Raw genomic sequence first — 72,089 nt, forward strand, 5'->3', positions numbered from 1 at the left:
TATAATCGGATAGTACAACAAAGTACCCACTGGCACTGGTTAGAAAAGGCTCAGTATTTTAAATATTCTAAATATTTTGTCTGCGTGCAGCTCACTGTAAAAAAGGGACTCCTCTACCATTTCAATATAAACAACCAGAAAAAGCACAAACACAGACAGCACTAGCAGACTAAATTTAAAAAGATTTTCTTTAACTTAGATCATAAAATGAATGAACGACTTCTTTCTATACCTCTGTATTTAATTCTGTATAGATTTATAATAATATATTACTATCTCAAAGCATGGCAATATATATACAACAGTTTATCACAGACAAAGTAGTACAAACAGAAACATTTATCTCATTTCATCCTATTCAGCGCTACAATGTAGCCAAGCTCCACTCTATACTTTGTATCCATATCGGCATAGGCTTCAGATATTAATTTGTTAGTAATATTAGCAAGCTGTCACCACAAAGTCTCTTTATCCAATTATAAAGATGTTAAGTATTCAATGATATGTGCAGCTTTCATAAACCTTAAAGCACAACATTTTTCTGCCACTGCAATTGTTAGTTGGTTGACATGCAGGATCTCAGAGCAGTTTTTTTTTAGAAAGAGCAGGCTTGTTCATGCAAACAGCTGTTAATTATACATGGCTATGTTAGTGCATATATATTACCACATCCTTCTCCTGGGTTATATTGCTTTTCAACTCTCTGCCTATACAATCATGTCAGCGGCTTCCTCAGTAGATGTTTGAACTCTCCACTCTGCTCCTTTTTATCACCAGCATTTGCTATGCACGTGTGTGCACACCTCCTGCGCTCCAAGCCTCACTTTCATTTACAGCCGTGTCTCAGCTCTCAGCGATCTCTGATGGCGTCTATGCATTCCATAATCATTAATACAAGCTCTCACAGCTGCATACCTTCTCATCAGTCCTAATCCTCTCATACAGTACTCAAAACGGACCTCTTTATTCATATATTTTTTTGAAAAAGCTTATTGGAGCTGCAGATTCTTACTAGTAAAAGGCCAATATCATATATAAAATATTATAGGTCTGATATTATATGTAGAAGTTGCTTGTTAATAAAACCGGAGCAGAAACCTAGAATGCAGTACTTATAATTAAACATACACATACATTTAGAATATATGAGCCTATAGTTATAAATCTAAACACTTTACCCCTCTTGTGATACACTACATAGATCACTACCAACACTTTCCTGTCTTTTATTTGCATTGCATGATCCTCTTTAGTAAAAATATATGTAATAAAATACATGCATCTTAAGTCTATCCCATATTTATACATTCGATCAGGACAATTTTTATTATAATATTCCTTTTATCCTTCTACATCCCATGTATTATCAGCAGAATACTAATCATTACGTCCAATTCTCCTTATGTTCCATTTACATGTCAGTACACAGTATTTTGTTCTATACACTACCTAATTAAACTAATATTCCCTTTTGTTGATTAAGAAACTCTACCATGGGTAACCCAGATGGACCTCTGGTGTCTACCCAATGTTAGAATAACTTTTAACCCCATATCAACCCCCTGCAGAGACCTAAAAAGAACCCCAGAGGACCCCATATCAAGCTAAGCTGTATTTGTTACTGTCCCTATTTCTATTATAAACTTTATTCAATATGGTTCAGTTCCACCATATAATTTAAACCGTCAGGGTAAATCTACCCAGTTGGTATATCTAAAAAGCTTCTCTTCGGCAGAGGGTATTAAATCTATCCCCCCCACGTGCAGTGATCTTAACATGTTCAATCCCCATATTACATTGTGCCATGTGGTTGGACAAAGGATGTGATCTCACATTTTTATTTATGTTCATCCAATGCTCCATAAATCTTGTATGCAGCATTAGGGTTGTACGTCCAACATATTGTTTCCCGCAGCCACACTGCACAACCTAAATCACAAACTTTGATCTACAGTTCATAAAGCTTTTTATTTGGAACTTTTCACCACTTTGATTTGAAACAAATGTGGTTTCCTTTCTACTTGCATATAGACATGTATTGCATGTAGGGCTCCCACATTTATGGAAACCCAAAAGTCAAATGGGTATCCATGTATTGGTCATCTGAGATGGTACTGATTTTTGTTGTTTAAAATGACTGGTCATTAATCTTTGTTTCAAATTATCAGATTTTCTGAAAATCACTTTCCCATCAAGGGTAACTGTTTCTCTCAACACTGTATCCAGTTTTAATAATTCAGAGTTCTTTTTAATTATCTTTTTAATATCATATAAATAATTATTATATTTTGTTATAAATAGGGACGAGCTATCATCCTTAACCCCATTTTCCAAATCCATATTTCCACATGTAAATGGAAAATGAATATCCCCAAGGGACAGTTCATTAGGATTAGATGCAACTGTTCAACTGAAGAGTCATTTAAAAGACAGGCAGGTTTGATTTTTGATTCTTTCTTGGAACAAGGGTATCCAAGAGAGACTCTACAGAGGGCATTAAGGGAAGTAGAAAATATGGAGAGGGATACACTGCTTAATATAGATAAAAAGACTATAAAGGGTACATGTGGAAACTTCTCTTGAAGGGTTTAAAGTTTGCACCATCTACCAAAAGCAATCAGTTCGACATATTTATTGACATCGAAAAGTTTGTTCAGAAATTAACGGTAAAAATTTTTTAAAACTAAAAGACAAAGAGGACAATAATGCAGAAGAACCAGAGAGCTCCTCCAAAAAATTCCAGAAGAGATCGAATTTCTATCTCAAACACCTTAAAGGTAACATGATAGACTGCTTCTAGAAGGTGATAACAAGAAATCGAGAAATTAGAATAGAAGAACATAAAGAAAAACAATCTGTCTAAAAAAGAGAAGAAAGCCATTAAAAACTTAACCAAAGATGAAAGCATTATTATCAAACCATGCGATAAGGGGGGAGGAGTTACAATCATGGATACCCAAGATTTCAAAAATGATATTTATCATCAACTAAACAAAGAAAATACTTACAGCAAATTTAAATCAGACCCTATACCAACGATTAGAGCCAATTTAGAAAAAGGAACAATACAAAAAAACCTGAATTCCTACACATCAAAGATGCCATGATTCCAACTATATACACTTTACTTAAAGTGCATAAAGACCCATCAAAACCTCCGGGAAGACCCATAGTGGCAGGAGTGAGGAGCTTAACCACGAATTTATCAGAATACATAGATGCACATCTTCAGCCCATAGTGGAAAAAACAAAATCATACTTAAGAGACACCACCGATGTATTATCCAAAATCAATGGAATACCTTGGGACAAACAGTGCATCCCGGCAACAGCAGACGTTGCATCCCTATATACCTGCATCCTTCATCAAAAATGCATAGAGGCAATAAGATGGTTTTTGGAGTACAGTGAACACTCAGAAGAAAAGAAAAATCTTATTATTAAAGGTATTGATTTCATTCTCCAAAACAACTAATTCTACTTTGACGGAAATTATTATATACAAAAAACAGGGAAAGCCATGGGCTCCAAGTTTGCCCCAAGATATACCAATCTGTTCATGGCTTATTGGGAGAGGAATATGACTTGGGGTACAAACTTGGTGTCATGGTTTTGTTACATCGATTATCTTTTCTTCATATGGAGGGGCCCAAAGGAAGAATTGGAAGCCTTTTGTGATGATTTAAATAACAATTCTTTCAATATAAGTCTGATCTTCTCTACGAGTAAAGAATACATAAATTTTATAGATCTACAAATTTATGTTGAAGGAGGGTGCCTTGAAACTAAATGTTACAGCAAACCAACTGATGCCAATAATTGCATAATGACTTCAAGTGAACACCACTATAACTGGCTGAAGAGTGTGCCGAGGAGCCAGTTTTTAAGACTTAGAAGAAATTGCAGCAAAAATGACATCTGTGAAGAACAACTCAAAATAATGGGAGAACGCTTTATAAAGAAAGGATACAACCCCAAAAAGATCAACACTCTGAGGGAAGAAATTCTAAAAATTGACAGGAAACAATTACTAAAGAAGAAAGAAAAATGGAAGAAAGATGACAGTTACCAATGGGCCTTCATCACTGGCTATTCATGCCAGCATAAGAGCTTAGAAAAAATCATAGAGAAACATTGGCATATTTTAAATAAAGATCCGGTTTTAAGAGACTGCATCCCAAACACTCTACGCTTTATATATAGTAGAGCCCCCAATCTGAAAAACAAACTTACGAAGAGTGTGTTACCAACAACTAATATCCATCCGATAAGAACAAAAGGTTTCCACCGCTGCGGTTCATGCCTAGCATGTAAAGATGTAAAAACATCAACCTCAAAATACATCAAGTTCACAGTTGGAGAACAAGAATATGACCTTAAACAGTTCATGACATGCCACACGAGTAATGTGGTGTATTTAATACAATGCATTTTTAAAGTATTCTATGTAGGACGTACAAGTAGAGCATTAAAAACACGCCTTGGAGAGCATCTAAGAAATATTAGAAAAGGACTAACAAGCCACTCTTTATCAAGTCATTTTAAAGAAGTGTTCAACTGCTCTACATCAGCAATCACCATGTTTCTGGCTATAGAAAATATTCAAAGTACTTGGAGAGAAAGAAACAAAGAGAAGATATTGGCCAAAGCAGAGATGCGCTGGATTCACAGATTAAAAACCTTGGTCCCAAAAGGGTTAAACCAAGACTTTGAATTAAAGTGTTTTTTGGAATAATTAGGATTCCTCCTCTTACCATTGATCCTCCATTTCACCATCTACCTCTTGGGTCTAAGCACTAAGTATTCACCCCGAGATTAAGCACCATATTCACCATTTACAATATATCACTTCAATACATGATAACCAATGTTCATATTTTGTGCCCCTCATATTTTGCATCTCTCTTTGTAGAGATGTACAATAATTATTCATAAAATGTAATCACATTCCTCGAGTTATTATAACAAGATCGGTTATATACAATAGGAATCTATCTATTCTGACTTTTTATAACATTATATATTTTGTTAAATCATATTACTATCCCTATTTCAGTATTAGATAGTCCATATGATGGTTTACACTCCATTTCCAATAGAGTGCATTTCAAAGACAATAGGACTTCCGCAATTATGCGCCTCACGATTCAACATCCAAGTATTAAGAAACTATCCCTTGATGAGGTCACTTCCGCTGGAAACAGAACCCACACATTTGCGTTCCACGGCCGGGAGATGCGCTCCACAGCCGGAAAGCGGAAGCACACCCTCTTTCCGGCGACATGCGTTCCAACAGCATGCCGAGGTCAGCCGGTTTGTGTGACAAGTGGACTGGTAGTGGGATTGGATATGACGCTGCAGTTTGGATCCAACCGAGGAGATGAGGTCTGGGATCCGGAACCAGGAACTCCAATTTAAACAACTACATGCCTGTGTTGATCTCCAATCTGGTAACGCCTCCAATCCTTATTCTACCCCACCTTTTACCATTTTTTTCTGTTTTTACATTGTATATATTTGTGCAACTCATGTTTGTGTAATAAATATTTACAAAACGGAATTACACTATGTGGGATACCATTTCTTCTGCCCACATATATGAGTGAAATTGGAATCCTTATTGTGAGGACCGTATTGTCACCTGTGGATGTTTTACATGCCTGATATCTACGTCCATCTGGTAAAGCCTCCAATTTATTTATAACATACGCTGTGGATTTATGACATAATAACCACGTCGCGTTTTCACGACTAGAACAATGGACATGTTTTATGACACCATGCCTATTGAGCCGGGCAAGCCAGCTCAGTTCAGTGTTTGTTTTATGACACCTTGGAATGTAAATGGCAAACCTATAATTATCTTTCTTACTGAGAGCACTATGAGAATATACCAGCCAAATGTTAAGTTATAGGTATATATACATGAGTTCAGTCAGTGGTAGTGTAGTCATCAGAACAGGAGAAGTCATGAAGAGGAGGAGGAGAGAAGATGCAGAAGGAAAGGATCTGTAACTTGCAAGTATAAACTGTGTTAGTAATTGTCAACATTTGTGAAACTGTGTTTTGTTATGTTTGTTCTATAACTAAGGAAGCATAAAATATTATTAGTATATATACTGTATATCACTACTGTGTATATCTTATTCTGTACGATTTGATCTGCCTGTAAATAAAGAATCAGTATAATCAGAGCCTTATTCTCAAGTTTCAACTCTCTTTAAGGAATCATAACTTCATAATTTCATAAGTCATATGTATAAGGACTGCATATATTTATCAGCCAATTAGTTTGTAAGCCTGACATAATATATTTGCAGATATATTTGATAAACGCATATTAATTAAAATATATCCATATATTGATAACCGTATATGATATATTAAATATTAATATAATTTATAAATATGATTCTATAAATCAATAGCACTCACCTAATTACACTCCAAACTGTACATGATTTAAATTTTGGGAATTTTTTTTAAGTCAGTCAGCTTCATCAAAGTCTTCTTACCAGTACCAAAACTGACTCATAAAAAAATCTCAAATAGGCAGAGGCAGCTCTCACGGAACCTTCAATGTGTAACTTAAATGCTAGTTACAGCAGCTTCTCAGTCCTATGTTTCCGTTTTATTAATCTTTTCTTTAATTTTCTTTCTACCTGCAGACCCTCAGTATGACACGTTATTTGTAATATGGGTCTATCACCCATATAAGCTGACCTTGTTAATGGTTAATGGGTAGAGGCTAATTGAAAACAAATTGTTGGGGTAATATATTAGCCCATGTAAACAGTGATTTTCTTTTTTTTTTTTGCATGCCAGTATATCCATAGAGAATGTCACTGCTGAATGTGACATATTTTCACATATTCCACCTTCTATCTTTTTACATATTCCACACACTGTAACATACTACCACCACTGTCCTACCCATTTGTCACATATATCCATCACTCTCCTATTAACACTTGTGTACCCCGCTACACCAATGTAGTTTATGCCCACGCTCTTCACTCCAGACCCATGGCACAAAGCCACTATGCCAATGTTACATAGCCTCATTTCTATTCTCTTGTAATATATCCCCCAGCCCTCTTGTTTCCATTTTCTTAGCTTTTGTACTTATTTACAAAGTACTATGATAATTATAAGTTTTCTCAGCATACAGATATTACTTCTACTGCCACAGAATGTAGTCACCCATAGCAGTGCCAGACTTATGGATCAGGCTGCCCCTAGGCGGCCCCCTTTCCCATGAATCTGCAACTCTAGGACTCCTGTATCATACCATCCTTCCCTGGCTGCTGCTATCTTTCCACCTATCTATCTATCTTTTTGGCTCCTTTGTTTTCAGAGCAGTGTAGTGGTGTGGATTGACAACAGTGGCGTAACTACTGCCCCCGCAGTCCTCGCGGTGGCTTGGGGGCGAGGGGCTGCGGGGGCGCCACTGATTTAGAACAGATTGACATGCGGACGAGCGTCCGCATGTCAATCTGCGATCTCCTCTCCCTCCTTGCTGCGGTGCCTGCTCCCCCGGCTCCCCCCCCCATGTGTTGGAGGGACACGAGCGCATCGCGCGTCTCTCCTGTGTCCCTCCTGGCTCTCCCCCGGCCGGTCTAAGGAAGCAAGTGCCGTTCGTGAGCTCTGATTGGCTCACGAACGGCACTTCCTTTATTAGACAGCTGGGGGAGAGCCAGGAGGGACACAGGAGAGACGCGCGATGCGCTCGTGTCCCTCCAACACATAGGGGGGGGCCGGAGGAGCAGGCACTGGGGCATATACCCGGCACTGGGGACAAATACCTGGCACTGGGGGGGCATATACCTGGCACTGAGGGCATGTACCTGGCACTGGGGGCATATACCTGGCACTGGGGGCATATACCTGGCACTGGGGGGGCATATACCCGGCACTGGGGGCATGTACCTGGCACTGGGTGGCATATACCTGGCACTGGGGGGGCATATACCCGGCACTGGAGGCATATACCTGGCACTGGGGGGGAAGCAGGCACTAGGGGGGAATATCTGGCACTGGGGGTATGTACCTGGCACTGGGGGCATATACCCGGCACTGGGGGGGCATATACCCGGCACTGGGGGCATATACCTGGCACTGGGGGGGCATATACCCGGCACTGGGGGCATATACCGGCACTGGGGGGGAAGCAGTCACTGGGGGGGAATATCTGGCACTGGGGGCATATACCTGGCACTGGGGGCACATAACTGGCACTGGGGGGGCATGCACCTGGCACTGGGGGCATATACCTGGCACTGGGGGGGAATATCTGGCACTGGGAGAATATCTGGCACTGGGGGGGCATATACCTGGCACTGGGGGCATATACCTGGCACTGGGGGGGCATATACCTGGCACTGGGGGAATATACCTGGCACTGGGGGGGCATATACCCGGCACTGGGGGCATATACCAGTGACTGGGGGGGCATGTACCTGGCACTGGGGGGGGAAAGCAGGCACTGGGAGGGAATATCTGGCACTGGGGGCATATGCCTGGCACTGTGGGGGAATATCTGGCACTGGGGGCATATACCTGGCACTGGGGGGGAATATCTGGCACTGGGGGGTCATATACCTGGCACTGGGGGCATATACCTGGCACTGGAGGGGGGGATATCTGGCACTGGGGGCATATACCTGGCACTGGGGGGGAATATCTGGCACTGGGGGGGAAGCAGGCACTGTGGGGGAATATCTGGCACTGGGGGGGGGCAAATACCTGGCACTGTGGGGGAATATCTGGCACTGGGTGCATATACCTGGCACTGTGGGGGAATATCTGGCACTGGGTGCATATACCTGGCACTGTGGGGGAATATCTGGCACTGGGAGCATATGTGGCACTGGGAGCACGGCCCTAGCAACAAGCACTACCCCCTAGCAACGAGCAGGACACCCAGTGCATGAAACCCCTGGCAACGAGCATGACACCCTGAGCATGAAAACCCCTGGCACCGTGCATGGAACCAAGAGCATGAAACCCCTGGCAACGAGGAGGTAATTTAAAAGTAATTGGAAGCCTTACTGTAGAACTTAATGTGTAATGGGCATTACGGTGTGTGGCATAATGTATCACGGACATTGCGGTGTGTGTCATAATGTATCAGGCATTACGGTGTGTTGTATACTATATCACGGGCATTGTGGTATGTGGTATAATGTCTCAGGATCATTGTGGTGTGTGTCATACTGTGTCACAGACATTGTGTGTGCTATAATGTATCAGGGGCATTGCAGTGTGTAGCATAATGTATAACTGGTTTTGCGATTCCTGTCATAATGTGTCACAGGCATTACGGTGTGTGGCATAATGTGTCGGGGGCATTACGGTGTGTGGCATAATGTGTCGGGGGCATTACGGTGTGTGGCATAATGTGTAGGGGGCATTACGGTGTGTGCATATTGTGTCATGTGCATTATTGTCAGTGATCGCAAAAACGCGCCATGGCGCGTATTTTACCCAGAAACAGCCGCCCAGGACTCACATTTAGAAGATGAGCGGGTCCCACAGGACGCGCTCATCTGAATATGTGTTTGCATGTGTTAATCCTGTCAGCGGAATGCAGGAGGTGACTGGCTGTTTCGTCGGCCAATCACCTCCTGTAGTCTCCATCCAATCACAGCCTGCAGCATCTCCTGCTTTGAATCCTGCTCCTCGCCAGCACATGAATCTGTGCTGCAGGGCTGACAGACTGGCCCCGCTCATCCGGCTCCACTGCCGCTCTGCCGCCAGCACCCTCCTCTGCGACTGGGAGTACAGCTCCGGATCTGCCCGCCGCCACCCCCCTACCCGGGACCCGCTCAACGCCCCACCGAGACCCGACAACTACCTTCCAGCAGGAGCCGTCCGGGCTGCGCAGCTCCCGCTGTAGGTAAGCAGTAGACAGTGCTGCATCGCCCTGCTTCAACTGGAGTAGCTGGTGCAGATGCGGGATGTCCGGGGGCTGCAAGCTCCGTGTGTGCAATGTGAGGCCGCTCAGAGTGTCAGGGCCTCACTGACACCATTTTTCTGACAGCACAGTGCAGTGAGTGCACTGGCACAAGTAGCCAGCCGGCGCCGCTGCATGAAGGAGCTATCTGTGAAATCGCAAGCAGAGGCTGGCAAGAAGGAGCTCCTCCGATCGCTTCCCCTGACGGGCTGGCCACTGCTAAATATACCAGTATATCAGTACAACTGTGCAGTGACACTGACTTTCCCATTGCACCTGGGGCTCCACTACTTTGACACAGTTGGAACTGATTATCGGTATATTTAGCAGTGGCCAGCCCGTCAGGGGAAGCGATTGGACGAGCTCCTTCTTGCCAGAGAACAGCCTCTGCTTGCGATTTCACATAGAGCTCCTCCAGGCTGCGGCTACTACAGGCGCAGGCTGGCTACTTGTGCCAGTGCACTCACTGCACTGTGCTGTCAGAAAAAATGGTGAGTGTCAGTGAGTTGCTGCTGGGGGCGGAACCACTTGTGTCAAACGGCCCCTTCGTGCAACTGGAGGTGATAAGTGAGTGGTTACTGCAATGTGCCTCAGTGCTCTACCAGGCGCATTGTGTATAATAACGTGTTCTACCTGGCGCAATGTGTATAATAACGTGTTCTACCTGGCGCAATGTGTATAATAACGTGTTCTACCTGGCGCAATGTGTATGATAACGTGCTCTACCTGGCGCAATGTGTATGATAACGTATTCTACCTGGCGCAATGTGTATGATAACGTGTTCTACCTGGCGCAATGTGTATGATAACGTGTTCTACCTGGCGCAATGTGTATGATAACGTGCTCTACCTGGTGCAATGTGTATAATAACGTGCTCTACCAGGCGCAATGTGTATGATAACGTGCTCTACCTAGTGCAATGTGTATAATAACGTCCTCTACCAGGCGCATTGTGTATAATAACGTGTTCTACCTAGTGCAATGTGTATTATAACGTGCTCTACCAGGCGCATTGTGTATAATAACGTGTTCTACCTGGCGCAATGTGTATGATAACGTGCTCTACCTGGCGCAATGTGTATGATAACGTGTTCTACCTGGCGCAATGTGTATGATAACGTGTTCTACCTGGCGCAATGTGTATGATAACGTGCTCTACCTAGTGCAATGTGTATTATAACGTGCTCTACCAGGCGCATTGTGTATAATAACGTGTTCTACCTGGCGCAATGTGTATGATAATGTGCTCTAGCAGGCGCATTGTGTATAATAACGTGTTCTACCTGGCGCAATGTGGCTGATAACGTGCTCTACCAGGCGCATTGTGTATAATAACGTGCTCTACCTGGCGCAATGTGTATAATAACGTGTTCTACCTGACGCAATGTGTATGATAACTTGCTCTACCTAGCGGCAATGTGTATGATAACTTGCTCTACCTAGCGGCAATGTGTATGATAACATGCTCTACCTGATGCAATGTGTATGATAACTTGCTCTACCTAGCGGCAATGTGTATGATAACATGCTCTACCTGGCGCAATGTGTATGATAACGTGCTCTACCTGGCGCAGTGTGTATAACGTGTTCTACCTGGCGCACTGTGTATGATAACGTGCTCTACCTAGCGGCAATGTGTATGATAACGTGCTCTACCTGGTGCAAAGTGTATGACGTGCTGTACCTGGTGCAAAGTGTATGACGTGCTGTACCTGGAGCAAAGTGTATGACGTGATCTACCTGGATCAGTGTGCATAGGAGGTTCTACCTGGTGCAATGTGTATAAGCGCCACTACTGTGTGGTGTAATGTGAATTGACACTATTATGTGACCACGCCCCTTCTCTATGAAGCCACGCCCCTAAAATTTTGCGGCGCGCCTACGGCGCGCACTACCTGTTCTTTGTGGTCTAAGTGGTCTATCACCAATTCACTTTCTGCCTAAGGGCACCAAAATGTCTAGTTATAGCTCTGGTGCAGGGTGTCCTGCATGCTACACAGCCCAGCAGCATTGTCACCCCATCCCCCCCATCTTGCAACACTTTTGTAGTGTCCAAACAAGATTAAAATTAATAAGAACCTTCATTCCGATGGGACCCAGAAAAAGACCGGTAGGACCCCAATTTTTAAAAGTGAAGGGTCCCTGGGACCCACTTTTTTTTTGGCTCAGCGCGATCACTGATTGTGTGTGGAATAATGTCTAAGGGCCATTGCAGTATGTGGAATAATGTATACTGGGCATTACTATAAGGAGGAAAAATGACAAATAATGTAAGGGGCATGAATCAGGATTATTTTTCTTTCCTGTGGTGGCCAACGTCTGGGCGTGCAGGTTGCAAAACTGGGGTATAAGGTAGTCTTTTCCTGCAATGCCACGCCCTCCACGCAAAGCCACGCCCATTTCGACAAAACCACACACCCTTTTTGCCAGCGCGCGCCGCAGGCAATTACGGGGTGTATGGGGGGGGGGGGGGCGCCGAAGGATTTTTTGGCTTGGGGGAGAAAAAATTCTAGTTACGCCACTGATTGACAATGACATAATATGTGCTGCATTGCAACACACAAAAACTTTATTGCACTGTCATAAAGTTTTTAATTTATTTGCGATGCAGCATATGTCACATGGTGCCACACCACTGTTCGGAAGGCAGTGAAGCCGGCGCTGGAAGATAAAGCAACAATGGCTGCCAGCTCTCTAGACCCTGTACATGCCTGCACCCTTCTGATCACTGCAGCAGTGCAGGCAGTAGTTTAAGATGGGTTTATCTATGGGGGAAGCAGCCTGTCATGCCACCACCAGATGGTGGTGCCTTTAGGCATTTTGTGTGGGAAACAGAATTTCTCATATTGAAACTTTGGACCTCTGTGATATCTCCTCCCACCTGCCATATGGTTTTCAGATTCTGCCTTGAACTTCATCTGGATACACAGTCTATTTTTCATAATACTTTTTACCTGAACAGTACTTAATGCATAATACTTATGTTGCTGAAAGTAAGGTCCTAGCTTGAGTAGTTAGGACTGTAGGTAGAGTAACTGTTTTGAGTTGCCCCATACTCAGGTTATTTATGAGAAAAGATTATTTAAGAGAGTATTGGGTACTTTGGAGAGTCCAACCTATGCCAACTGTTTGTTGTTTTAGAGGTTACAGTCTGACAGATGTTTTAGAACTGTGTGTTCGTGCACAAGATGGCTACACAATAGTTTAATTTTCCCAATGGCTTTACGCATGTTAAATTGTTAAAATATTTTCACTTTCATTTTCTATGAGTAGTAATACTGCTTGTTTGTTAGGCAGTGTGTGTTTTACTTTAAAATTTTATTGACATTCCATGGAGTTGGCTGATGACCATCAAGGTCTTCTATTCTATTCTACCTTCAGGCAAATATCTTAAAACTCAAGTTTGATGGGAGTAGACAAACTGTGCTTTGGAGATTCATCAGCCAGTATCGTGATCTCTGATAGCACTAGATACAGGACACAACCCTGAAGATAAGGACTAGAACTCAGGGTCTAATTACGCTTCTGACACATGATATTTCAGTCCCTGTTGTATGAACCAGTGCCCTATGTACTCCTTTTTTACCACCTGCTACTTACAAGCTTGGGTTATGTTGTTAAAAAAAAACAGTGGCTGAGGCATTGTCAAAAAAAATTATTGTATGTAAATGTTATTACCCAGAAACCTTTTATCAGTTGAATTTGCATGTTTTCCCAAGGGACAAGCAACTCTCCTTAACCCCAAACTGTTATAATGACATTCTATGGGGGGTATACAACTGTTTGAAAAGTCAGTTATGGTGTCTTTTTTTTCCTATCTAGTAGACAGGAAAAAAAAACACCCAACCGACCTTTCAAACAATTGAATTTGCCCAATATCTTTTAAAAAGAAATAATATTTCTGTACACATACAGCAAATTTAAAGTACTGAAAAGTAGCCAAGTGGGTGTTATATTTTGTGTGACTTAAAACACCACTCTACCTCGCCAGCCACCATATTGTGAAATAACCTCTAGAGAAATTTGCTCCATCTGTCAGTATAATGTGTATACTACATCCAATCACATCCTGGTATCTTAAATATTCATTGCAAGTTCCAAAGTGATTTATTACTGCAGTGGTGTAGCTGTTACATCTGCTTTAACTATCTTATACTCTTACAGATTATTGTACTGCAGAAGATACAGATAATATATTTTATTCAACACAGGAGATTTATGAATAATCATTGTGGCTTAGTATGTGACCTATTTGTGGAGGTCAGAAAACATGTAAAAATCTACATTACTTAGCTACTCTTTGACCTGTTATTATGTATAAAATTAGATAGTATATTAAGAACTCCACATGAATCCAAAAATATAACCCCAAGATAATTAAAGGATTATAGGTCTCAGACAGTGACTAAATCTGCATAGAAAATTGGTTGTGCTCTAAAATTGACTGCTGTGCATAATTTGTAAATAATCAATCTTGAAAAGTGAAACAAAAGTGGTAAAAACAAAGATAATTATATATATTTTGACTTTAATAGTTTAAAAAAATATACAAAATGCACAGCATATGCAGTATATTCTATCTCACAGTGTTATATTTTTCTTAATTTAGAATTTAGCTTAATGGTGTTCATTTGCATCTGGACAAACAGTTTTGCAAAGTAAAGGTGAAAGGTTTTTATTTTAACGCAAGAAAACATTTCCTGTTTTTTATAATTCCCATAATTTTATTTCACCCTTCTGAGACAGTGCTCGTGGGAAGGAGCGGTGCAGAACCACCAGGTACCACTCCAAATATCCGCGCATGGTACCTGTGGTATGCTTGCCAAGGGTTTCCAGCCTCTGTAAGTAATAAACAAAATATTTAAGAGAGTAGAAAAAAAGTCTATAATTTAACCTCTATATTCCCTATATTAATGTGATTCCAAAAACTGTATACTGTACCATAGTCATGATTGGTTTGTGATTTATACCAAAGACAATTCAGCATTACAACATGGGCATTTAACTAAATTTTTATGCATTTTGTGGTTGCTGCATGTGTCCTGTTTTTCAGCTGTCAACTCCAATTCCTATGTATTTCTCTATCCCAGTTGTATTCCATTTAATTAGTATATAGCATAGTTATTACCATTGTATACAGTAGGTGTATAACCCTACTCTGATTTACATTAAATTTCATCTTTCATCATCCTGTGTAGCTGTTTGTTACTGTAGAAAGTATATGAAGTATCCTCTTATGTGTTTGTTTAGTAAAAAAAAATCTCCTATAAAACAGTGCTAACACTAAATTGTGTGATCTGTACGCATGAGGTAAAGGCAGTGGCTGACCTACATGTTTAGAGTCCTGAAGCTTGAACTTTTATGGGGTCCCCTTCACAACAAGCAACATCCAATAAAATCCGAAGGGCCTTTCTGTCCTTACAAGGAAAAACTACCTTATTAGATGCCTCCTTGTCCCCTGCTCCTTATCTCCTTTAATTGCTCCCAGCTCCTTTCCTAGGACAGGTGCTCTCAGGTCCATTCCTGGGAATGCCAAGAAAAGTTCTGCAGGTTGTCCAGAATTGTAGTTTAAAATGGAGATACATTTCATGCTATTTACAGAGCGCAAATCACAGAGCTAGACTACAACTCCCAGCAGCTCCCATTTTACTAAGTGACACACATCCAAGCTGTAATAGTAGATATGCTGTACTAGAAGCCTGGTTGTCATGATGTTATTAGTGACTGTAAACCTGATTTTAAGATAAGTGATAATTCTATCACTAAAATAGCCTTATTTTAATAACACACAATTAAAAAAAAGTCCATTGATTTCAGGAAAAATTCACTCATTTAAAAAAAGTTGCTTCAGGGCCTCTCTGGGATTAGGGGCCCTGAATCTTAAGCTTTATTAGTTTCACAATAGATCTGCCCCTGACTAAAGGTTCAAATTCTCTTTCTTTCATGGTTATTCCTATAATACATGAAATATAGCATCTTGTGCAAACTACTGTTAGAATTTGCTGGAAAAATACTAGTAAATTATTGTAATACTATTACAGTGAATAATCGCAGAGAATTATGCTTTCATTAAGAACTACATCATTTTAGGTGGATAATAATTGCCACATATAATCTTTTCTGTTTTGTAAGTGAAGGACTTTTTAGGTCAGATGGTCACTATCTGTGCTCTGCAACCATACATTCAAAAATAAAGCTGAACTTCACGTGTACATTACTTTGATTAACACTGATGTGGTAGAAATAGACAGGAACAAATTAAAGCTGAAATTTAATTACAAGTCTATCTAGAACTAATTGGAACCTTAGAAAATGTTCACCCTTCTAATTCATTAATCAGCTTTTCTGACTACCATCAAATTAATAAATGTAATTCAAAAGCTATATATTTAAATGGGCAGTTTTGCATATTAGACAAGCTTTTCTCTATGCTTGTTAGCTCTATTTCACAATTTATTTCAAATCTATATTAAACTAATTAGACATATCACATGACTGCAAACTGGTGACAACAAATATAATATATATTTTTAAACAGCAATTGTGGGGGATTTAAAGCCTATTTCAGCGGTAGATGCAAATCCTGTTGTGACTGCAATCCCAAATGTGTCAGTTCTGCGAAAATATGCTTATGACACAGGTGTGGGACTTTGTACAGAGAGACACTTACTGGCAGATTAGAGATGTCTCTAATCCGCAGCTTCCATACAAAAGATGCGCCACCAACAACATTGGTTGCAACAGCAAACTTTTGAGAAGCCCTGTGGCTGCACAGAATGACTGTTGGAACAAAGACGACGAGGCTAAGTACATCTGTGAGTGAAGATACAGTCGCTGGCTGGGGGGGTGACCAAAAAACACTTTGATACACCTACATTTGACAAGCCATCCCCTGTTACCTAGCAAAATTGCACACTATCTATTATTCACATTGCATGCAAAACCTCACTGTGACCGCTATTGCTAAACAATTGGCACACTTGCGCAGTACAAAAAACATTGACCAACTCCGCAAACATTGGCATTGTGCATACCTCTGAAATGGGCACTTAGGGTCTATGTACTAAGCCTTGGAGAGATATAAAGTGGACTAAAGATAAAGTACCAGCCAATCCGCTCCTAACTGTGATGTTATGTGTTTGAAACATGACAATTAGAAACTGGTTAGTTGGTTCTCTATCCACTCTTTCTCTCTCCAAGGCTTAGAACAAAGACCCCTCAGTTACCTATTTGCATGTGCACAAATATGAATCTATACACTTAAATTCTAAAATTGGTATATTCAGTTACAAGCATCTTAAGATATCCTTAAATCTAGTATAAACGTACCTTAAGCAAAGGTACAGCAATCATTATTATCATCATCTTCATCTTGAGTGAATCATTTGTGCTTTTTTATTGTAAAGATAAATATATCCAGAATAATTTGCACCTCAATGTGTGTGTGTGGCACTTGTTTTTTTTTTATTTGGTCTGACTTTACTGTATTTGCACAAAGACACCATGATCTATGCCACTGAGCAGTACATGGATCACAGTTATCAGATATGTACAAAGAGGTACAAGTTGTGAACATGTACAGTGTAACAAATTTTAAGTGATTCACATAATAAATATGCTCAAAAGTGGTTGTTAAACTCTAAATCCCCCATTTTGATTACTATTTGTGAATAGTGCAATTGTCTTTTTCCATTTGTTTAGCAGTTTTGTAATTCATTTTTTAAAATGCTTATTGTAGTCTTGTTGACTTTATTGTGACTGAGATACTGTATGTCTACATTTTAATAAAGTAAGTTGGAGCTTAGGGGGTAATTCAGACTTGATCATAACTGTGCTAAATATAGCACAGCTACGATCAGGAACACAGACATGTGGGGGGATGCCCAGCACAGGGCAAACCCGCCCCGCATATCCGGCCCGACCCCGGTTCAGAAGTGCAAAAGCATCGCACAGCAGCGATGCTTTTGCACTTCAGGAGTAGCTCCCAGCCAGCGCAGCCGGGAGCTACTCTCCACTGCCCGGGTCGCAGCGGCTGCGTGTGACATCACACAGCCATCGTGGCCAACTCCTGGCACAGTCTGGCCATGCCTGTATTGGCCGGACCGCGTCCCCTAAATGGCAGCATAACACCGCCGTGCCGCCCCATCCCACCCAGCGACTGCCTCTACCTGGTAATCACGCAGAGGCCATCGTTGGGCTGCAACAGTCGTCGGCTGTCAGCCATGCGCCGGCGTTCTGCGGCGCCAGCACATGCGCACTTCAGACCTGATCGGCTGCTGTGCAAATTCGCACAGCACCGATCAGGTCTGAATGAGGCCCATAGTTCTGTCTACTATGTAATTTGGACCTTTCACTTTGTTAACTCAAACTTCTCCTGTTCCCAGTCAAATTTTTGTGCTGCTGGTTTAACATACTGTATCCATCCTTATTTTATCTGTCACGTTTTCATTTATATTAGTTTGCATATGCCAAGGTCTGTTACTACTATACAGTTTATTATATGCCTAGACAAAGAAAAGAAAGTGATTCAGATTAATGGACATAACGCTTTTACACTATCTGCAAAGTGATGTTAAAGTGATAAGTATTATTATTATTATTATACTATATTCACAATCTTACAGATTGTATACTCCAGAAGGTGCGTTGACTTTGAACCTTGCACTTATAATGTATTGGAAATAAGGGGAACATCGCTGAGAGCAGCAATTAGAGAAATCCCTCTCCCCCCACCTCTTGCTATGAAAAAATATATTACTAGTAAAAAAAATACCTTTTGCCTATAATGTTTTCATTTTTATTAGTACATCCATTTAACATAGATATTTACTAAATTGTTGTTCATACAACTTGATTCTGACATTGTATGTATTTAATCATATGAACTGTACAAAGAAAGAAATGCTTAGGTACAATACATGTAATTTCCAACTGTCGTACATTTCTTAATGATATTTGCAATGTTCTAGAAGGACAATGTAGAAACAATGCAAAATTATTATTTTTTTAAATCAGTCACTAAAACTAACAAAATTGCAACAATTGTTAATGTCAATACAAATAGACAAACTTTATTATAGTGATGATTTGATGAATGGGGAAAACAGACAGACCCTGGTGCAGATGTTGTAATAAGTAAATCCTTAACCAACCCTAGAGCTAGAAATTAAGTTTAAGTTGTCTTTGTTCCACTACAAGAAACTTTCTAAAATAGCTTAATATACAAAATCCATACCTCCCAACATGACACATTCCAGGAGGGACAACATTCTCTCTACCTGGACTTCCCTCTTAGTTTATGATTGCAATCACCTGTGTTAAAATACCTTTTTTATCAATTAAATAGTTGAACACAATGAGACACCATTCATATATAAAGAGGGAAGTCCAGGTAGAGACTAATTTCCCCTGCCACCTACCCCTTCCCCCCTCTCATTAGGTGGAGGGTGTTTGACGCCACCTGCAAGCTATAAAATTTGTGCCCTTTCGCCCATACTTTATAAAGGTATGTCCCAAAGGTGCATGCTACAAAAGAGTGGTATGGTCTCACAAAGAAGGGAAGGGACATGGCCACACAGTATCACCCCAATGCATATTACACCAAACAGTAGCACAATCTTATTCACATTGCACTACATGTAGGGCCCCTGATTCATATCAGACCGCATACTCTAGTAGTGCCAGTTATTCATGTTATGACACACAGTAGTGCCCCTATTTATGTTACATAACAGTAGTACCCCATAGTCCCATTATATCACACAGCAATACCCCTTCTACACATAATGCTCACAGTAGTAGTGCCCCTTGCACATAATGCCCAGAGCAGTGTTGCTTATACACATAATTCCCACAGTAGTAGTTCCCCTTATACACATAATTCCCAAAATAGTGGTGCCCCTTATACACATAATGCCCACAGTAGTAGTGCCTCTTATACACATAATGACCACAGTAGTAGTGGCTCTTATATATAATGCCCACAGATGCATGCATGTGCATCACGCCAAGCTAATTGCAGCCACGGCAAGTTGCAGACTGGCTGAGTGTGGCTACATCTGTAATGGGCTAAATTTAATAGCCTGCGAGTTGCAGGAAGTGGAGCTTCATGTCAGTCTAACCGGATTTTTAAGTAAGCAATCAATAACATGACATAACCACGTTGGTTTTGCCATGTAAATGATTGACACTTTAAAAATCCAGCTAGACTTGCATGAAATCCCACACTTCCTGCTTCTCTCAGGCTATTACACTTAGCCCAAAGTCTACAGTAGTAGTGCCCCTTAGGCAAAATGCCCACAGTACTAGTGCCCCTTACACATAAAAAGAAAAAACATCTGTTGGTAATTTACATTGCCTCGATACAATAGTATGGTGATTCTGAAACCACACTTTGTGGCAATAATTAATAAGTCCCAAACAAATGTATGTTGATGATTCACAATGTTCAGATATGATAATATGGTGATCCTAAGACTGCCCACATGTGTCAGTAAGTAAAAGGACATATAATGCATTTAAAAGTTTGTTAACTGTCTCTAGATAGTAATGTCCCTCTTAACTACTTGTGTTTCACAGATCATTATGTAATTTTGTACCTGCTCTGCTCATTGCTCCCATTGGTGCAGGGGTTAAACCTGCACCAGTTTCCAGTGACCTGAGATCATCTCTGAGTGGCCTTAGGGGCTCTGGACTGGCTGTCCACCATTAGAAAACCACGTCCAGTGGTGCATCTGTGGTGAAGATATCCCATGGAGTCAACCTCAGCCTGGGGAGGGGATGTTACCAGCTTCAGTTGTGAGGAACCTCCTGTCGGGCACCCTTTCCACTACAGAAACTCTTCTTCAGGTGCTCTTCCAGTGGTCCACTCCGTTTCCTCACTGCAGTGGTGAATCATTGGATGTGTACCATGCATTGTCCTTCCAGGTAGCGCGTCATGTAACTGCAGTGCTGGGAGGCTGGTATTTAATAGAGTAGTTCCAGGTACTGTAGTGTGGCATGACAAGGTGGGTGGGTGGAGACAGGGCAGCCAGAGAGAAGCCTGGAGTGCTGAGTCTCCTTAATTAGGCAACTGCAGCTGCCTGAACTTAGTAACTGTGGCTGGTCAAGGTGGGCCGGTGGATAGGGTTCTACCTCCAATTACACCTGATGGAATGCATTTTTTGCCCACTTCAACCCCTAAGTTGGGGAAAGGTTGAGCATAGTGCTTGCCACTACACTGACTTTAATATCTGCCAGCTTGCCCTATTAAAGAGCCACACTTGGCTAAAATACAGTTAGACTTTCTTAACAGGCACCCCTATTGGAAGTCACTTTACTGGAACTGCAAACGGCTACATTTCTATTCACATTAACACTGGATCCCACATTCACTGGTTCTCAGAAACTGTTTAAACAAGTATAAACTCACCTGGAATTATTCCTTCTTGTTTAGCATACAATTGTCTTAAAATTCTATCTATATGAGTTTTTGTTCTGTGGAGATTGTCTAACTCTTGATATATTTGAATGTTATTTTTTATATATGTTGCTGAAATGTATTATTAAATTGAGTTTAATTGTTTTGAATATTGATTTTGTGCATGTGCTCTCTTTGATGATACACATTTATCATGTTTAATGTTATGTGATCCTATAGAAGGTTATAGATGAGGAGGAATACACAATAATGCAAGATAGTAAAATCAAAGTGGGCTATCCAAACTAAGACTTATACTACCTATTGTAAACTTCCTAACAGAAGCTAAACCAATCTACTATAAGAGACAAGAATTTATCACTATGTAGTCTAAACCGCCTAAAAGAAGCTAACATAGTCTAATTTATCTACAGCAATATCACCAATAATGAATCTCTCGGAGCTGAATAAACCCAAATAGCCACCAATTCTTAATGAGAATGTCCCCACTGAACTTCTTTCATCTTCATATTTAACCTGAAAAAGAAGAGAGAGACACCTCATAGGGCAGAGGGTATATGATCAAAAGTTTTCAGGATATCAATAGTTAAATGGACTCCTACCATGAATGTAGGTCTACAATACAAGTAGACAAACGCACAGGTGTTTTGAGAGGGTTTCACCCCACCATAGATTTACAGCCAAGTGTCCTCAAAAGAAATGGAAAAATTCCACCATAGCATAATCCAATAATTTAATGCACAAATAAAATAAAAATACAATAAAATATGTTGCCAAGGTTGGAGACAGAACATTGGACTTCCACCGGTGTTGGAGCTTGCAGGGACGCCTGGCTTTACCATACTTACGCTCGTTTGTCGGCTTTCTTAAGTGGACCATTCCACCAGGTGAGTGTCCAGAACTGCTGCCTCTGTACATATTCTATTGTATTTTTATTGTATTTGTGCATTAAATTATTGGATTACGCTATAGTGGAATTTTTCCATTTCTTTTGTGGACACTTGGCTGGAAATCCATGGTGGGGTGAAACCCTCTCAAAACACCAGTACATTTGTCTACTTGTATTGTAGATGTACATTCATGGTAGGAGTCCATTTAACTATTGATATCCTGAAAACTTTTGAACATATACCCTCTGCCCTATGAGGTGTCTCTCTCTTCCTGTCGAGGTTAAATCTGAAGATGAAAGAAGTTCAGTGGGGACATTCTCATTAAGAATTGGTGGCTATTTTGGTTTATTCAGCTCCGAGAGATTCATTATTGGTGATATTGCTGTAGATTAGTTTTTTTGAAGTGTGGGTGATTAGTCTAACCAATTGAATCACACAGGCTGCTCATTATTGTGCGCAGTGGTTAGGTTCCAAAAATTATTTTATTGTAGTCTAACTTATAACAACCTAATAACCTGCCTAACAATCAGCTAAACTACTGTTCATACAAACTATACACAGAGCAGTATGGAGACTGCAAGTAACCGCAGAACTGTCTAAACAGCATGCAGAGATCACTTTGTAGAGTGGAACAGGGTGCTGAACAAAATTCAGCATACTGTACTGTATAAGCACAAAAAAGATCAAATATATAGATCATTTTTGTGCTATGATTGGCCTCCCTGGTTACTATGGTGATGCGCCGGCTGTCCACGATGGAGGCACGGCCGGGGTGAGATGCACTTCCAGTGATGCCTGTGGAATGCATAACGGAAGTGTGGGATCACTGATTGGCAGCTAGCGCTGAGAGGGAATAAAGTTGGTGAGTGCTAAGTCTTGAATTTGATGCTGCAATAGTTGCTGATCAGTACCATGGTATGAACAGTGAAGTAGTTAAAGCACAGCTTTGTGAGATGAGAAAGTGCAGGGAGTGTCCCGCTCTGATGACATCATGTGCTTAGGTTGGAGACAGGTAATGGCTTTCAGGTGTGCATCAGGTATATATAGGTCAATATGGGCTCACAGTGGGGTTTGCTTCTCTCCTGTCTGTTGCTGGTGGTCTTGACAAAGGTCCCTGTGAGGACCAAAACATCGACAACTATGTTTAAATGGGGATGTTGTAATAACATTTTGGTGAATTTACTAGGAAAACTGGTGAGTGCTCTCTACTATTACATATACAGTATATACATTAAAGATGTGCGGCGGGGACTTTTCGTGCTTTGTGTTTTGTTTTTGGATCTGGATCCCCACTCATGTTTTGGATCTGGATTGGTTTTGCCAAAACCGCCCTTTAGGGTTTTGGTTTTGGATCTGGATGACTTTTGAAAAAAACATAAAAACAACTAAAATCACAGAATTTGGGGGTAATTTTGATCCTACTGTATTATTAACCTCAATAACATTCATTTCCACTCATTTCCAGTCTATTCTGAACACTTCACACCTCACAATATTGTTTTTAGGCCAAAAGGTTGCACCAAGGTTGCTGGATGACTAAGCTAAGTGACAAAAGTTTGTGGCACAGACACCAGGCCCATCTAGGAGTGGCACTGCAGTGGAAGACAGGATGACAGTTTTAAAAACTAGGCCCCAAACAGCACATAATGTAGTGCAAAGAAAAAAAAATAGGTGCAACGTCCTTGGGCCCTCCCACCCACCCTTATGTTGTATAAACAGGACATGCACACTTTAACAAACCAATAACTTCAGTGACAGGGTTTGCCACACGACTGTGGCTGAAATGATTGGTTTGTTTGGGCCCCCACAAAGAAGAAGCAATTAATCCCCCCACCAAAACAGAAGCAATACATCTCTCCTCGCACGAACTGGCTCTACTGAGGCAAGATGTCATCCTCATCCTCCGATTCCTCACCCCTTTCAGTGTGTACATCCTCCTCCTCACAGAGTATTAATTCGACCCCACTGGAATACACCATCACAGGTCCCTGTGTAGTTTCTAGAGGCAATTGCTGGTAACGGTCTTCCTGGAGGAATTTATAATTAATTTTGATGAACATCATCTTCTTCACATTTTGTGGAAGCATCCTCCTACGCCAATCGCTGACAAGATTACCGGCAGCACTAAACACTCTTTTGGAGTACACACTGGAGGGGGGGCAACTTAGGTAAAATAAAGCCAGTTTGGGCAAAGGCCTTCAAATTGCCTCTTTATCCTGCCAGTATACATATGGACTGTCTGACATGCCTACTTGGATGCCATCACCGATTTAATACTCCACCATTCTTTCAATGGTGACAGCATCATATGTAGTGACAGTAGACATGTCAGTAATCATTGGCAGGTCCTTCAGTCCAGACCAGATGTCAACCTTTGCTCCTGACTGCCCTGCATAACCACCAGCAGGTGGGCTAGGAAATTATATCCTTTTCCTCCCAGCCCCAGTTGTGGAAGAAATTGGAGGAGCTTTTGATGTGTCATGTTCTGCTTGAGTTGACAATCTTCTCACCAGAAGGTCTTTGCATGTCTGCAGACTAGTGTCTGCTGGAAAGAGAGATACAATGTAGGCTTTAAACCTAGGATCGAGCACGGTGGCCAAAATGTAGTGCTCTGATTTCAACAGATTGTCCAACCTTGAATCCTGGCAAAGCGAATAAACGGCTCCATCCAAAAGTCCCACATACTTAGTGGAATCGCTCCATCTTAGCTCCTCCTTCAGTTTCTCAAGCTGCTTCTGCAAAAGCCTGATGAGGGGAATGACTTGACTCAAGCTGGCTGTGTCTGAACTGACTTCACATATGGGTAGTTCGGAGGGTTGGAAAACCTTGCACAAGACGGAAATCATTCTCCACTGCACTTGAGTCAGGTACATTCCCCCTCCTCTGCTTATATCATAGGTGGATGTATAGGATTTATGTCCTTTTGCTATCCTCCATCCTCTGAAGCATATAGAGTGTTGAATTCCACCTCATTACCACCTCTTGCTTCAGGTGATGGCATGGTAGGTTCATGGGTGTTTGCTGGTGCTCCAGTGTTCAGCACACAGTGGCTGAATGTCGAAAGTGGCCCGCAAATTTTCTGCCCACCGACAGCATCTCCTGCATGCCCCTGTCATTTTTCAAAAAAATCTGCACACCAAATTAATTGTATGTGCAAAACATGGGACGTGCTGGAATTTTCTCAGATATAATGCACACACAATATTAGTGGCGTTGTCCGATATCACAAATCCCCAGGAGAGTCTAAGTGGGGTAAGCCATAGTGCGTTGATGTCCCTCAGTTTCCATAAGAGGTTGTCATCAGTGTGCCTCTTACGGAAACCAGTGATACACAGCATAGCCTGCCTAGGAACAAGTTGGTGTTTGTGAGATGCTGCTACTGGTGCCGCTGCTGTTGTTGCTGTGGGAGGCAATACATCTACACAGTGGGCTGCCACAGTCATGTAGTCCTTTGTTTGCTCTGCTCCACTTGTCCACATGTCCGTGGTTAAGTGGACACTGGTTACATCTGCATTTTTCAGGACACTGAGGACACTTTTCTTATTGCTTAGTTGAAGTAGTACAAGTGGTCTTCCGACTTCCCCTCTGGGATGACGATCGACTCCCAGCAGTAACAACAGCAGCAGCAGCAGCAGCAGCAGTAGGCGTACCAGTCAAGGATCCTCCAGAGGAGTCCTGGTTAGGAGAGGACTCGTCAGTCATGCCAACGACATGACCTGCAGGACTACTGATGTTCCTAACTGAGGAAGAAATTGACATTGAGGGAGTTGGTGGTGTAGCTTTCAGGAGCTTGGGTGCAAGAGGAAGAAGGGATTTAGGTGTCAGTGGACTGCTTACACTCTTACCCAAAGTTTCTGCACTTGACAATGACTTCTGATGAATGCACTGCAGGTGACGTATAATGGAGAATGTTCCTTGGTGGTTAACGTCCTTACCCCTACTTTTTATGGATTGACAAAGGCAATACATGGCTTGACACATGTTGTCTGGATTTGTGGAGAAATAATTCCTCATGAAGAGGTGGCTTTTTTAGTATTTTGCCCAGGCATGACAATGGGCTTTCGCATCCCATGGACAACAACTGTGTCGACTGGTGCCTTATTCATACAAACCACATTACCATCAGAATCTTCAACTTCCTCCTCAGCACCAGCTACACCTATATACTCCTCATCCTGTTGTACGTCTACAGTGACATCCTCAATTTCAGTATCAGCAACTGGACTGGCGGTGCTCTTACAGCACTTGCAGGGGGCATGCAAATGGTGGTAGGAGCCTCCTCTTTCCATACAGTCTTGGGAAGGTCAGGACTAGATATCGCAACGGTAGACACACTTAGATTCTCCTTGGAGATTTGTGATATCTCTGAATACACAGGTTTTTTTTCCTGTGCTTCAACAAACTTAATTTTTTTATTTTTTGAGAGGGCGGAGGGCTTCCATCCTCATGAGAATCTGAGCCTTAGCCTTTCCTTGCCATCATGATTGGCATATTGCCAATTTTACATTTCTTGTCAGATAATTTCTTTTTTTTCTGATTTTTAATGTTTGCTTCTTGGATCTTACATGCCCTCTATGACATTGGGCATCGGCCTTAGCAGATAACGTTGATGGACTTGCATCATCAGTATCATGACAGGTGGCAGCAGCAGCTTCAGCACTATTCATAGGAACTGGAAATGGTTCCTGATCTTCCACTATTTTTTCCTCCAAATTGTTGTTCTCCATTTCACAGGACAGCACCCCTTTATTATTATAGCACACAGAACAGTGCCCCTTTATTTTCACAGCACCCTTTGTATTCCTACAGCATACGGGACTAGTGTAATGTTATTTGAACAGCAGCACCCCTATATTTTACAGCATACAGGAGCAGTGTGCTTTTAATTTTTAACAACTGCACCCCTGAATTTTTACAACATACAGGGCCAGTAGCATCCCTATATTTTACAGCATACAAGAGTAGTGTGCTTTTAGTTTTTAACAACTGCACCCCTGAATTTTTATAGCATACAGTGCCAGTGTAATGTTATTTGAACAGCAGCACCCCAATATTTTACAGTATACAGGAGCAGTGTGCTTTTAAATTTTAACAACTGTACCCCTGAATATTTACAACATAAAGGGCCATCAGCACCCTTATATTTTACAGTATACAGGAGCAGTGTGCTTTTAATTTTTAACAACTGTACCCCTGAACTTTTACAAAATACAGGGCAAGCAACACCCCTATATTTTACAGGATACAGGAGCAGTGTGCTTTTAATTTTTAAAAACTGCACCCCATAATTTTTATAGCATACAGGGTCAGCAGCACCCCAATATTTTACAGAATACAAGAGGACAGTGCCCCTGCTCCCTGTACAACACAGTGACAGCCAGGACAGCAACACCCATGTACAGCTGCAGCAGCCGGCCATAACAGTACATGAAACACCAGTGACAGCCAGGACAGCCAGGACAGCACTTCTAACACAGCACTGGTACACCACAGTGACTGCAGCAGCACTCCTACAGATCACACACTAACCTCACCCGACGCCACCACCCACAGAGAGAGACAGAGGTCTGTCTCCCTCACTCTCCAAGTCCGGAGTGAAAATTGCGGCGACGCGCAGCTGTTTATATGAAATCCAAATCCTGATAGAATCCAAAAGCATGATGATGACACTTTGCCTCGTTCTGGTTTCCGAGTCTGACGTGAAGTCTGGAGCCAGACACAGATCAGTGCTCAGAACGTGAAGTTCGGGGGGGTTCAGTTCTCAGGTAACCGAGCCCGCTCATACCTAATATATATATATATATATATATATATATATATATATATATATATTTTAATGAAGAAGTTGCACTCACAATAATATTATATCCACATCAGCTGGGGTGCATGAATCCAGGGATTTACCTGCTCCAGCAGGATCCCTATAACAGTGCAGTTTTAGTGAGGAATGCACTCACCAGTCTTGTTGTAGGTGTTTTTAGGAATAATTTAATCTAACCTAACATCAGTGGCAAATACAGGTACATGGTCACCTAACCCTGTACCTGTATTTGCCGCTGATGTGAGGTTGGATTAAATTTATTCTTAATGTCACCTACAACAAGACTGGTGAGTGCATTTCTTACTAGAACTGCACTACTATAGATAGATAGATAGATAGATAGATAGATAGATAGATAGATAGACAGATAGATATGGTGCACTATATACATCAGTGCCATTTGTAGACCTTGTGGCACCCAGGGTGAATGTTTCCTTTGGCTCCCCCCATTCAAAAGAGGATCAGTGCGTGCCAGAGGCGCATGCCAAAAATATAGGGGCGTGGCCACAGAATAGCACCAATTCACATTACACCACATAGTAGTGTACATCAGTCACATTACACCAAATAGTAGTACCCCTTATACACGCTTGGTGGAAGGGGTGGGGCTTAAGTATACAATTTGTGTCTTTAAGTCCAACCCTCTGATTGTGAACCCATGAATTATGGCATTTTACCCATGTGGGGGTGGGGCCTAATGATGTGGCCTCCTGGCACACCCTGCCACCCCAAAAGTGGTTAGCAATGTCTCCTCTCTGGGCGTCTCTCCAAGAGTAGAACTGCAAAGTAGGCAGGTATGATCTTACTGTTTGCATCAAAATTTTAAAGGTAGCTTCCCTTTACAAAGAAGAATAAAAATAATTATTCTGACAGGACACTCCACTTACTGGAGATTACGTGAAGGGAAAATTATACTATTGGATGCAGTCCTGAGAGACAGATAAGGACACAAACAAATTGAATTTAAAATGAAAAATCAGTTTCCTTTATTGTTAAAAAGCTACTTGTTATGCTAGCACTTTTTAAGAGTGCAGATTATGCTGTTTGCCACATGATTACCACATTCATCTATTTTGTATTCTATCACCATTGCAAATAAACGGAAGTGTTTTCCTTTCTCTTTTCACTAACTGTATTTGTAGTCTTTTATTTCACAATAAACTAAATATAAACATGTTTAAATTAACAAGTCTTTTTTTCTTCTGATTAAAATATGATGATGAAAGATTTAGCCTGCATATGATTGGTCAAATACCTCAAATTCACACCCATTAATGCTAATACATTTAAAGTGCTGCAACTGTGTTTTAAAAGCAACATTACGTTATATTTAGCAAAAGTTAAGTTGTTTACTATTTATTTTTTTAAGTGAAAGGTTGCCCTTATTTTTATTACTATTGTCTTTAAGAAAAATAAAATGTTAGGTTCTTATCTTGTTAGAATAGCATCTCACATTCTCCAGTTGAACCGGATATTCAGTAATTGGGCAGTATGTATGTACCGTATGTATGCCATATGGTGTGAGATGCTTGGGACCGTGTGACTCAGACTTGCTGACAGGCGTAGTATACTGTATTGTTCTTTACATTTTGCATTGTAGTCATATTGCAGACACAGCAAAATGCTGCACACAGTGTATCAGAGATGCTAGGCTGCAACTTTCATGGCACAGGAATTGTTTTACACACTTTCAAATTTGTAGATGAGGCACCATGAGACTTGTCTAAGGAAGAGCCATGGGAGCTTGCACTGGAGCCCCTTTTACACAGATTTGGACCTAGTCACACACAAATGTACAAATGTGGCACATCAATTTGATCAGTGTGCTAACAATGTCATTTTGTCACTTCTATGTGTTGTAACTATATGAATTAGTTGCACATTCTGAGTGATAGATGTGCACTAATAGGGGCTATTTGGTGTGACTGAAGCAACTGTAAGAATGAGCACATCTGATAGAACACCCCTTCCGACTGCCATTCTCCTTATTGCATACCAACAGTATTTGTTGAATAGGGACATGAAACAAAAATGAATATAATGTGCAACTGAAATTGTCATGGACACATCACATTGGGGCCATGCAGTATCACTTCAAAAAAACCTGCATTCATTCCCATCCGGAAAACACTAATGACAGGTCCATGCAGCCCCTGATCACCAAGGTGAGCAGGTCACACCTTCCTATGATCCCACACTCAGGACAAAGGTCCTGGCTGTCAGGACAGTTCCAACTAAATATGATCAGCTGTGGAGAATATGTTAAGTTTTGTACATAAGGTGTACAAAATGAACACATCTCAAAGAAAAGGAAGTCAGCGTGACTTGCAAAAAGCAGCAAGTATTATGAAAGCAAAAAATGTGGCCTTTAGGAAATATAAGCTGACACAAAATAATGAAGACAAAGAGGTATATCTTGTTAGAAGGAGACTAAGGAGGTAATCAGATGTGCAAAGACCAAGCTGAAGAAAAAAATGGCCCAGTAAGTGGTTAAAGGGGGCAAAACTTTTTTTTTTAGGTATACAGTGTAAGCAAAAGTAGATAGACAAAAGGTGGAATAATAAGGCTAAAATAGAGCGTTGGCAAGACAATGTCATAGCTGATCATCTTAATTATTTTTGGTAAGTATTCACCACTGAAAGAGAGGTGAAGGTAAGTATATTCAGAAAAATTAGGTAGAAATAAATACATTTTCAGAGAAGGTTCAGAATTCTCAAAACTGATAGTTTATAAATGAATGGGGCCAGATGGGATACAGCCAAGGATACTAAAAGAGCTTAAAGAGGTGCTGGTAGCACAATTAACAGAATTATTCAACCAGGTACTAGCTACTGGAGTAATTCCAGAGGACTGGAAAAGAGCAAATGTAGTCCCACTGCATAAAAGTGGAAGCAAGAAAGAGGCAAGCAACTACTGACCAATGAAACTTACATTGGTATTAGGGAAATTGATGGAAATACTCTTAAAAGAAAGAGTTATAGAATATCTCAAATACAGAATATCTCAAAACTAGCAATTTACAGGATCCCAAACAGCATGAATTTACTGTGGTGAGATCATGCCAAACAAATCTTATTAACTTTTTTGACTGGGTGGCTAAAGTAATAGATGAAGGGGGTGGTGTAGATGTTGCTTATTTAGACTTTAATAAGTTTAATAAGTCACTGTCCCACATTGCAGACTGCTAACTTAATTTGAAAGTTTGGGAATAGGTTCTAAGATTATTGAATGGATAAGATCTTGGTTGCAGGATAGAAAACAGACAGTTGTTGTACAGGCAATGGAGTGCATTCACAGGAGGGAAAGGTTATCAGTGGATTACCCGAGGGAACTTTACTTGGACCAGTGCTTTCTAATATCTAAATTGGTGACATTACAAATGGTATTGAAGGCAAAGTATGCCTTTTTGCAGATGAAGGTATGACATACCAGGAGAGGTAAAAAAAACAGGTAGACTAGAGAAATGGAAATTGGTGCTGTTTTCCTTGCGCACAAATGGGCAGCTCTAATGTACTAGAGAAAATGGGATTACACCCAGAATCCCCCAAACCAATACAACAAAAACAGACTTATCTCTAGTTCATATGTGCGCCCCAATAAAACAAAATGTTAATTGATAGAAAATGTACTCCCCTGGTTTGGCACTCCTCTTCACAATTTCTTTTCCCTTCAAGTGCGACGTTTGTAACATAAAAAAGGGATAGAAAAAATGCAAAAAACCTTGTGTAGTATTGTTTGAGTATGAATGCACATTCAAGGTAATCAACAATTGCCACACCAGTGATGATATGTAAATTTGAGTCGGGGTCTTAACCCCCTAAACCAAACCACTCACAATCGTGAGGAGAAGAAGAGGCAAAGATAATCATATATTAGTAGAACACCGTCACCATGAATCTCAGGGGATGCCCCCTTCAGCAAAGAACTCACAAGAGAATATATTATCTAAGGCGTGGTAGACATTCCATCCTCATAACTTCATCATATAGAGAAAATAAGAGACAGGGGATATCCCCTTCACCAAAAAACTCACAGTCTGAGCCTTGTATAAAAGCAAAGCAGGTGGGTCTTTATTTTCTTTACAATTCACAGCCAACTTCCACGGTAAATACTCAATGTGAAACGAAAGAATATACCGGTGTTGGATAATATAAAACACTTTATTTAATAAAATAAAGTGTTTAAGTGTTGGTTTAGTGGGTTAAGACCCTGACTCAAATTTACATATCATCACTGGTGTGGCAATTGTTGATTACCTTGAATGTGCATTCATACTCAAACAATACTACACAAGGTTTTTTGCATTTTTTTCTATCCCTTTTTTATGTTACAAACGTCGCACTTGAAGGGAAAAGAAATTGTGAAGAGGAGTGCCAAACCAGGGGAGTACATTTTCTATCAATTAACATTTTGTTTTATTGGGGCGCACATATGAACTAGAGATAAGTCTGTTTTTGTTAGACTAGAGAAATGGTTAAGAGTAGAGATGAGCTGGTTCGGTTCGTCGAGATCCAAACCCCCCCGAACTTCACGTGGTTTACACGGGTCCGAGGCAGCCTCGGTTCTTCCCGCCTTACACTCAAAACCCGAACGGGGGAAAACGTCATCATCCCACTGTCGGATTCTCCCGACATTTGGATTCCATAAAAAGAGCCACGCGTCACCGCCATTTTCACTCGTGCATTGTCGAGATAGAGAGAGGGCATGGCTACATTCTCTGCCCGAATAGCCCAATATCAGCAAATCTCAGCTCAATATCTGTGCTCAGTATCAGTGCTGCATTGTGGAGGGAGACCAGTATATGGTATTACAGTACAATAGTCCAGTGCTGTATTTTGCTGCCCAGTGTCAGTTCTATTATCCTGAATAGTGCTCAGTATCTGTGCTCATTATATTATCATTGCTGCATTGTGGTGACCACTGACCAGTATATGGTAGTACAGTACAGTAGTCCAGTGCTGTTCTCGCTGCCCAGTGTCACTCAATTCTATTATTCTGAACAGTGCACAGTGTATCTGTGCTCATTATTGTCATTGCTGCATTGTGGTGACCACTGACCAGTATATGGTAGTACAGTACAGTAGTCCAGTGCTTTTCTCGCTGCCCAGTGTCACTCAGTTCTATTATCCTGAAGAGTGCACAGTGTATCTGTGCTCATTATTATGATTGCTGCATTCTGTTGACCATTGACCAGTATATGGTAGTACAGTACAGTAGTCCAGTGCTGTTCTCGCTGCCCAGTGTCACTCAGTTCTATTATCCTGAACAGTGCATAGTGTATCTGTGCTTATTATATTATCATTGCTGCATTGTGGTGACCACTGACAAGTATATGGTAGTACAGTAGTCCAGTGCTGTTCTCGCTGCCCAGTATCAGTTCTATTATCCTGAACAGTGCACAGTGTATCTGTGCTCATTATTATCAGTGCTGCATTGTGGTGACTAAAAGTCCAGTGTCTTGTGCTGCATCTTGCTGCTGTAGGGTGCTGAGGTAGTGTCCTGTCACTGTGCATAGGTCATCATCATTCCAGTCACAGTGGTATCTGGTATCTATCTAGTGGTATCTAAATCCAGACATTACTGCCGTCTAATTCCAGATATATTACTGGCATATAATTCCACACATTAAAAAATGGAGAATAAAAATGTGGAGGGTAAAATAGGGAAAGATCAAGATCCACTTCCACCTAGTGCTGAAGCTGCAGCCACTAGTCATAACAGAGTAGATGAAATGCCATCAACGTCGTCTGCCAAGGCCGATGCCCAATGTCATAGTAGAGAGCATGTAAAGTCCAAAAAACAAAAGTGCAGTAAAATGACCCAAAAATCTAAATTTTAAAGCGTCAGAAGAGAAGCGTAAACTTGCCAATATGCCATTTACGACACGGAGTGGCAAGGAATGGCTAAGGCCCTCTCCTATGTTCCTCATGAGTAGTGGGTCAGCTTCACATGAGGATGGAAGCACTCATCCTCCCGCTAGAAAAATGAAAAGAGTTAAGCTGGCAAAAGCACAGCAAAGAACTGTGCATTCTTCTAAATCACAAATCCCCAAGGAGAGTCCAATTGTGTCGGTTGAGATGCCTGACCTTCCCAACACTGGACGGGAAGAGGTGGCTCCTTCCACCATTTGCACGCCATCTGCAAGTGCTGGAAGGAGCACCCACAGTCCAGTTCCTGATATTCAAATTGAAGATGTCACAGTTGAAGTACACCAGGATGAGGATATGGGTGTTGCTGGCGATGAGGAGGAAATTGACCAGGAGGATTCTGATGGTGAGGTGGTTTGTTTAAGTCAGGCACCCGGGGAGACACCTGTTGTCCATGGGATGAATAAGGCCATTGACATGCCTGGTCAAAATACAAAAAAAATCACTTCTTCGGTGTGGAATTATTTCAACAGAAATGCAGACAACTGGTGTCAAGCCATGTGCTGCCTTTGTCAAGCTGTAATAAGTAGGGGTTAGGACGTTAACCACCTCGGAACATCCTCCCTTATACGTCACCTGGAGCGCATTTATCAGAAGTCATTGACAAGTTCAAAAACTTTGGGTGACAGTGGAAGCAGTCCACTGACAGTGACAACTAAATCCCTTCTTCCTCTTCCTCCTGCAAACCACACCACCAACTCCCTCAATGTCAATTTCCTCCTTAGACAGGAACGCCAATACTCCTGCAGGCCATGTCACTGGCAAGTCTGACAAGTCCTCTCCTAACTGGGATTCCTCCAATGGATCCTTGAGTGTAACGCTTACTGCTGCTGGCGCTGCTGTTGTTGCAGCTGGGAGTCGATGGTCATCCCAGAGGGGAAGTCGGAAGACCACTTGTACTACTTCCAGTAAGCAATTGACTGTCCAACAGTCCTTTGCGAGGAAGATGAAATATCACAGCAGTCATCCTGTTGCAAAGCGGATAACTCAGGCCTTGACAACTATGTTGGTGTTAGACGTGCATCTGGTATCCGCCGTTAGTTCACATCCTAGGTTTAAAGCCTACGTTGTATCTCTCTTTCTGGCAGACACAAGTCTGCAGATGTTCAAAGACCTGCTGGTGAGGCACTTGTCAAGTCAAGCGGAACGTGACCCGCCAACAGCTCCTCCTTCATTTTCTCCCGCCACTGGAGCTGCCAGGAAAAGGATAACATTTCCAAAACCACCCACTGGCGGTGATGCAGGGCAGTCAGGAGCGAGTACTGACATCTGGTCCGGACTGAAGGACCTGCCAACGATTACTGACATGTCGTCTACTGTCACTGCATATGATTCTGTCACCATTGAAAGAATGGTGGAGGATTACATGAGTAACAGCATCCAAGTAGGCATGTCAGACAGTCCGTACGTATAAAGGCAGGAAAAAGAGGCAATTTGGAGGGGTGGTCTTCAGTATGCCGGCTGTCGGGATCCCGGCGCACAGTATACCGGCACCGGAATCCCGACACCCGGCATACCGACAGGTATTCTCCCTCGTGGGGTCCACAACCCCCCTGGAGGGAGAATAAAATAGCATGGCGCGCGTAGCGCGCCACCATGCCTGCAAGGGGTTCATTTGTGCTCGCCACACTGTCGGTATGCCGTCGGTCGGGCTCCCGGCGCCGGTATGCTGGTCGCCGGGAGCCCGACCGCCGGCATACCATACTACACCCATTTGGAGGCCCTTGCACAAACTGGCTTTATTTTACCTAAGTTGCTCCCCCTCCAGTGTGTACGCCGAAAAAGTGTTTAGTGCAGCCGGTAACCTTGTCAGCGATCAGCATAGGAGGTTACTTCCAGAAAATGTGGAGAAGATGATGTTCATCAAAATGAATTATAATCAATTCCTCCATGGAGACATTTACCAGCAATTGCCTCCAGAAAGTACATAGGGACCTGTGATGGTGGATTCCAGTGGGGACGAATTAATACTCTGTGAGGAGGGGGATGTACACAGTGAAAGGGGTGAGGAATTGGACGATGAGGAGGAGGTGGACATCTTGCCTTTGTAGAGCCAGTTTGTGCAAGGAGAGATTGATTGCTTCTTTTTTGGTGGGGGCCCAAACCAACCAGTCATTTCAGCCACAGTCGTGTGGCAGACCCTGTTGCTGAAATGATGGGTTTGTTAAAGTGTTAAACAGTGTCCTGTTTATACAACATAAGGGTGGGTGGGAGGGCCCAAGGACAATTCCATCTTGCACCTCTTTTGTTTATTTATCTTTGCATCATGTGATGTTTGGGGCCAATTTTTTAAAGTGCCATCCTGTCTGACACTGCAGTGCCACTCCTAGATGGGCCAGGTGTTTGTGCCGGTCACTTGGGTCGCTTAGCTTAGTCATCCAGCAACCTCAGGGCAAATTTTAGGACTAAAAATAATATTGTGAGGTGTAAGGTGTTCAGAATAGACTGGAAATGAGTGGAAATTATGGTTATTGAGGATAATAATTGCGTGGCCTCCAAATGCGTTTGAGTCATAGAGGGTTCAAACACCTCTGCCTGCGTTTGTGGGTGGTGACGGAATGCTCTGGGGGTGGTGCATGGAAAACGGGCAAGGCAGCAACATTTTGGGGGCAGCTGCATGACGTCACATGCAGCCACTCCGATGGTAAGAAATGGTGGCTGTCCACCTGCATACGCAGCCTAGCTGCGGCTGCAGGAGGACATGCACAATTGCTGCAACCACAATGTAAATTGCAGTCGCAGCTGGTTGTTGTCATTTTGTATACTGGGCGGCCTTGCCCTGTGATGGGCGGATCCCAGCATGTGATAGAACAGATTGCAGATTCTACTTTTTAGCAGAATTTACAATCCATACTGAATAGCCCCCTGTGCATTCAATTCAGGAGATCATATCTCCAGAAGGATATATATATATATATATATATATAGATATACAATGTCCAGATGATCCGGCACTCCCAGTAATGTCCAACCGCCTGTGTGCCCCTGTCCAAAATTCAAATATGTGGAGGAGTCAGAACAAGCAAATGTTCAAGACAGGACATGGCACTCCAGGACTTAGTATAGATGATTTTTTAATGTATCAACTTGGTCAATGACCTGCATCACTCCAAAAGCCAGTGGTGCAGTATAAAATGTAACATCATAGCACAAGCAAGTTACATACGATGCAGCATTTCGGGTCACGCAGGACCCTTCCTCAGGTCGTGCTAGTGCTTCTAACAAACAGATGAACAAACACACATATAACATAAATCTTACCTATATAGCGTCCCCATGCGGGCGTCCTCGGACTCAGCGCAGCGTGGAGCTTCCGGTCAGGACGAGTCGCCTGGAAGATGACGTCATCGGGCAGCGGCGGTAACCACAGCAACCCAATGCACGGAGCTGCTGGCGCTTCCAGACAGGACTGGACGCCTGGGAGATGACATAATCGGGAGGCGGCAGTAACCACAGCAACCCGATGCACGGAGCTGGTGACGCTGTCCCTGGCCGTGCTGCCTGGCAGGGGAGGCTATAAAAATATAAACATATAAAGCAATTGGTAAAAGAACAACAGCAGATGAGGTGGAAAAACGAAACACAATACATTTAAAAAATGAGTGTGCAGTGCTGGTACGCAGGTTGAGACACACTAAGATGTGACCTGCAACCTGCGCATCAAACGCCACAGAACAAAACCTCATATTATAATGAATTAACAGTAATGCATGGAGCTAACTGGCATACACTAGTGAAGGATAGTATATCATGGTATCTGTCGAAGTAATATACATACATTACCAATAACATACATGACTGTCATACCAAATGGTCCCGACAGACTCACCTAATCAATTATTGGATAATTTGGCCACCTAGCCGGAATTACCTATATTGTATATAATTCCAATTAATTTTCTCATTGAGTCCTGAAGGGTGCAACGTGTTCAACTTAATGATCCACTTAGCCTCTAGTCTATGTAATGCCAGGACCCAATCACCACCTCTAGGTAACTCTGGGATATGATCAATTATTTGATAACGGAGTTCAGACAGTGTATGGGCTTTAGTGCAACAATGTCTGGATACCGGTTGTTCATTGGCATTACCTGCTAATGCCTGACTAATGTTGGAGCGGTGCAAAGCCATGCGTTCACGTAAAGTGCGGGTAGTAAGACCCACATATAGTAATTTGCATGGACAAATAATGTAATAGATGATGAATCTGGTCGTGCAGTTTAACACATGCCTGATGTTGAATTTCTGCTTAGTTACTGGATGTATAAAAATTGATCCTGTAATCAAAGAAGAACATGTGAAGCAAGAAGGACATTTATAACAACCAGCTTTCTTAACTGATCCAAAAATGCCTGGTTTAGGGGAGTAATCTGTGATATCGGTTTTAACTAACACGTCACGCAAATTGCGACCTCTTTTGTAACTAGTCATGATTTGAGTGTTATGGAAACCCGGTAAGGATTTGTCGGTCTTAATTATAGGCCATAGTGCTTTACTAGCACGGGGTATGATGGGACTAGCAGTAGAATATCTAGTGGACCAAATAAATTTATTGTGATCCCGCTTCTTATCAGGTGTTTCTTGGAGTATGATTTCTCGATCTTGACTCATCACCCGATTTTTAGCTACTTGCAGATCCCTACTATTATAACCATGGCTTCTAAACTTATTGACCACAGTTTCCAATGCATCACCTAACTGTTCACGATTGCTGGTAATGCGAGCCACCCGTAGCATTTGCGAATAGGGAAGACCCTTCTTCAACGCTACTGGATGGTGGCTGCTAGCGTCAAGCAATGAATTGCGATCTGTGTTTTTGTAAAACACTGTAGAACTCAATTTACCATCAGTCAGATGGACTGTAACGTCCAGATAATCGATCTTATCGGGTCTACAAACAAAAGTGAACTTGATGGGACCCGGCATCTGATTAATATTCTGCATCATTTCATGAAAAGAAACATAACTCCCCTGTAGACCCGATAAGATCGATTATCTGGACGTTACAGTCCATCTGACTGATGGTAAATTAAGTTCTACAGTGTTTTACAAAAACACAGATCGCAATTCATTGCTTGACGCTAGCAGCCACCATCCAGTAGCGTTGAAGAAGGGTCTTCCCTATTTGCAAATGCTACGGGTGGCTCGCATTACCAGCAATCCTGAACAGTAAGGTGATACATTGGAAACTGTGGTCAATAAGTTTAGAAGCCATGGTTATAATAGTAGGGATCTGCAAGTAGCTAAAAATCGGGTGATGAGTCAAGATCGAGAAATCATACTCCAAGAAACACCTGATAAGAAGCAAGATCACAATAAATTTATTTGGTCCACTAGATATTCTACTGCTAGTCCCATCATACCCCGTGCTAGTAAAGCACTATGGCCTATAATTAAGACCGACAAATCCTTACCGGGTTTCCATAACACTCAAATCATGACTAGTTACAAAAGAGGTCGCAATTTGCGTGACGTGTTAGTTAAAACCGATATCACAGATTACTCCCCTAAACCAGGCATTTTTGGATCAGTTAAGAAAGCTGGTTGTTATAAATGTCCTTCTTGCATCACATGTTCTTCTTTGATTACAGGATCAATTTTTATACATCCAGTAACTAAGCAGAAATTCAACATCAGGCATGTGTTAAACTGCACGACCAGATTCATCATCTATTACATTATTTGTCCATGCAAATTACTATATGTGGGTCTTACTACCCGCACTTTACGTGAACGCATGGCTTTGCACCGCTCCAACATTAGTCAGGCATTAGCAGGTAATGCCAATGAACAACCGGTATCCAGACATTGTTGCGCTAAAGCCCATACACTGTCTGAACTCCGTTATCAAATAATTGATCATATCCCAGAGTTACCTAGAGGTGGTGATGGGGTCCTGGCATTACATAGACTAGAGGCTAAGTGGATCATTAAGTTGAACACGTTGCACCCTTCAGGACTCAATGAGAAAATTAATTGGAATTATATACAATATAGGTAATTCCGGCTAGGTGGCCAAATTATCCAGTAATTGATTAGGTGAGTCTGTCGGGACCATTTGGTATGACAGTCATGTATGTTATTGGTAATGTATGTATATTACTTCGACAGATACCATGATATACTATCCTTCACTAGTGTATGCCAGTTAGCTCCATGCATTACTGTTAATTCATTATAATATGAGGTTTTGTTCTGTGGCGTTTGATGCGCAGGTTGCAGGTCACATCTTAGTGTGTCTCAACCTGCGTACCAGCACTGCACACTCATTTTTTAAATGTATTGTGTTTCGTTTTTCCACCTCATCTGCTGTTGTTCTTTTACCAATTGCTTTATATGTTTATATTTTTATAGCCTCCCCTGCCAGGCAGCACGGCCAGGGACAGCGTCACCAGCTCCGTGCATCGGGTTGCTGTGGTTACCGCCACCTCCCGATTATGTCATCACCCAGGCGTCCAGTCCTGTCTGGAAGCGTCAGCAGCTCCGTGCATCGGGTTGCTGTGGTTACCGCCGCTGCCCGATGACGTCATCTTCCAGGCGACTCGTCCTGACCGGAAGCTCCACGCTGCCCTGAGACCGAGGACGCCGGCATGGGGACGCTATATAGGTAAGATTTATGTTATATGTGTGTTTGTTCATCTGTTTGTTAGAAGCACTAGCACGACCTGAGGAAGGGTCCTGCGTGACCCGAAATGCTGCATCGTATGTAACTTGCTTGTGCTATGATGTTACATTTTATACTACACCACTGGTTTTTGGAGTGATGCAGGTCATTGACCAAGTTGATACATTAAAAAATCATCTATACTAAGTCCTGGTGTGCCATGTCCTGTCTTGAACATTTGCTTGTTCTGACTCCTCCACATATATATAAATATATTAGAGATTGTACAAAGAAGATGGTGCATGGCCTACATCACAAAACTTAACTGGAAAGACTAAAAGATCTTAGTATGTATAGTTTGGAGCAGAGAAGAGAAAGAGGGGACATGACAGACATTTTAAAGTATATCAAGGGTTTTAACAAGGTACAGGAAGGAACTATTTTTCAAAGGAAGAGAAGTATTAGAACATGAGGACATGCACTGAAACTGAAGGAAGGTAGGTTTAGAGGAAATATAAGGAAAATTACTTCAGAGAAAGGGTAGTGGATTGGTGGAATAGCCTCTAATCAGAGGTGAAGAGGCTAATACAGTTGGGCAATTTAAACATACTTGGGATAGACATACAGATTGTGCTGGCTTATTTATAATGTATGCAGTGTTTACGGTCCAGGAGGCCCCAAACCACATACCCTGCATCCATTCATTTCAATACTACAGTACTGCTGCTGCCTCCGTTGGCAGCAGCAGTACTGCAGAAATCATCAGTAAAATGTCACATCGGCCATTTTCCTGGTGTTTCTCACAGGCGCAATAAGAAATATACTGGGAAAATGGCAGCCAGCCATTTTCCAGTAGACCTGCGCATGTGCACTAGATTCTTCATAGTGACCCTTGTGCCCAGCGTCTACAGCGCAGTCAACTAGAGAGGAGGGGGCCTAGATGGAGTAGGGTTTGAGGTAAAAATATGGTTAAAAAAGTGGCAGACTAGATGGATCACGTGGTTCTTATCTGCAGTCAAATTCTATGGGGTATATTCACTAAAATTCGTATTTATGTCGATTTGGTGGGAGATGAATCACGATTTGCATCGAATGTGTGAATTTGCTACTTTTTGTTTTTTTTACGCCTCATTTACTAAGCTGTCGTATTTTGATTATTTTCATTTTTCGATGTCGATGTCATTCGTGTTTTTCAAAGGTGTAATGCAGCCGATTTTGTGTTTTGCGGCCGTGTTGTGTTTTTTATTACGAATTCGTCATTTGAATGTTACAGCAGTGTTTCTCCGTTCCCGGCCGTAATTTTTTTCTAACTTTCGTTTTTGTCACTCGTCCGTTATTGGTTTGTTTCCTGATGGAGGAGTGTCTGTGCTCATTACTATAAAACCGCCCCAAACCGACCGAACCTCGTGGGTTTAGCTAGTGGAGAGGTGAGAGGAAGTAGTGTTTGGTGTTGGTGAGTAGTTTGGAGTATTTGGTGGATTGGAGGTGTGTTTTTTTCGATTGTTGAGTGCTGTACTGTGTGTGTAAGTAGTCCTGCCATACTTGTTGTGTAGTTATTTAAAAGTCTGTTTACTTTTTTGTCTTTTTAAAAAAAAATTCAGTCTATTGTCATTGTTTGTGAGTGTGTGTGTGTGTGTGTGTGTGTGTGTGTGTGTGTTTGTGTGTGTGTGTTTGGTGTGTGGTGTGTAGTGGTAGTGGAGGAGTGTGTTTTGTGTGTTTTTTTTATCAGTGTTTTTTGTTGTTTGTCCTGAATATGTCCCAGTCAGAGGTGAGTGAGGTGGCGGAGGTAAGTGAGGTGGAGGAGGTGAGTGAGAGGGAGGAGGTGAGTGAGAGGGAGGAGGTGAGTGAGGTGGAGGAAGTTAGTGAGGTGGAGGAGGAGGGGGAGGTTGGTGACGCAGACTCACTACAAAGACGCGCCGCAATGTCAAATTCAGCTATGCAGAGAATGTTGCATTGGTGCGTGAGCTGATGAGGCATCATCGTCAGCTGTTTGGGCCTGATGCTGCCAAGGTTCCTTCACGCAGGAAGAGTGTTCTGTGGGAGAAGGCAGTAGCGGCAGTTAATAGTGAGGGTGTAGTGAGTAGGACCGAGGACACGTGTCGTAAGCGTTTCTACGACATCAAGCGCCGTGTCAAGGCTATGATGGCGAAGGAGGCAAAGTCAGCCAGACAAAGAGGGGGTGGCCATCCCTTCAGAACGTCATATCAGGATTGGGAGGAGCCTGTGCGGCCCCTTATTCCGCCAGAAGTGGTTGGTGCGACTTATGTCCGGGATTCGGATCGTCCAAGGCAGGATGGTGAGTTTGTGGTACAATATTTATATTATTTTAACATATGTGCTTTGTCCTTAGTTGTCTGAAATGTATTGTAGCTAATTGTGTTTGTAAGTTGTTTAATTTTTCAAATGTGTTGGTGATGTAGTTTTGTGCATAAATAGTTATGTTATTTCCCTTTGCATTGTGAAGTTAGCAGTTGTCCTGTCCCTTTTGCTGCATCTAATTTTTTTTGGTTTATTTTTATTTAGTTTTTTTTTGTTTTTGTAGAATTTTTGGGTGTGCCTTTAAATGAAGTGTGACTCATGTGTTTTCATGAATGTTTAATCCATTTTTTAATGTATTTATGGTTAATGTATGTTGTTGTGGATAGGCCTTTGTGTGCAAGATGTGATTATTGCCGCAGAATATATATATATATTTTTTTAATAATATATTTGGTTGCTGTGAGTTATTTTTGTCACAAAGATTTTTTTTTCTAACAGACTAATATTCTTGTTGTGTTAAACATCCACGGTTGGTTTTGTAGTTGTATAATATTGTTAATTCTGCACCTTATGGTATGGATTGGTTGTTGTAATTGGTTCATGATTAAAGTATACACACCCAGTGAAGTCAGCCAGAAAAGCATAAGCAAAGTTTAGTTTAATTTTCATAATGTTCTTCATATGTCCACATCACAATAAGGTTTTTGAGTAAATATCTATTCACAATATAATGATCATAAGGTCTAAATTCATATTTCAACAGTACAAAAGAGAGCCAGCACAGCCAGGACACAAACCACACTGGCAAGAGATGCGGATGCTGGCGATGCAGGTAATATTTTTGTGGGTACACATATTCTGAAAACACACAGGGGTCTATTCATGATGCAGTGAAAAGCATGGAGAAGTGAGTCTGTGGAGAAGTTGCCCACGGCAACCAATCAGCTGTTTCGTACAATTTCATAGTATGCAAATTATAAATGTTACAGCAATGCTGATTGGTTGCCATGGGCAACTTATCCACTGGCTCACTTCTCCACACTTTTCACTGCTTCATGAATAGACCACATAGAAAGACAGAATTATAATGTTTATATTATCCCATAGGAACTTCATCATCGCACCGCACTCCACTAAGACGACATTCGCAGGGGTCTGCCAGTCTACAGAAGATGGGTAGTAAGAGACGCCGTCTTGAGGCGGTAACTACACCCGCATCCTCACCACCACAACGGTGCATCTCCGCTGTGTTGGCTCAGCCATCAGAAGCCATTTTGGCCAGTCCACAAAGTGAGGAACCACAATCCCCTCAGCTGTCTGGTGAGTAAACCTTAATTTAAAAAAAAAAATGCATTTTACACAGTGTTTTTGCACACAAAAAAAACACAAAAGCACACACTCATCCTTGTACCAATCCACACCACCAAACACATGTGGGTAATGTTACTAAGATGGGACTTCTATTTAAGATGTGATGTTGGCCATAACAACCAATCCTATTCTCCGTAACATTAATACAGCACCTTCTCGAATATAATCTCTGCAATGTTATTGGTTGCTATGGACAACATCCCATCTTAAAACCAAATTCAATCTTAGTAATTTGACCCCATGGTAAGCATTATTTCGTGGTACACATCTCAAATTAACAATATGCACAAAATAGGTGTGGCCACTTCTGCCAACCATATTTTTAAGCATATGTTTTGTTACTATAATTCAAAATGTTTACTGGGAAAGACTGACAGCCTTTAACAATGTATGAGTGTATTGTTGTACACATTTAATGTATTCTGTTTGTTTGGCAAAAGGAACCTTTAAACATAATATGTCAAGGGTGGAATGTTGCATTTTTACAGTTCTACGTGTTTGGCCATTAAGTAAAGCTCATAGTCCAACATTAACCTTAAAGATTGTTGTAATGAGTAGGGAACCAAAGTAGCCACATGTTTTTACTATAATGTCCAATAAAATTATAAGTTTAGGCCACACTCAATTTATAATTTAATACTTGCATATTAAGAAGTAATGCATGTTGACGTAAAGCACAATCAAACCAGAAGCCCAACATTAACTAAATTGTGGCTGTCTTCAACCCCATACAGATCCATGCATCATGCCCCAGGATACCCAGCAGGAAACTGATTTGCAGCAAACTTTCACACTACACCTGCAAGCAGTTGATCCGAACCAGCCAACCGGCTTGGCTGACATTACTCCACCACCCCAAACAACCCCCACCCAACAATTGAGCCCAACACCACCCCAGCCAGAAATGGGACAAGACTTTTGGTCCAGTTGGGCCACACAACAGGCCCAACACTATGCCTGTCTGCAAAACCACAGCCAATATCTTACCAGTCTGCCACATCATCTAACTAGACTGAGTAGAAACTCAGGCAGAATGATTGTACAACTTGGCAGAGTGGCCAATACCATGGAGCAAATGAGAGCAGACAACAGACAACTGATAGGAAACTTTCAACGCATCATAGACGAACAAAACCGCCATCAACAAGCCCTCATTCAACTAATTCAGAACAATCAGCTAATCACAGAAAGCCTGTCCAGAATAATCGCCAACAACACAGCCGCGACAACACAACTGACAGCAAGCCTCAACAACCTGAGCCAAAACATAAATTTGTTGGCAGCCCAGCAACAAGGCTCAAGCTCAGGGACAACCACACCTAGTCAGACCCCAGTTACCTCCCCAGTTAGACGATCAAGCAGAACACAGCCCAATGTGCCAACAGAATCCTCTGCAGCCACCAAAAAAGCAACAAGGAAATGAGCAAGCCAGCAAAAAACATAAAGTATTGTCAAATAAAAATAACGTTTATAGAATTGTGGCCAACAAAATTATAGTGTTTAAGATAATAAATTACTCAAATGTTATATGTGTAATGTTTAATTTGTTATTGACTGGCAGTGTAATATGAAAATGTTATTGACTAATTGTAAACAACATGCCTAATATCAAACAAAAACGCATCACAAACATAAATCACAACTCCATATATTTTAGGTTTGGGGTTAGCCAATGTTGAGTTAGATAAATTAAGACTTACCGATATAATGATGCATAATCAGTTATTGGCTTACCTGCCTCCCTACATCTGTACTCACACTGTCGCAAGATGTTTCTATCTCCTCTACTTGCTGACTGTTTGCTTCATCACCAACATCATCCTCCTCCTCCTCAACATGTTGCAGATGTTGAGACAAACACGTTATGAAGAAAACAGCAGTAGAACACAATCCTAGTCACCTTTGAGGGACTTTACAACAAAAGTCATGCAGACTTAGCCAGACACCGAAACATAGATTTCAGCACACCAAAACAGCTTTCTATCACATTCCCCGTGGACTTATGTGCATTATTGTAATTGTGTTCAGCAGGGGAATGAGGTTGGGACAATGGAGTAAGAAGCCAAGATAAGCACCCATATCACCCATCACCTGAAAGACAGATATAGCCAACATTAGGACATGTGGTTTAGGTAAATATTAAGAAACAGAATGATGATGTTGAGGTTAACACACAAGCACACTACAAATTTGGAACATACCCTGCAGCCATCCATCAGGCATTTGTCCGCCCTCAAATTGGTCAAAGAGGGATGACTAACTGATGATGAAGGAGTCATGGCAGCCGCCAGGGTAACCCGCAACAACACTCATAAGTTTTAGATTTGCAACACAAACCACCTGGACATTAGTTGAGTGGGCCAGATGTCTATTGGTATAAATGTATTGGCTGCCCCTAGGTGGTCTGACCTCAACGTGTGTGCAATCTATGGCACCCAGCACATTGGGCATGCCAGCAAGCTCATAGAAAGATACCCTGACTGCATGCCACTGTGACTCCTGGGTAGGGAAGCAGATAGAGGCATCTATATGTGGATCCAAAGCATCCAAAACCTGAGTGGACATTACAAAATATAAGGTGAGTGTCATGACCTGTTAAAAATACAATACTGTGTTATATTACATAACAGAAGCACGACTTAGACATAGAGGAGTATGTATGTGTTAACTTACCTGATTTTAAACTTTCGAAAATTTGGGCTGAGAGATAGCAATTACATCGCCAGTCACAGCGTGAAAGCTGACAGTAGCCATAAAGTGCAACACAGCCAAGAGTTTGTCCAGGCCTGAGACAGAGCGAGAGCGTGCTGTCTCAGGGTCTAGGTCCAGTTTGACAAGGTCATACAGACAGAAAATTATGTTTGTATGTAGCCAGAACATCTGTATGAGCTGGTCATCGGCCAATGCGTTTAAGTTTAAACGCCCCCTAAAAAAACGAGCCCTGCGCAGCCTCCGCGGAACCTGGACAACCTGCTGACCATGTTCAGTTTCCTGGCCCTGGTTTATTGTAGCCTGATGGAGCACTCTCAGGTATCCCACAGCCAAAAAAAAAAACAGTACAGGTTGAGAATCCCATATCCAAATATTCCGAAATACGGAATATTCCGAAATACGGAATTTTTTGAGTGAGAGTGAGATAGTGAAACCTTTGTTTTTTGATGACTCAATGTACACAAACTTTGTTTAATACACAAAGTTATTAAAAATATTGTATTAAATGACCTTCAGGCTGTGTGTATAAGGTGTATATGAAACATAAATGAATTGTGTGAGTGTACACACACTTTGTTTTATGCACAAAGTTATAAAAAATATTGGCTAAAATGACCTTCAGGCTGTGTGTATAAGGTGTATATGACACATAAATGCATTCTGTGCTTAGATTTAGGTCCCATCACCATGATATCTCATTATGGTATGCAATTATTCCAAAATAAGGAAAAATCCGATATCCAAAATACCTCTGGTCCCAAGCATTTTGGATAAGGGATACTCAACCTGTACTACACACGGCAGCAGCCATTTCAGAGTGAGAGATGTTAAAAATGTGCTTGGTTCCCTTTTAAAGGACCAGAAATGCAGGTATGATTAATGTAGAATTGGAAACACATGTAAACACGCTTCTCAAAAGCAGGTCTATTTTTTTCCAGCCTTTTTTTATGATTAGCTTTTTTTTTACGTCCGAAAATGCACTTTCACGGTAGAGATTTCAAATACGAATGCATAGTAAATTACCGAGTTCTATACCTAAACAGCCGCGTTTGACCGATGGTGTATTCATCCGTATTTTTTTCTTTGACTTCCAAAAAAATACGAATGCCCTCGTCACTGCCAAGATTTGAGTTTAGTAAATTCCCGAGATGACACTTTGAAGAAAAAACAGCAAATCGGTCAAAATCGGGACCTTAGTAAATACAGATGGGTCCAAATTTATCTTGACCTTTAATAGGATTAACTGAGACTGGCCAGTCGGACTTAATCCCCTCCTTTAATGACTTAATCAAGATAACGGTGGACCCATCTGTATACCCCTATGTTTCTAAAATGTTAATTTCTCAAAAGACATGAACAATTTGAGGTCTAGTTGAGAAATTACAGTTAAAGTGTACTATAAAGCTTGTATCATACATCTATGGTAATGGGACTCTCATACATATTAGTGCACAATTCCACATAATTTGTAATAATTTTGCTAAACCTTCAAAATTTAAAAAGTGGCAACAATGCTTTAATGTTCTGATCATGAATGTAAAATGAATATTATGCTTTAGTTACTTAACATGAAATTTTTACATGAGTATACTTTTATATGGCCTTAATTGAGTCTGATGAAAATATACATTATTATTTTCTTTCTGTAACATTGCCATTATCATATTTTTAACTATAAAATTATGTTCTGAGTCAAATAAATGACTTTTATGAAGTGACGTCTAAAAGATAACATCCTAGGCCAAAAGATTCGTATTGAGAAATTTAGAAAGAAATATTAAATTTAAGTTAATTGTGTTCATATGTCATCCTTAGGATGTGTGGTTAGGGACACGATTTGCTTCTGTTGTCCACATATTTTAATTGACAGCCACCAGCACTGGTTTTACCTCTTACATTAACCATAAATAATTTGAATTGGTCCTGGACCACCAATTCAATGCACCTCTGCACGTACCCCGAGGCACCCCAGGGTGCCACAGCACACAGTTTGAGAACCACTGAACTAGGGTGATCATGTTTTTAGTATTTTCACAGTATATGTGCTGTAAGTGTTTTGTAGGGATGTAGTTACAATGCCGCCGGATGGGATCCCGGTGGCCAAAATACAGATACAGGGATCATGACCCGCGGCATACTGCCGGCATCAAATAATGACAGAGATTGGGATTCTGGCGTCAAAATACAGATGCCTGGAATCCCGAATGGCCTTTTAGCGGGATGCACTTGCGTCATGCTGTAGTGTGTGGGAGGTTAGGTTTAGAAGGAGGGTTAGGGTGCAGAGATGAGATGGGGATGGTTAGGTAGCGGGGAGGGGGGATTAGGGTTAGGCACTTACAAGGGGAGGTTAGGGTTAGGCTCCAAAAGTGGAAAGGCTTGGTTTCGGCAGCGGGGAAGGGATGGTTAGGGTTAGGCACCACCTGGGAGGGTTAGGGTTAGGCACCCACAAGGCAGGTGAGGGTAGGGGGCAGGGGAGGTTTAGGGCACTTTTTAGTGGGCTGTTGGTATTCTGATGGTCAGGATGTCACTGTCGGTATTCCGACAACCAATATCCCATCCATTAGTATATCATACCAAATCCGTTTTATCTTCCTTGAATTCAATTATTCGGCTGCACAGGCGTTCGCACACTTGCAAAGCGAAAATACACTCCCCTATAGGCGGTGACTATCTGATCGCAGCGCTGCAAAAAGTAGCTAGCGAGCTATCAACTCGGAATGACCCTCATTATCCGAGGTAGAGCCCCTTATACAACATAGGAAAAACAAAAACACGGAAAAATAAACCTGATCATGCCCTTTACATTAGTTGTCGTTTTTCCTCCTTATAGTAATACCCCTTACACATTATGCCACACACCATAATTCCCATTAAACATTATTCCACACACAGTAATGCCCATTCCACATTATGCACACACCATAAAGCCCATTACATGTTATGCCACACACTGTGACACCTGTTGCCACTACAAGGCTTCTCCAATGTCAGCAGTCCTAAGACTACATAATAGCAGTGCCCACATAGGACAAATTACATGGCCCTATGTGGGCACTGCTATTATGTAGTGTTAGGACTGCTGACATTGGAGAAGCCTTGAAGTGGCTCAGCAGCTTAAATATGTGTTTGCAAACATGTGTAAACTAATTCTCTGAATTTCTATTACCAGATAGGTTCAGGTATGGTTACAGGTAATTTTTAGTGTGCTGAAGGGAAATGTAGAGGTGGGATTTGCAACCCCCCCCCTCTCTGTCTGTTTGTCTGTGACCCCTCCCCCTTTGCAGCACCTGATAAAAAATTATCTCCAGGAATGACCGAGCAACTACCATTTTTTGTCTGCTTGTGTGCGAGACGCATTGAATGGGAGCAGTATTTGGAAGGCATGATGTTCCTTGTAGTGCCCATGGGAGATCCTGGGGGTGGCTCCTGGGTAAGTTAGCTCTCTGTCTGGATGTGTTTTAGTAATAGCCTTTATCATGAGGCCTACTGTGACAAATTACATGGCCCTATGTGGGCACTGCTATTATGCAGTGTTAGGACTGCTGACATTGGAGAAGCCTTGAAGTAGCTCAGCAGCTTAAATATGTGTTTGCAAACATGTGTAAACTAATTCTCTGAATTTCTATTACCAGATAAGTTCAGGTATGGTTACAGGTAATTTTTAGTGTGCTGAAGGGAAATGTAGAGGTGGGATTTGCAAACCCCCCTCTCTGTCTGTTTGTCTGTGACCCCTCCCCCTTTCCAGCACCTGATAAAAAAATTATCTCCAGGAATGACCGAGCAACTACCATTTTTTGTCTGCTTGTGTGCGAGACGCATTGAATGGGAGCAGTATTTGGAAGGCATGATGTTCCTTGTAGTGCCAATGGGAGATCCTGGGGGTGGCTCCTGGGTAAGTTAGCTCTCTGTCTGGATGTGTTTTAGTAATAGCCTTTATCATGAGGCCTACTGTGACAAATTACATGGCCCTATGTGGGCACTGCTATTATGTAGTGTTAGGACTGCTGACATTGGAGAAGCCTTGAAGTAGCTCAGCAGCTTAAACATGTGTTTGCAAACATGTGTAAACTAATTCTCTGAATTTCTATTACCAGATAGGTTCAGGTATGGTTATAGGTAATTTTTAGTGTGCTGAAGGGAAATGTAGAGGTGGGATTTGCAACCCCCCCTCTCTGTCTGTTTGTCTGTTACCCCTCCCCCTTTGCAGCACCTGATACAAAATTATCTCCAGGAACGACTGAGCAACTACCATTGTTTGTCTGCTTGTGTGTGAGAGGCATTGAATGGGAGCAGTATTTGGAAAGCATGCTGTTCCTTGTAGAGCCAATGGGAGATCCTGGGGGTGGCTCCTGGGTAAGTTAGCTCTCTGTCTGGATGTGTTTTAGTAATAGCCTTTATCATGAGGCCTACTGTGACAAATTACATGGCCCTATGTGGGCACTGCTATTATGTAGTGTTAGGACTGCTGACATTGGAGAAGCCTTGAAGTGGCTCAGCAGCTTAAACGTGTTTGCAAACATGTGTAAACTAATTCTCTGAATTTCTATTACCAGATAGGTTCAGGTATGGTTACAGGTAATTTTTAGTGTGCTGAAGGGAAATGTAGGGGTGGGATTTGCAACCCCCCCCCTCTCTGTCTGTTTGTCTGTGACCCCTCCCCCTTTCCAGCACCTGATACAAAATTATCTCCTGGAATGACCGAGCAACTACCATTGTTTGTCATATTATGCGACACACCATAATGCCTATTACACATTATGCCACACACTCTATTGCCTTTTACATGTTATGCCACACACCGTAATGCCTATAATACATTATGTCACAGACTGTAATGCTTATTACACATTATGCCACACACCATGATGCCCATTACACATTATGCCACACACCGTAATGCCCGTTTAGCATTATGCCTCACACCTTAATGCCCATTACATATCATGCCACAATCAGTTATGCCCCTGACACCATTTTATGCTCCACACACAAAAATGTCCCTTACAAATTATGCCGTACAGTAAGGTTTCTAATTATTTTTAAATTAACTGCTCGTTGCCCCAAGGCTAATACTCGTTGCCAGTGGTCTCACGCTTGGTGCCATGGGTTTCCTGTTCTGGATTCCATGCTTGCTGACAGGGGTCTCTGCATTGCCAGTGGTTTCTTGCTCATTGCAAAGAGTTTATGCTCATTGCCATGCATTTCCTGCTCGTAGCCAGGGGTTTCATGCTCACTGCCAGGGGTTTCTTGCTCACTTTCAAGGGTCTCATGTTCATTAACAGGGGTTTCTTGCTCACTGCTATGGGTTTCATGGTCATTGCCACATGGTTTACATGTGCCAGATGGACACTGCCAGCACTCTGCACCCCGCATGCAGCAGGTGCCATGGGCTGCATGGGCATCTGCTGCAGCCGATACCATTGAGGGAAACACTCAGACACTAGAAGTTCTACTTGACCTCTAGCATCTGTCTCCCTTTTCTCCACCAGATGCTAGAGGTCAAGTAGGACCTCTAGCGTCTGAGTGTTTTCCTCAATGGTATCGGCTGCAGTGGGTGCCCACACAGCCCATGACACCTGCTGCAGCCAGTATGCAGTGTGCAGGGTGCAGGTGGGCACTTGCAGGGTGACTCTGGCTGCCCCCTCAGGCTGAAGCACCCTGGGCTTGCACCTAAAACCACTCCTGCATACTAGCATACAAGTTTCCCTACACAATCATAACATTTCCATATCACTCCCACAAGTTAGATCTTCTTACAGTGTTCACAAAATAGCCACCCAGTGGCTGCCCAGAAACACCCATTTCACAAATAAAGAGAAACAGACATGTACAAAGAGAACTGCCCACTCTCATATCCTCTATCAAGGTGTGTATACATGCTTGGTCTGCAATTGCTTTTAGCAGTACAGTCTGTTGATAATTGAGAGAAGCATTTGAAGACAGCGCTGTTTCCTGCTCAGAATCAAGGCCAAAAGTAGAAACAGTTGACTTGTTTTAAATCCTGTTTGTTTTTATAGATATTTCATGAAAAGGGATGCAGTCAGGATCCCGGTAGTCGAGATCCTAACAGACATAATCCTGACGGATCCCAGTAAGTACCGGGGTAAGTGTTAGGGTTAGACCCTAGGGTCAGGGAGAGGATTAGACTGCAGAGAGGAGGTTAGCTGGAGGCTGCAGGGGAGTATGGTTAGGGTTAGGCTGTGGGTGGGGACAGTTAGGGTTAGGCTGTGGGAGGGGATGATTAGGGTTAGGCTACGAAGGGCTGGGTTAGTGTTAAAATATTTACTGGGATCCATCTGAATTTTGCCTATGAGGAAGCCACTGTCGGCATCCTGACCATTGGGATTGTGAATGCCAGGATTTCATACCCAAACCTGTAGTCAGCATTCCGACAGTCAGAATCCTGGGACATTCCATCAGTACGTATTAAGGTTAGGGTTATGCTGTAACGGGGAGGGGGGAGGTTTGGGTTAGGCTGTTAGAGGGGAGGGTTACGATTAGGATGTTGGAGGGGAGGGTTAGGATTAGGCTGTTGGAGGGTAGAGTTAGGATTAGGCTGTTGGAATGGAGGGTTAGGGGGAGAGTAAGGGTTATAAAATTTACCAAAATGTGCTGGGATTACGAAAGTCAGGATGCCACTGTCGGCATACTGACTGTTGGGATCTCATACCCAACCCAAACAAAGATGCAATTTAATAAAGATGTGTACAGCATGTATATGTTTGATTTATTTAAACTGTTGTGAATGGAGAAGAAACTGAACACATAGAGGCTCATTTTGACTTCGACAAAATTTGCATTTATATCGCTAGAGCAATAGGTGCCCCAAAAATTGAGCATTTTAGCTAGCAGAGCTGACTGAGTATAGATTGGTAAGAGTATAATCTGCACCAGGTTTATGTCAGCAGTAAACAGTAGTACGCATAAGCAGATGTGGCTTGACAGTGGTATGAACAAATGCTAAAATTAAAATACACAATTCATATGAAGTTGAAACTAGATAAAATAAAAGTACAAATTATGTCAATGTCAGTGAAAGAGCTGTTGCCATCCCTTTTAAAAAGTTAAATAGGAATCTAATGTGAAACGTTTGGAAATGTCATAATGCAAATTACAAACATTACAATAGAAATACTGTAGTATCAGTCAGAGGGATTCAGACCTCTCAGCCAATAAAGAAGAGGCAGCAGATCATCATCATCAGTTTTCATTTTGTGCCAAGGTTTGATCATCCTAACAAGCACAAACATGTGCTTACTGTATAAGGCTTCTCCAAGAGCAAGAAGTGTCTCTAGGAAGGGAAGCATAACAGTATGTGATGTGCATGTGCAGAACAAAAAACTTACATTTATAGGGGGGAAAAAGCACAAATTGTGTTTATGTCCAAATCAAGATGTGCTCTGGAAAGGTTAATTTACAAACCAGTAAAACTGAGGCCCCTGAGCACAAACATAGTTTTGAGAAAGTTCTGGGCAGGAGAACATTTAGAAACAAAGTTCTTCTGATAGGTATAATGCCAACTGGGCATAGAAATATGATATTCCACACACATCCAAAAACACATTTTAATTTTGCATGATATGGAAACGAAATAAGATCTGCGTAATGAATATTGTGCGGGGGGTGAAAGAGCCACAAAAGATCCAGTTTTTATAAATGGCAGAATCAAGCTGCCAAAATATTTTGTTGGATAATACGTTACACTAACCACAACATTTTACACGAATAAGCACAAATTGTGCACAAATTCATTAAAATATTAAACTTTACAAAAAAGTACATGTTCTGTGCTAGAGATAATTCTGCAGGCACATAAGACATGTATCAAGCAGTATTTAGGAGCAATATGTAAATGTTATAATTACTGTATGTGTGTTTATTTTGGGGATTTGCACAAACAGATGTAGCCACTTTTGTATTTGCAGTAATGCATACACATACACCCATTTGTGGGCACACTTTTCGTGCACATAGAGCGCCAAAGATGAGTGTGGTTACAACTGTACCTATCTTCACTTCATTTCTGAAAATGTGTGAAAAAAAATTGTATTGATGTGCCCTCATACACTTTTTAAATTGTGCCAAATAGATGTCCGTGGTGCGACACACAATTTGTGAAAAAATTGTACCTTGGTGCTCTAAGACACAATAGGATCCACGCCATGCAGTACACAGCTTATCCACTGGATGGCTTGTGTATCACTGCTAAAAGCTACAGAAAACAGTAGCAGTGGATGGGGGCAACACTGTAACAAACCCCTGACTGCTGTGCAGTCCTGTAGGTCAGGGGTTTCCAACCATAGTCTTCTAGTCCAGGTTTTAAGGATAGCCATATTTGTCCTCCGTTATTTTGAGTTAAACATCTACACTCAAGCATGGATGTCACGGCCAGGCAGAGTGCGCAGCAGGGGTCCTGGTGCTTACCTGTTCAGGTGCTGTGGCATTGTCTGTTCGATGGAGAGGCAGCAGCAAACATCCAGCGGGGGTCTGGGGTTCATGCACATGCTGGTGAAGTCCCTCCTGGCATTAATGGGCATTGGTTCCTGTCCCAGATCCACAGCGGGTATAAGAAGACCCAGCTAGGAAGTATCAAGCTGCCAGTGCAAAGTTACCCACAGCCTAGCCGCATGGCTCAAGTGAGCTCCTGCGAATTCTATAATAACCAGTGACTCCAGTGCAGTTTACCATCTTTCTGCACCCACTGGCTCCATCGGTTCCAGTCCGATAATCTCTTCCTCAGTTCCAGTCCTACTGTACAGTATATAGTACCATTGATTCCAGTCCAATTATCTCTCCATCAGTTCCAGTCCTATATAGCACCATTGCTTACAGTCCAATAATTGTTCCATGGGTTCCAGTCTGTATTATTCCATTGGTTCTAGTCCTCCATACTTTTCCTGTCCGATAATTGGCCATCGGATACATCCTGATATCTAAATCCACAGATCTAGACTGACACCAGAATCTTTACCTCCAGTCCAAAATCCTGAATTTCCGGATCTCAGTCAGTAATCTCAATCTCCCAGTCTCCTGCCTCTCTGCTCCTTAGGGTCTATCTAGTGCTAGTATTGGGTGACCCAGTCAGGGGGCTGCAACCTTCGCCGGGTGCAGCGAAGACCAAAATTCTTTGTGGGGGTCCCTAGTAAAAACCACTGGCATGTTAGACTTTGTGCCCCTGTTCTTGGTCTCTGTCAACTGCCCTGTACTAGTTACAGTTATCCCATATGAGCAGGGATTATATCAAGGCAGCTACTTTCAAGACACCAACTGCAGGGTCCGTACTTATCAAGAATCCAAATCCGGATTCACAAAAAGCTCACAGTGTGACAATGGATATCAGATAAACCTCTGGACTGTTAGTGTGCCTTAGGACAGAGATTGGAAAACACTCTTGTAGGTAATTGATCACAGTGATGCGACAATGATGTTAACATTTAGAACACAATACAGTACAATTCAGAATAATGTGTTTGATTCAGAGGTGGATAAAAATCCTGTTGTGACTGTGTCTTTCTCAGAGGTACTGAGAAATTATGTTAATGTCACAGAAGCTGTATTCTGTACAAAGACGCTCACCACCCATAAATACTGTAGGCTGGTCATTAATATGTATGCTGCTGTTTTTACTATTTACCTCTGAAGGTTAGTTACTCGTCTAATTATTAATGTTAATGCACTGTCACAGATTCATACTGGGACAGTCAGGTTTGTCCAGTGGCATCTCTTTTTGCCCCCGCTGACAACCAAAGGAGATGTCACTGAATTTGGAAGGTCTCTCCCACAGAATTCTGAATCTCAGACTGGCTTGTCCAGTAGCATGGGACACCTTTTTAGCCACCCCTGCTGACCGATTTGAACATGGCTTCAGATCTTGATTGCAGACTACAGTGGCTCTTCCAAGCACAAGTGGATGACCATTTCAACTAAATGTGAGTACTCACCACCGGCACAACTGTACATTAAGCCACTGGTCTATTCCCATTCATTTGGTTGTGGCTTTTCCTTCTAAGAAGCTTACTACTCACATTGGAAGTTATTATATAAGCTTATCACTGCACATACTGCATCAATACCAAGTCATTTTTACAGCAGAAGAACAGTACTGTTGCTGACAAGAGCATGCCACTAGACTGACATTTATTTGCACAGTCTAAAGACATTTATATTATGAGCATATGCGTACTTTTTAAAATGAAACCTATTTATGTTACGGTGTACATTTTTATGGTTTGTAATATGTATGGTTATTATTTGTTTATTATAGATTTATTTTTACAATAAAACTCATTTAATGTCTACGACTTAAACTCATTTGTCATTATTCTGTGCAAGTGCTGCTAATTTCTTCCCTGCTTTAATTCCCAGTGTGCCTTAAAAACCAGTCACATCTCTTCTTAAAGACACATTTCTAATAGTGAGCAAAAGTTTAAATTACCACTCTCGATTAGAGACATACTGTATAAGTTTGCTTTCTGAAAATGCTGAGTTGGTATAATTTACTAAGGGTTGAATATAATCGTTTATCAATATTGAGATTTAATGAATTTCAGCAATTCATATCTTCTGATTAGTTTAGGAAATGTGCTGATTCATGAATACAGTAAGTTTGGGAAAAGAAAACTGGTGAATGAGATTTATCATAAATAGTCTGAAGTCTTAACAACCCTTCCTTCCTTGTAGATAATTGAAGCACCTTGCAATTTATATTACATTTTATATTTATTTTTATTCTTACTGTTAGTGGTTGTACCTGGCTTGGTGGTTGCTTCAATCACCATATTGTTTGTAATTATTTGCACTTACGAATAGATGCAAAGCCTTTTGTTGTTTGCACAGCAATAAATAGTGCCTTCTGAAGATGGAGCTGTTGTTACTTACCAGACCACCTGCCACTTTCAGATATATTGTCGCATACATTGTCAGTCCTGATTGAAATCACGTGGTATTGCAAGATATCGCACATGCACACTGCACCTGTACAGAGTCCTACCATATCACATCAGTTCAGTACTAGGCTAACTAGGCTAACTCTGCCTGACCTTAGAGAGATGACATACTAGGTTACTGCATACTAATGCAATGACGATTTATTAAATAAAAATAGCTATATAGTCACATGATCAGAAAGAACAAAATGAAGGGTTTGAGAGTGTACCAGTTGAGGCCCCATTTGAGATTCTTTGTCTATAAGGTTTTCTCAGCATTGATTAAGGCCTATGCAAAAGCTTTTGGTTTAGCAAGTAAGAGTCTTGGGTTCAAAACCAACCCATTGCCTTATTACTAAATACAGCATGTTAAAACACTCTGGATATATTTGTTAATATTGTGCTAATGGTGATTTTGACATAGTGATAAGGAAATACTCCCTATATGATTAATATACCCTTTTTCCACCAAATTGTCACTCCAAGCTTAAAAAAAAATTAATAACATCAATTCAATACCTGAATGTTTATTCTTGGTATAAAAACAGAGGTAAACACATTTCAATGACATATACAGAGAGTTACATACTGTAGGTGAATGTTTCCTAAGATGGATGCAGGCTGTTGGTGACCGATTAGTGACCCTACATGTTTCATCCACATATGGGACTTCATCAGGGGTATAATTGTTAAAAAGAATACTTAGAGTGACATATGTTGACATTCATGAACTGGTTACATACTTATATGGATCTAAAGGGTATTATCTCCATGGTTACTAACAATAAAAACTTAGTATAAGCCATACTAAGTAGAAAAAAATCTATTCAATACACAATCATTGATGGAGATTATATGATGATAATAATAATTTAGAGGATATAACAATAGGATGTGCTCCATGGCTGCCGACTATCGACACTTTAGTTTGGTACATACCAAAGGAAAAGATTTAATTTGATGCACAATCAGCAGTGAAAAATTAGTTTTTTTCACTTAACCAGAATAGGATCTCCAGATCAACTTTATAAGCCTACTTTTAGAATACAGTATGTTAGTCATACTTATATGGTCCCTACACACTTATTAATGGAGCCTGCATCCATTGTAGGAGACATTCACCTATATGGTCACACCCGCAAGGGTGATGTGAAAATTAACATTGTATCTGGTTTATATGTTTTATTCTATTTATGGAAGCCTATGTAAACTCTCTGTATATGCCATAACAATGTTTTTACCTCTGTTTTTATACCGACAATAAACATGCAGGTATTGAATTGATGTTATTATTATTATTTTTAATTTTGAGTGACAATTTGGTACAAGGGAATATTAATCATATATGGAGTATTCCCTTATCAATACATCAAAATCACCATTAGCGCACATGAGGCAATTAATTTTGATTTTCTATTCATAGTCACCACTAGCAGGGGACTACCTGTGAGGTGCAGCTTAAGTTGCATGTTAGCGCGGAAGAAGGGACTTTTATGTACATAGCATATACACTAAGGAACAATGGGAAAAATAGATGAATCCGTTGAAGAAGGGGTTAAAGAACAGAACAATGAAGGCATCTGTATATGTGTTCAATCAAAATGCAGAATGGAGGCAAGCAGAGCAATTTAAAACCCCAAATATCTCTGATGAAGCACGAAGATGGGTGAAATGTGTTAATAAAATGATGCAGGATACTGAAAATTCCCCTTACACTGGGAATTGGACTGATAAAAATCATGTCCTCACATTGGCAATTAATGACTGTTGCAATGAACCTTAACTATTCCCACCAATGTCATTGATGTAATTTCCAGGGAGTTCTGACATAGCACACATCTACTGTATCCCAGAGCATTATGAAGGATTTGATGGGCTCATGTCACTTGTGAGAGGGAAATTCCTAGTGGCCAGAGTTAAAAAGACTCAGACAATCATAGTCACACACAGAGTCATTCATAGACATGCACTAGGGAGGAGGGAGTCCATTTTTTTTGGGGGGGGGGTGTCTTCAATTCCCTTGGGGATTCCAATCCTGTCCTGACCAGACAAGGCATGGGTTGGGTATGATATCCTAGTGGTCAGGATACTGACAGGCAGAATACCAGCAGTAGAATCCTGATTGTCACTACACTGATGAATTGCAGTGAATATTGTAACCTTAGCCCTAATCCACCCCTCCCTTATCCTAACTGTCCCCTTTGGCATCCTAACAGTAAATGTGCCCTCCCATAGCCTAACCCTCCCCCTATTGCTTAACCCTAACCCAAAAAACAATCCTTAAACCTATTACTCCCCATTGACATCCATCGGGATTGTGACCATGGGGATTCTGCTGTCGGGTTGTGACTATCGGTATCCTGACTGCTGGCTTCCTGACTACATCCCCTATGGATGGGTGACATTTTTACTAGAGATGTGTACTAACTCCTGTGTTTTGGGTTTGGATCTGTATCTCATTTGTGCATTGGATATGGATTTGGTTTTGCCAAACCCACTGTCACATGTTTTGGTTTTGGATCTGTTTTTTTTTCCCCCAAAAAATTTATAAAAACTGCTAAAATCACATAGTTTGGGCTTTTTTGTTCCTAAAGTATTATTAACCTCAATAGTATTAATTTCCAATCATTTCCAGTCAATTTTGACCACCTCGCAGCTCACAATATTGTACATCAACATAGGCCAAATGCTGGCTGGCTAAACAAAGCAGCAGAGCAGCGGCACAAACACAAGGCAGTTATTTCTGTTTAAAAATGTTTGCAAACAGCGCTACGGATATTTAGTACAGAAATACAGTAGTAAACATAGCAGGTTTAATCTTTGTCACTGATATATCAATTTATTTGTGACAAATATACTGGCGCATAGACTGTGATACACTTAACTGTAATTGTAAATACTGAAATGCAAGTTACATATAACACATTTACAACAAAAATCTGATGATCTTGAATGCGCTAGCTATGAGTTGCAGCCAATGGGAAAAAATGGTGCTTCACCAATTCACCACAGTAATAACACAGTAACAAGAAAATACTTTCTCCCACAATGGCGCTTATCACATAAATAATAAATAGTCCTTCCTCCAATAAGTTTTGAGAATGAGAGAAGTCCAGAGTCCCTTTTGTCATAACATGAATTATTCCTTATCCATAAATCATGTTCGGTCCAACAGTGCAGTCACAGCAATATTTCCAATCTCAAAAGGAAAAAAGAAGAATCTAGTGCAATATTGTCTGAACCAACAAACAGAATAAGTTTTATTTCATTAGACTCACAATAAAGACATAGAAAACAAGCATATCACCACAATTTGTGGATAGGGATCATCACAAATGGCAAATTCCACTCTAATTACCAGACCCAGATCGAATAGGGTTTAGAGACCGAAAGCCCGGGATTCTTTCAACTCCTTTGGCAATTAGTGGATCAGGTGAAGTTATCCCTCAAATTGATTCTCACCAGCAGCCTAAAGCTTTTCTGACAAACATGTCCTTCTTCAGAAGCATGGTGAGAAATACTGAGCTCCTATACTTATACCCCCTCTAATTAGGTTAGTTTTCCCGCCGGAGCATCATATGTGACGTAACCGGAAGTGTTGTCAGTCCGTTCCATCATAAACTTCCTGCCCTCCTGTTAAGACCCTTCTTCTAAACGTCCTTCTGCTTGTTACCGCTATCCGCGGCCGGGCACACTCCGATGCATTTCCGGCGGAAGTGACGTCTTTCAACATCCGATGGAACTACCGGAAGTTGTAGATGCGTTCCAACGGTTATTACCGGAAGTTGTTAATGTATTCCGGCAAACTTTACTTCTTCCTCAAAGTGCGGTGCTTCAGTTCCTCCCACGGAAATTATGTCAGATAAGACAATTCCTATTGCGTTCCAATACATTTAACAAATAATAAATGCTTAAAGTCCAAAAAAGAGAAAATGTCCACAAGAGTCCATAAATAGTCCATAAATACAAAAAAGAAAGAGAAGACAAGATGTAATTAATAATAATTATAAAAACTATAAAAACCATTTCATTTCAAAATCACCATTCAGTCCATTTGGGACCAAAGTCTTAAATTTAAAAATCCATAGCATTTCTGTTTTAGTGAGCCTAGTCTCAAGATCCCTATCTTTCCAATTCGTAAAAACTGTTTGTATGCCTAAAAAAGATTTAATTTCATTAGGGTTACAATTATGTTTAGTTTTAAAAGTGCATGGAAAAAGTATGAGTCTCTAATCCTTTTTTTACATTATATATATGTTCGGCAAGACGTGTTTTCAAACTCCTCGTTGTTTTACCAACATAAAACATCCCACATTTGCACTCCATCAAATACACTACATTTTTAGAGTTGCATGTAATAAAATCACGTATTGGGTGTTTAATTCCATTAACCTCAAACTCCTTAATTTTACTGACTCCTTTTACATTTCGGCACATAACACATATTCCAGGACTCAAGGTTTCCACAGATGTGGAATATGTGTTATGTTCCGAAAACATGGATATCCTTAATTCCTGGTGGAGGAGGGGGCTATAGGTGCTGTGGTTGAGGGAGTGGCAGGTGCGGGGGAGACGCGGATGGGGGAGGGTGTTCAGAGGTGCTATGGTTGGGGGAGAGCCTGATGCAGTGGGAGGGTACATGCATGGGGGAGGGGGTCGGGAGGTGCTTCAGGTGGGGGTGGGGCAGGGGAGTGGGGGATGTGAAGGGGGAGTGGGTCTGGAGGCGCTGCGGGTGTGGGAGGGGCTTGGATGCCACAGGTGGGATAGAGGCAGGTGCAGGACTGACACAGATGGGGAGGAATATATAGGCAATACACAAACATTTACATTACAGTATGTTAGGGTCTGGTGACAGGAATAGTTTCACCTTCATACAGGAGCAATGTGCTCTTGTCACATAGCTGTATTACAGCAGGGCTTATACATATGCACTTGTGCTATATTTACACTATATATATAGGTGTAAGGGAGGGGGGCACACACAAAACTTATGGTTCCCCCCCCCACCACCACACATGTGCTGATGTCACCACATGACTTACCCACGAAGAGGTGCGGGGAGAGGTGAGAGGGCATGATCATTACTGGTACAATGAGGAAAAGGGACAGCTGTGTCCTCTCTCTACATTGTCCAATGCTTGAGGTACCAAAAGCCAGGTGTGCCAAAAGCCGGGCATGCCATGTCCCTGACCCCTCTGTGTGCCCGCACCCCTCAGGTGCAGCAGTCCACTCTGAATGAGCTCCCTGCGCACCTTTCTCAGGTGCAGTAGGAGAAGGGGGTTGGGGCATTGTGCTGCTCACAGGGCCAATGGCCATGGGCTGTGCGGTCACATGCTTGGTGCTGGGCTGGAACCGTGCGCTTGGTGTGTGAGGGATATGCAGGAGGTGGCAGAGCGGAGCATCACCAGGAAACCGGTAACTATGGGGGGGGGGGGGGATGGAGGTGGTTACAGCTCCTGGCCTTGTGGTGAGGGATCATCAGGGAGGTGGGCAGGAGCCATGGTATCAACCCTGTATGGGAGCAGTTAGGTTGAAAGGTTTATTGTAATTATTCTGACAGGCAGTGCTTGGTATTGTAGAGTGTGCATCCGCAGTATATTTTCTCTTTCATTGTTGAACTACAAGTCTCAGCATGATAGCACCTATTACTATATATGTGTAATTTGTGTGTGCAGTCCAAGATTCCCCTCTCCCTACATCATAAAATATTATACACATATCAACAATTTATGACACACTGTATATAGCATACCTACTGTCATCTCTCCTATTTACTCATCTTATCATGAGCCTCTCCCACTACTTGTGGGTGTGTGTAGATAACAATTGTTTGACAATGGATGTTTAATGCATGTTGCTCTGCCTACATGGGATGTGACATGTGTAATGATCCATCATGTGTCTGATCCCAAAATATGCTACTTTTCAAATTACATATTGTAACAATGTATATTCTGTATGGAAATGTAATTTTAAAAACTGTATGTTATTCTGACATTTACTCCAGGTCTCTGATCTGATTCAGGGGATTCAGGGGACATTTGAGGTTCCTCTGCTAGGTTGTAAAAAGTGAATGTTTACTGTACACAGCCTGGAGGACTTTGTAGCTTGTCCACAAACTTTGTGTCTGCCTAGGCAATAGAAATTTCTTAAGTAGAGCATCTGGCCAGGCCACTCTACTTCCTGATTAAATGCATAAACCTGCCCACTACTGAATTGGTAAATCCCTGATCTTACTTAGACTTCAAACATAATGAATCAAATAATTAAGGAACCCCTGCTTGTTTGACAGGGAAACCCTGGGTACAGACACACAAAGCCACATGGGACACAAACAATCAATTGTCTTATTGATGGGTTTAAATTACAAGGGTGGATGTGTGCAAGGAGCAGTTCTGCAGTTTATAGATGTGTGTCTATAGCTGATTCATGGTCAATTGTTAAGGGAAACATATAGCGAGGATGTTCAACTTATTTCTGGAGTAACCTAACTCCAACATTGTTTGTTTTTGGAAGGTGAAAACTATGTTTTATCCCTTTTTTATATTCTCTCAAATTGTCTGTAATCTATGAGTGCTTTTAAAATAATCACATATACTTTGTAACTTTCTCTTATGTAACTGTAAGCTCTGAAGTTATTCTTGAAATTAAAATCAAATTTCTAGTTCTGATATACTATGTTCTTAGACCTACGTCTTTGAGACGCACATGTTACTGATTTTTAAAGCGTATACACTGTGAGGGTAGTTCTCTATCTTTTTTAAATATATCTCTAAAAATTTAGTGCAAGTTTGGTGCCCAATTAATGTTATTGTTATGTTAACGAGAATTTGAATGTTATTATAAAGATATTCTGGTATCTTATCAGTTCATAATAACATATATTATACCTATTAAATAATTTTATGGGAAAAATAGGTTTTGGTCAATGTTATTTAAGTTTTTTGTTTTTTCTAATTACAGGAAGCTGCTGAACAAATTTCCCTGGCAAACAACATTTACCAGAAGAAGATCATTGGTATTGCCAGACAAGTTAAACCTTGTCACACTGTTGCCTCAACTAATGTACAGTACTTTCTGTGTTTTATGGGATTGTTAAATTCTGGAAGTGTACTCAGAATGTATACTGTATAAATTGTTTTCACTCACTGCTCTATAACTGTTAACCTTCAACAAACAAACACAATGAAAGTTCCCAATTCTAGAAATAAAAGCCCTACACTAATAAAAGGGAAGTTGCCATTGAAGCTGAAAAGTGTCAGTTTAAATATTTTTCCATGTGAGCGACAGGGATAATAAAGCAGTGACCAGGTGCATAGTGGGTACTCTGAGAACAAGAAAATGCATTTTTTACAGTGAAATAATTTCTGAAGCTTCCGACAACTCCCATCTCCTAGTTTGATCTTTAGTGAAATAAATCAGAAATCATTTTATTACTGACTCAAACATAAATGTATTTTTAAAAATATATTTTTGGATGTCAAAAGTTAATATGGATATTTATTTTTAATCTTATTTCCTCTTTATTTTTTATATCTTACATGATTAGTCAAAATGAATTCTAGTTTTTCTTTTCTGTTCGACCTGTGGAAAGTGAATCACCCCCATGGAACATTAAAATTTGTATAATCTTGGTCTATGCTAAATCATTTAACTCACAGCACAAAACTGCTGGGAGGTGGTATAACCAACACTGTTCAGAGTTCAGAGATTAAATACATAACCTACCATGAAAGGGAAAGCGATAACATGGAGTTGCAAGCCAAAGCAAAAATACATTTAAAGTATAAGTTAACAAAGGGATAAAAAAAAAACCCTTTTCATTAGATTTTGTACCGTATTAAAATATTTGTATCTTTTGCCACAACCCCCTTTAAAAAAGCAAATTCACAATTTTAAGTACATTTTCCAAATATGTAGATGATTACTTTGCTGTTTACCTTCTAAAAATAAAAGCAATACATCATTTGTAATTCATAGTAATCTATGACACTTAAGTTGCTACATGAATAAAAAATATTTTCACCTCATGTAGCTTTAATTTGTTTATGCCTGAAATATCTCATCTCCACTGTTTGGAAACTTACCAAACCTTTTGTTCAGCTACAGCTGGAAAGATAGAGTGTGAAAATAATAAGACACTGACAGCATGGGCAGCATAATCATAAAAGTCAGGCACAAGATAAGAGCTGTCTAATTCAAGGCTGTGTCAACAGCCTTCCACAATATCACACTAATTATTATTCTAATCAGCACTAGTGAAGATCTACTTTGAATGTAAAATCTAAAATGCAAGAAAGAATAACAACTTGAAACTACAGTAATTTACCTAAGATTCTTAGGAAAGTGTTTCATCTTCCTTGCTTCCTTTAACAACAAATGTGGGGTCAGGAGAAAGGTTTTCTTTGCTTTTTACTCCCTAAATCAGAAACTTCAAAGAATAAAATATCTGTACATCATTAAATGTAAATTGCAGAAACCTAAGGGAGTCTCAGACACTTACCCAGCAGAGAAGTGTCCTCCCTTTGTCCTTGCTGATAAATTTACTTTGGCTGTATTTATCTATGTCAGACCATTGTATCCAAGCACATTCATGCACCTTTAAAGTGTAAATATACTGGGATTGGAAACAGGGTTAGTTTTGTACACAGTATTAATTCCAATAGCATTTTGCATAAAAAGGAGCATTGATAATAATATTTTAAAATAATATCTCTAGATCAACAGAGTTTGAGTAACATCAGCATTTTATCAGTCATAGACATGTAACAGGATAAAATTTGGGTAACATAATTATTAAACCAATTTTGACTTCATTTTGGGGGGGTTACCAGCAAATTGTAAGTATAGTATCCCCTGGATGTAAGTGCAGCAGGGGCTGGCTGGCAACTTTCAGCTTGGGGGGCAAACACACGCAACAGGCCCTGGTGCATTGCCTGCTGAGATAGTATTTTTATTGACCCCTCTATACCCTACAATACATCACTGACCCCCCCTATACTCACCACTATATTACTGACCCTTCTATAGCCTACACTAATTAGTGACTCCTCTATACCATACACTATATTACTAAACCTCTATACTTGCCACTATATTACTGATCCCTCTACCCCACTACAATACTGACTGCTCTATTCCCTAAACTATATTGCTGAACCCCTCTATACCCTACACAACATTACTGATCCTGCTATACCCACCACTACATTACTAAACCCTGTATACACACCACTATATTATTGACCTCTCTATAAGTTAAACTACACTGTAAAACATCACTGTACTTTCTCTGCAGTACATCAGAGAAACACTGGAAAAAAATAAAGCAAAGGGTAAAGTGGTTATCAGACACCAACGCACTAGATGGAGGAAAGAGAGAGTCTACAAACAGTAATGTACAGGAGAAATTAGGTACAGTAGCTGACACACCATAGGGAGTAGATAGATAGAAAGACAGACATATAGATAGATAGATAGATAGATAGATAGATAGATAGATAGATAGATAGATATTATTATTATTATTATTATTTATTATTACATTTTATTTATAGGGCGCCACAAGTGTTTTGCAGTGCTGTACAAAGGACAGTACAGGGAGACAAAACTTAGCATTACAGTAAATAAATAACAAAAATAGAGTACAGGTAACAAAGATCACCACAATTCTCAAAACATAATACAGCTTAGATGTAAGTGGCGAGGGAGTAATCATTGTACTACTTGTGGTTGGCAACCATAGATAGAGATAAGCCTTTAACAGGAGAAAAAGCAGGTAAAGATGGTCACTGAGTGGTAGAGAGCAGCGAGTGAAATGTGTCGAGAAGAGGGCTTTGACAACAAGAGGAAAGAGGGCCCTGCTCTGAAGAGCTAACAATCTAGTTGGGAAGGGTGACAGACAGATGACATGAGGTGCAAGCAAGCGGGAGGAAGCCTGATGGCAGTATGCAAGCAAAGCAGAGATGTTCAAGACATGGGGCAGGGGGATGAAGAAGTAGCCTACGGACTAGGTTATGCATAGGAGGGGTATGCTTTGATAAATAGGTGGGTTTTCAGTGCCCGTTTGAAGTTTTACAAGGTCAGGGAGAGTCTAATTAAGCAGGGGAGTATGCAGCACGGGCAAAATCTTGAACTCATGCATGGGAAGCAGTGACCACGGCAGAGGAGAGGCGACGGTCATTGGCCGACCATTGTGGGTGGGAGGGAGTATGAAGAGAGACAAGGTTGGAGATGTAGGGAGCAGTGGAATTAGAGATGGACTTGTATGTGAGGGTGAGGAGTTTGACGAGGATTCTGTAGGGGAATTGGAGCCAGTGTAGATTTTGTCGAAGGGGAGTGGCAGATGTGGAGTGGCGGGAGAGGAAGATGATCCTAGCTGCGGAGTTGAGGACAGATTGGAGGGGAGCGAGATGGGAGTAAGTGAGGCCAGTGAGGAGAACAAAAAGAAATTCCAGGCGCCACTATTGAACAGAAAAAAAGAGAGCTGCTTTCCCAGGGGTAATTGGTTTTTAACCCCTTATATAGAACAAGAAAAAACAACAATGGGAAAGCGCTATTTAATATGTAGTAGATTTTTATTATAATACATTTTATCACGTGTCACTATATTTGATACCGGCCAGCATCAATACCCATAAAAAATGCTTTTACAATTACTTAAAACATTTCATTTACAATATTGCAATCATTATATTTACTAAGAAGCAACAAATACAAGAACAGCTGCACCTAAAGTGCTATTGGCAACAAAGTCTCTTTATAACTATCTTCAATGATACTTTGTACCACTCAGCTACCAGTGCACTTGCTGGTTATTCCACATATGATCTGAAACATTCACTTCACAGGTTGTAAATGATTTGCACTCAGCTCTGTTAATTACTATGACACAGAGCATTCAGTACATCTGATAATTGCTCCACATAACGTACTGTTAGTAAAATTCATGCACTTTCACACGCTGTTAATGTCTATTATCCTATGTAGCTTTGTGCCTTTAGCACCTGTGATAATTGCTCCACAAAAACATAGTGTTAGTATGAATCATGCACTTTAACAGCTGTTATCTCTTTATAGTTTGCACATAGCATATACTAGCTTTTAACTTGGTTATTGGCTTTTTTCTCACCACTCCTGGTATAAAGCACAATGTTCATGCATAACCATGCAGCTTTAAGGTGAAAAGTCCATGTCTGCCATATGAAGTTTATTTACCACAATGTAGTTTAGGACCATTCAGCATGCCTGTCAAACCACGGATATGGTATCATCCCTCCCGGCTGGAGCTCTCCCCGGCAGCCTTATCTGGATTCCGTGTAAGATCGCTTCTCACCACTTGCACCTTTTCTCTCAGACAGCAAAGTGAACTGTGGGATACCGGCAAATAAGTGATCTATAGCTGTGTCCCGTGAACTGGGAGATCGTACAGATGCGTTTCCCCACCTTCTATAGATCAGCGGCTTCCTCAGTGTAACCACTGAGGAAGCCGCTGATCTATAGAAGGCGGGGAAATGCATCTGTATGATCTCCCAGCTATGGATTGGTGACTATATTAAACCCCAAATGCTGACTGCTTGTATTTTTTTTAATATGCCAATGTCTATTTTAACATCTATCTTGATGAATTAAAGTATTTTTATACCTTGATTGGTGTGCTGGTCCCTTATACTCTACCCTCTACCTCAACAAGAGGTGAAGTTACAGTATATATAGTAAAATGGGTAATAAGGACTCAATAGGCAAGTATTCCAGTAAAGCACAGTGTCTTTACTGGCATCAGACACTAAATATAGCATACACAGGCTTGTGCCTGGTCACACAGGTACATACGGAAAATAGACAAATGAACATAAAAGGTCCTAGCTCTCCTTGTGCTCAGCAATCAGTCTGCTGCAATGGCTTGCAGCATCACTAGCCATGCTCTCCTGGCACAGCCAATGTCTACAGTCCCTAGCGCAATGGAGACTTCAGTCTACTAACTGGCCTCCAGCAGGCATGTTGGTGTTTGTGAGTTTAAAACCCAGAGTTAAAAATTACTACTGCAGATGCAGAATGTGCAGGTCTTAGGGGGACACTTACTAAGCAGTGATAAGAGCGGAGAAGTGAGCCAGAGGAGAAGTTGTCCCTTGGAGGGAGCTAATCCCGCAGAAATGTGGGCAATTGTGGTGAGACACAAGCACTCTCACCACTATATATGTATATATATATATATATATATAGGCAAAGAAGGAGGTCACTCACCAATACCTTAGAAAAGCTTAGTAGGCCATTTATTCAGCATTGAATCATGTAGCAGCGTGTATGTCAATGTTTTAATCTGAACTTAGATCTTTTTTAAGACATCCTTCAGGTCAAAAAAGAGAAATTCCCCAGAGCAGCATGATAAAAAGATATAGATATACCAGAAAATGTAAAACAAAGGAGAAAGAGGACAAAGTATACTGAATTTTCTCCAGAAAGTTCCTTCAGTCAGAACAAAAACTATGCTATTGGAGAGCAAGAACTATTAGCTATTGAGCTGACTCTAGATAAGTGGCTTTGTTTGCTCAAAGGGGCTAAATATTCCATAACAATTTATACTGATCACAAGAATTTGCTCTTACTGAAGACTACTCAATGTCTCAATCCCAGGTAAGCTTTTCACCAGATTTGATTTCAAGCTAACATTTTGTCTGGGCCCTCAAAATGGCAAGATTCTGAGAAGCGTTTCATTTTAAATCCCTCAGTGTTCACCACCACTAATTTCTCTCTACCAGTTTGGAAAAATTTTGTGTCACCCAAGTTATGAGGCAAACCTCTCCGCTGGGCTCATGCTTCACACTTCTCAGGACATGTTGGTTTGCAGAGGACTCTTGAATTTCTCAAGAGATTTTATTGGTGGCCTACCATGAAGACTGACATCATTGACTTTGTTTCTTGTAGGAAATGTGCTCAGTATAAAGTTACCTGTCAAGCACCTGCAGGAGTATATCAGCTATTGTCAATACCTGAGCGTCCATGGATCCATCTGTTGATGGGCTTTATCACTGATCTTCCTACTTCAAGTGGTCATAATACCATCTGGGTAGCTATTGATCGATTCGCTAAAATGGTGCACTTCATTCCACTCAAATGCCTACCTTCATCTCCAAACCTGGCTCAACTATTTATTTTGGAGATCTTCAAGCTTCACAGTCTACCAACAGAGATAATCTCAGACCGAGGAGTACAGTTTGTGGCCAAGTTCTGGAGAGGTCTCTATTCCATCTTACAAGTGGAGCTGAAATTTTCTACCGTTTGACATCCTCAAACTATTGGCCAAATTGAGAGGACTAACCAAGACCTGGAAACCTTCCTGCACCTCTATTTATTACTCAAGTCAACTGGAGCTATTACCTGGGCAAAATTCACACATAACTAATACCGTACCTCCACTAGATCGACTCATTTTTTCATAGTATATGGTCTTCATCTACGAGTTCCAGAGTTCCAAAGTTTACCAGTTTTTTATGTTTCTGCTGTTAACTCTTCTCTTCAACACTTTTCCAAAATTTGGAAAAATGTTCATTCATCTTTTTTAAAAACTTCGGCTTGGTATAAGAAGTTTGCAGATCAGAGACAAAGGGCAATTCCCAAGTTAAAGGTTAAAAATCGGATTTGTTTGTCTACACATAATCTTAAAGGGGAATTAGAGGTTAGAGGGGGAAACCACAAGGTCAATTAGTAACATAGTAACATAGTAACATAGTATCTGAGGTTGAAAAAAGACAATTGTCCATCGAGTTCAACCTATTTGTGGTGTCCTCTGCCTGATGATTTGACTAAATAGTAACTATAATGCATGACTATGCACCATACCCCTGGATATCCTTATCCAATAGGAATTTATCTAACCCATTCTTAAAGGTGTTGACAGATTCCGCCATTACAACTCCCTCGGGCAGGGAATTCCAAACACGTATTGTCCTTACCGTGAAAAAGCCTTTACGCCGTATTGTGCGGAATCTCCTCTCCTCTAACCTGAGCGAGTGTCCACGAGTCCTCTGTGTTGATCTAACCAAAAACAGGTCCCGCGCAAGCTCTGAGTATTGTCCCCTTATATATTTGTAGATGTTGATCATATCCCCTCTTAGTCTCCGCTTTTCCAATGTAAACATGCCTAGTCTTTCAAGCCTTTCCTTGTATTCCATCGTCTCCATGCCCTTAATTAGTTTGGTCGCCCTC

This window comes from Pseudophryne corroboree, chromosome 4, assembly GCF_028390025.1.
Source record: "Pseudophryne corroboree isolate aPseCor3 chromosome 4, aPseCor3.hap2, whole genome shotgun sequence".
In the NCBI taxonomy this organism is placed as follows: domain Eukaryota; kingdom Metazoa; phylum Chordata; class Amphibia; order Anura; family Myobatrachidae; genus Pseudophryne; species Pseudophryne corroboree.